The 72089-nt window shown below is 41.1% G+C and overlaps 4 protein-coding genes across 5 annotated transcripts; all 4 read right to left on the reverse strand.

Moving 5' to 3' along the window:
• Positions 1-1246: 1246 nt before the first annotated feature.
• On the reverse strand, positions 1247-7869 carry LOC145437557 (atlastin-3-like). The gene is made up of 5 exons (XM_080314825.1): positions 6966-7869; positions 2597-2775; positions 1693-1833; positions 1429-1584; positions 1247-1342 (listed from the first exon to the last, which is right to left on the reverse strand). The coding sequence occupies exons 1-5, from the start codon at positions 6976-6978 to the stop codon at positions 1247-1249; spliced, it is 585 nt and encodes a 194-aa protein (XP_080170951.1). The 5' UTR covers positions 6979-7869.
• Positions 7870-8237: 368 nt separating this feature from the next.
• On the reverse strand, positions 8238-25677 carry LOC145437539 (uncharacterized). Of its 2 annotated transcripts, XM_080314803.1 has the most exons (15): positions 21307-25673; positions 17997-18175; positions 17400-17540; positions 16867-17022; positions 16715-16791; positions 15505-15719; positions 14319-14521; positions 13842-13922; positions 13052-13204; positions 12832-12903; positions 12206-12418; positions 11113-11193; positions 10867-11055; positions 10733-10804; positions 8238-9552 (listed from the first exon to the last, which is right to left on the reverse strand). In XM_080314803.1, the coding sequence occupies exons 1-15, from the start codon at positions 21314-21316 to the stop codon at positions 9043-9045; spliced, it is 2352 nt and encodes a 783-aa protein (XP_080170929.1). In that variant the 5' UTR covers positions 21317-25673; the 3' UTR covers positions 8238-9042. The 2 variants fall into 2 exon arrangements, with proteins under 2 accessions (XP_080170929.1, XP_080170930.1); XM_080314804.1 differs by lacking the exons at positions 10733-10804; positions 10867-11055 and having other exon boundaries at positions 21307-25677.
• A 9655-nt stretch (positions 25678-35332) lies between these two features.
• Positions 35333-44978, reverse strand: LOC145437548 (uncharacterized). The gene is made up of 10 exons (XM_080314816.1): positions 44714-44978; positions 41849-41976; positions 41529-41609; positions 41266-41427; positions 40962-41033; positions 38490-38702; positions 37632-37709; positions 37385-37573; positions 37251-37322; positions 35333-36212 (listed from the first exon to the last, which is right to left on the reverse strand). Exons 1-10 carry the CDS (start codon positions 44766-44768, stop codon positions 35712-35714), a joined length of 1551 nt encoding a protein of 516 aa, XP_080170942.1. The 5' UTR covers positions 44769-44978; the 3' UTR covers positions 35333-35711.
• A 5716-nt stretch (positions 44979-50694) lies between these two features.
• Positions 50695-69539, reverse strand: LOC145437540 (uncharacterized). The gene is made up of 15 exons (XM_080314805.1): positions 69394-69539; positions 68708-68886; positions 68373-68513; positions 67860-68015; positions 67714-67785; positions 65290-65521; positions 64335-64462; positions 61736-61816; positions 61157-61309; positions 60154-60225; positions 53281-53493; positions 53007-53084; positions 52752-52940; positions 52624-52695; positions 50695-51421 (listed from the first exon to the last, which is right to left on the reverse strand). The coding sequence occupies exons 1-15, from the start codon at positions 69401-69403 to the stop codon at positions 50912-50914; spliced, it is 2286 nt and encodes a 761-aa protein (XP_080170931.1). The 5' UTR covers positions 69404-69539; the 3' UTR covers positions 50695-50911.
• Between the last annotated feature and the right edge of the window lie 2550 nt (positions 69540-72089).

Consider the following 72089-nt stretch of genomic DNA (forward strand, 5'->3'; position numbering starts at 1 on the left):
AGCGCTAAATTTGATAAAACGGGTATCAATGAGAAGCTGCCGCAGTACTGATTATTTAAATATGAATTATGTTCTGCTCATGGAACTGGAACCCCCAAAATCAACCACTATTTTTGCATTGTGATCGAGTTGAACATTGTGACGCAACAAACTGTCTGGCTATTTCTGAGCTGCATAGTCTCGTTTTGCCAGACAGTCTTGTTGAGTCAATGTTCTTAATCAAGCTAACCTTTCCAGGACTCTTCCATGTGAGTTGGTAATATTAAAGCCACCTGAAGTGACAAAAGTCCTCCGAAAATATATCGGTAGACTGAAGGAGAAATGATAGTCGGGCTACTAAATAGAATGTGTTGAGAGACAGCACAGGAAACTCCTGGAAAAGGATCGGGAAGAAAATTTTTTTCGCGATAAGATCGATGGCACTGGCCAAGTGATCTCTTTTAATGATGCATGGAAACCGGTTCGGCCCTCCAAAGATTTTGAAGCTCTAAAAACCTTATGTGGATGACTGGCAACATTCCCCTCAACGGCTCTGTTGAAGCCGATATTTCCCAGATTCGCTGGGCGAGAAATGAATTTAGGAGAAACTTAACTGACCTGAGTTTGGAAGCACTGCTACAGTGCAAACGATTTAAGTCTATTCAACAGCTGTAACAATCAGCTGTTGAGCGTGTTTGTTAGGATTTTCTTTATTTTTTTTGCTTATTGGCACCGATCACGATGGATACTGCACATTTTGTGGTTTCGTTTGATATTATTAACCTATGAAATCGTTAGGTTTTTTCTTCTTCCTGTTGTTTGTTGGCACTGAATTTACGTGGATACTGCACATTTTGTGGTGTCTTTTGACTATCTAGCCCAAATAAAGCGTTTTTGTGACAAATTCGAGGCTGAAACTATCTGTTTAGAGGACGATGCCAAAACTGCCAAAAATAAAAATCGAAAAATGCCAAAAATAAGTTATTTTTGGCAGTTTTGACATATGCCAAAAATAACACGGCCTGCCAATGTATTACGTGAATGTCACGATCAGGCCAGACCTCTATGCCTAAACAGGCCGATTTTCTGTTTATACGGGCATGATCCTAGATAGATATAAAACTAATAGATATTTTCGTTTGTGTTATCTTCTATTAATTTTCACACATCGCCCAGGCCCAGGTGGGTGTAGGGTTTCAAAGACTACTCCAAGTCGTTTGGACACCTTCCTATCTTTTCATTGTATCGCAATCTTGTGGTTCATTGCTCATGCACTGTAGAAGTTACTCGCCTGGCAAGTACGTATCCCGTCGTTGCGCTCGCGCATATCCCCAATCACCGCGGAAGCGTATTTAGATAAGGCCTGTTATTAGATGAAAATATATATGGCGTGCATAACACATGTCTCAAATATCAACTTATAGCTCTTTGGAGTACCGCACCACCTACCTCAAGGGATTCAAGCACCCGTTCGTCCACCCTTTTCTCTATATTCAGCATCAGAGTATCGCAGAATAGCATCATCGTTGCGAATAATCTCGCATTATGTTCTTTTGTCATATCGCAGCGATAAAGCCCCTGAGTGTCGAGAAGGAGGACATTTCGCTGTTCGTTAAAATTCAGACATTAATCTGCTTTTGCTTAGAAATTGAGGGGAATGAGACGCCGCGTGATACCCAACACTCTATACTGATACAGTTTATGGTGGCTTACCATCGATTCACTTCCCCACGGAATTCTAAAGATATGATTCCATGCTTTCACTCCTTCGGTGTGGGGAATAATTCCTTGTTGCCAGGAAAATCCTTCCCTCTGACAGGTTTCAACATCATCAATCCAATCTTCGTTGGACCACTGTACGAATCATCGCACCGCTGACTCTATGCATTATCACACTATGCACATTTCACAATTATGGTTGCGTTTAAGGGGAACAGATTCCGACCATTGCAAATATTTATGCGTGATCTCAATGGACAGTTGGAGTTTTGCAGTGGTGTGTTCCATTTGAAATATTGAACCGAGAATTCGTTGGAGCTTCAGTGCAACTAATGTCCTTCAACATAACGAATTTTCCTGCGACATCGGTGTAGCTCATCCGCAGAGCAAACAAACCAACGTCTGTTAAAATCGCGTGTGCCTGATCCGAAGTAAAACTCAAATTCTTATACCTCGAATACTGACTTAATGGTAACAGTATAAATGGACATCGCAATATAGGATTGGGTGTAATCTCTTGATGAGTAGGCCTACTAACTAATACGACATTTTATAATGCGACCGTCAAACGGATTTCGACTTCCCAGCATTTTATATTGCTTAGTAGGGTGGAGCATGGACCGAGCCGGATTGGATATCCAGCCGGATTTTCTAATTATTTTTGGCCCGAGCCGTATCAGTACTTTATACTAAGAATATGACAGCCTCGAATCAATAGTTAAAGTGAAACGTTCATGAAAATAAACCACATGCCAAGTCCAAGTTGGCATAATTACTTCAGATAAGGGTTGGGTTTGATCTTTGAGTTTTTAATTTCAGGTACGGACATTTTAGGTTGCATCGAGGTTCAATTAGAAACATCTGCTTGATTCCAGTATAGCCTATGCTTGTTACTCACCCCTTTCATTTGCAAATATCGAATTAACATTGACATCAGGAAAGACTTTCCCGATCTTGTCGGGCCAGTGATACCGATGACAGTAATAGGCTCATCTCCTACGCCTGGTTTGCACAGGATATCGGTGAGCACCCCAAGATTTAAGGTGAGATCGCTGAGCGCGATGGTGATATCCTCGTCTGGAAATATTAAAATATTTTGTCGAGCACTCATCCATATGAACAGTTGAACACCACGCAAGTACCCACGGAATGCAGCGTGTTGCATCTTTTTAGTAATAATTCTGACAGACCAATTACGCATACCGCAAAGCATTATCATATTATTCATGCATAGAATGAACGATGGTCAGCGTTAGTATAGTAGTATAGCCTATACGAAGGGTTCTCAACCAGCGGCCCACAGACGATTATTTTGCGGCCCGCGACATCTTTCATTATAACGCAAGTACTACTGACCCAGTATTGTTACAAATTAATTTAGGTTCTTAGCACTTTTATCGTACCGTCTCTGTTTCTTTTGATTACTCATTCTTGAATGCAGTGGTTCTCAAACTGGGGCGCCCGCCCGCTTGGGGCGTGAAAGCATCTGAAGGGGGGGGGAGGGGGGGGGGGCGCGAAAATGAGGTCGACTGAAAAAAATGTTCGCGCTGCGCGCAATTTATCTCGAATTCATAGTTATTTCACTGTGTATAGTCTGGTTTCGTATTTGAGAGTTCTCCCATCAACAGCCATAACTTTCCATGCCATCAAACTAGCCGTTTGTATTCGTAGCCCGTCTGGTTGCATTTTGTTATATGACGTTAGGGGGTTCGAAATTTTTCCCTATCAAAAAGGTGGGCGTGTCTAAAACAAATTGAGAACCACTGTTTTAATGGGGCGTTTCTTGAGATATGCTCGACTTCAGATTGTTATTGTTTTGAATCGGTATTAGGCTGGAATCGGATTCAAGAGAATCCCGCTATGTAGTAGGCCTACACTTTTAAAGAGTGTTTGACGCAATGCGAACGGTTGTTGAGATCGCCGACTACGTTACAGACGCATCGTTCAAAATTGCTTAGAATATGGCTAAACTCAAGAAATCTGGCATAGAAGGTGTTAGTTTGTTTGTTTTGGGTAATCATGGTGTTTGTCGACTACTATGGTCATTTACACCAGGTCGATATTCTTCTTATTTTCCGTAACTGCCGACTTATAGCACGGCCCACCTCCAGGCTTTTGTAAGACACCGCCGACGCGGATGAGGTGGCGAGGAGGAGCCTAGGTAAACCTCCAACACTTAGGTATCGGAATTCGGAAGTCGACCTCGGTCGGACTCGAACCCGCGCCCATTGATGTTGCAGCCGCGGATTATACCACTGCGCTATCTCGCCACAGTATAGAAGGTGTGATTTCAATAAAACCTAAACATTATGTGCGAATATTTGCTGTTTCCGGAACTTAGCAGTAAGGGCAACATCACCTGACAAATTTCTAAGATACAGTCGTCCGATTCAATCGTGACCAGACGAGTAACATTAAGGCCAGTCGATCTTTTATCGCATGTTCTGAAACACATTGCCACGTATACTACTTTAACCCAGCCTCGGAAGAATCCACCGACTTTGCATAATATATGCAGAGGAAATGCTGGCTGGGCCAACGTGGGGAGGGGACCAGCGAAAAATATCAACTTGGCAAAGACGGCTTCTATTCCAGGCATGGAAGTAAATGATGAGGGGTGATTGGTTTGCTCAGAAATGGCCCGGAACGCCACTTCTTCTCATATCACTTAGAGAGCGCAATGTGATAATGGCCTCTGTAACGCAAAAGTTACCGTAATTTATACTTGCTCGCTCACGCATTGAAACAGAGAGTTCAGTTCTCTGGTGGTAGGGTTTGAAGTTGCATATACCGACTTGGCAACGAATGCAATGCACCCTCCATGAAAAGATTTACTTGCGCCGCTAGAAGATAGGCCTACACTATATATTCTCACAACAAGCAGCAGCTGCAAACTTACGAACGCTGTCCATTATTACTTTACAATGCATAAAAATGTAGCCTACCAAATAACCGTATACGGCTGGTAAATAGGCTACAGTAGCCTAAATTTATTATTAGCCCACAAATACATGGTAATATTGTTCTGCGGCCCGCAGCGTCTTTTGCTGTTAAAATGCGGCCCGTTATACAAGGGAAGTTGAGAACCCCTGGCCTATACGTTTCGCTCGATGCGGTTAGGATCTGCCGTGGGCTGCGCGATACTTTGACCAACCAACTTTGAATTCAACTAAAATTTGACCAAATGTTCTCAAATGATGCGAAAAAGTGCCGTGGTATTTACAGAAGTTATGAAGTCTTTCACGTAGGCGGACCTTCACGAAGTTAATTTCTTTATGAGAGCTAATTTTTTATTTGAATGATTAATATAGATGATTGTCTGAGTATATTTACAGTAATGTCGGAGTTACGCGAATAAATTATTAGGAGTCGATGAGTTTACAGTTTCCTGAGCCGGTGCGGTTATATATCGAGTCTGCACCATCATTATTTTCCCTTCCGTGCTAGAGAGAGAGAGATGGTATTCTTTTTCGCCTGCATCACCGAGATGCTTTGACGACGGAGATGCGATACGACCGTAAGGTTACCTGTAGTCTGCCCGTTTTTTCTCCTCCATGCTGAGCGCCAAGCAGGATGGTCACGGACACTAATTTCCGAGTCATTGGTATGACCCGGTCGGGGATCGAACCCACGCCCTCGAGAAGCCGGTCGCATCACCATCACCATTACACTACATGGCTTGTATTTTAATTGAAAATGAATTTAAAACACATAACCTTGCCTAAAACATGTTTATATTGCTTGTACATATTTTCGTAGCCATGATCATATACAGATGAAAATGACATTTAAAATTGAATGTTTTACAGAAACGATTGCCTTCGTATTGGTGTTCAATAGGGCTAGTGTACAAGAAATATTTGCACGTGGTAATCTATAGAAATTAAACATGGAACGGCAACGACTGATTTTGCAGCCTCGTTCCGCTTCGCCGAGGCTGGAGTAGAGGATTGTTTTGCATAAGCGACGGTAGGATTTCTGGCAATCCAAAAGCTATCTTTCCGAGCGCAGAAATTACTGAATCTGGTCTTGATCGAAAGCTACTGTTACACCGATTCCGAAAATATAAATTAAAATAATGATCAAGCACTGATCCACCTACAATCCGCCCTCCAAGTCTGAATAACGGCATTGTTCGAACAATCGGATAGTCGCAACGGGTCATTGTTATGGCCATTGTGTTGCGGTTGCCCGATTGTTCTGAGCAATGCCGATATTTCAGACTTGGAGGACAGATTCTAGGTGGATCAGTGCCTGATCAATATTTTAATTTATATTTTCGGAATCGGTGTAACAGTAGCTTTCGATCAAGACTAGATTCAGTAATTTCCGCGCTCGGGAAGATAGCTTTTGAAATGCCAGAAATCCTACAGTCGCTTACGCAAAACAATTCTCGACTCCAGCCTCGGCGGAGCGGAACGACGCTGCAAAATCGGTCGTTGCCGTTCCATGTTTAATTTCTATATGGTAATCACTTCGCGGCGTTCACGGTAGACTGAGCGCTAAGACGCTTATAGTAATTAGCAGCAATTGCTACATTCTTTCCTGCATTATATTCAATGATGCATGGTAGTATTTAGCATACATGAGCGTTGTTTTGGATTCGGAAGAAACGGATTTGACAATTTTGGCTTGGATTGAATATGTAGGCTACTTAAGATTAATTTGAAGATGAATTTGGACATGAAATTACCCGTAACTTTCCATCTTCCTGGGACTTCTTGATCTGGATCTGGACTAGGAAATGAGCGCGATGGAAAATTAATTCTGGATTTAGCCTTGGATATGTACGGACGCGGCCTACGATATCGTACGGATACGGTACGGATTTGTATTTTAAAATGTTAAATTTGCTCAACTCTGGTATGCAGTCGGCTCAGTTGCTACTGCTCTCATTACATGTTCAATATTGTGGCGTAGCTTGGGCAAAGGAAAATTAATAAAGTGCATTTTCAATAATTCATATAAGTTATGTTTCGTTAGGCAGATTTCTCAGCGGTAAAATATGAATACACACGCGTGTCATTAAGGGGAAACTGGCTGTCTTTCCACGTAACGCTGGAAATTAGCATTTAAAGAATAGTCATGTGTGTGCAACTACATGTTCAGTATTGTGCCGGTCAGCGCCTACACGAGTACGATCTCGAGTCACTCATACGGGATAAGGGAGGTTAATAAAGATTCAACTAAACCGCCATTCATCGCTGGACGTAATACACGTTCCACAATCTCTCGCATACAATCAAATTCAAGTAGCCTATACTTACCAGCTTCCATCATCGAATGAAACACGTCAACTTTATAGCGGTGCGTTGTTTACAGTACCTAAAGCCCACGAGACTGCTTACGCCCATGCTTCCATTACTCTTTGCTCGAAAAAATGTATGGTACGCGAGGGAGACAATATCATGGACGATCGACTCCTCGCGTGACGCTCGACTTAGCAAAAGCAAATCGTCGCGGTGGACTCAAGTATAGCTTATGTCCATTTTTCAAAGATATCGAAAATCAGGTTTTTGTAGAATTTTCATTTTTCCGGTCGTAGCTTAGCCATCGCTACGTTTGTTAATATAAAATACAAAATAATGTATTACACCTTGCATCAACAGGCCTTCCTTCCAATATAAAATCTGCGAGGGTCTGCATATGAAGGATAAAATTCACTACAGATACAGAAGGATTGGACCGAGTTCGTTGCTAACTAACATGAAAAGCCAGTCAGTGGCATTCGGGGCCACATTAACGTTACGGGATCTCATATCAAACAAAAAACATTACTTTGTGCGATATGACTGTCAGACTGTGTCCGAGTACCTGAAGAATCTTTTCTCATCAAGGCTTACATCCCTAATTTATAATATATCGTATACCATATGTTGGATGTCCTACTGATATGCTTCAATCGAGACATTATTGGAAAACAGCAACAACCAGATAGTGGTCGCAACACAATTTCGAAAGCTCCGCCTCGCAGGGGTTAAGAAAGACAGGTTTAGTCAACTACCTTGCCTATGTTTATAGATTATTTCGTTATCGAAAGCTGACTCTGCACTGATTACGAAAATATAAATTTTATTCCGCTCGCGGCCCTGGAACCCCCACAATCAGCCTCGAATTTTTCATTGTTATGGCGATTAATTGGCATTGGGACGCAACAATGCTGTCTGGCGAAACGAGAGAGTAGCTCAAGAGAAAAAGAGCGGACAGCATTGTTGCGTCCCAATGCCAATCTCCATGAAAAATTCGAGGCTGATTGTGGGGGTTCCAGGGCAGCGAGCAGAATAAAATTTATATTTTCACAATCAGTGCAGAGTCAGCTTTCGATTGATACCCATTTTACCAAATTTAATGGTCGGCAAGCCGGTCAAATTGCATGTAGCCAAATGGAAATTGTGACGTGATACAATTTCACTGAGCCGTGAGATTTGCTTGTGTCGACACCATATAGGACACTATGGTGGAACAGTATCTCGCCGGCTATCATCGCCTAGGACCCTAGACCCAGGTGGGTGTCTGATCTCAAAGAGTACTCTAAGTCGTTTCGGCACCTTCCAATCTTTCATTGTATCGCAGTCTTGTGATTTTTTAAATGATGAAATATTATGAATAAACTTGAACTTGATCCAAATGACTAAAATATTCATCTACAAATATCGATTATTATTATACATACATATATGGTAATGTTACTCTATTTACCAATCGAAAATAGAATAAAGACACACCATACACATACACAAAATATAGGAACATATACCTTGAATAACGGAAGGAAATTGCGGGGCAGTTCTCCAGCAACCAACGGCAATTATCAAGTAATTCAGTTTGTATAAACTTTTACATATTTTGTACCGCCCAGGATAGTAGGGTTACATTTAAAACAAAAATCAATTTAAAACAAACATGTTTAATACAAGGCCCATGTAAAACGTGTTTTAATTGTATTTTTTAAAGTCATGACGTCACAAACATGCAATTGTGACGTTATAGTGGATTGACATTGTCAAGTGAAAATATAGGGTAAATATAGCTCCTTTGACGAAACATCTACGTACTATAGCTGTTGAACAGACTATTTTTAGGGTTCCAACCATCCCACATCGTATACGTCGGCTATATCGGGTGGTAATCGTCCGTAGGCTCATAAACATGCTTTTGGAAAGTATTTACACAATGATGGGATGATTTTACAACTTGAGATTTTTTTCATAAAGGCCTTTGTTCAAGATAATGTTTAAAACATGTTTTAAACAAAGTGTTTTAAACAACCATTTGTTTTAAATGCAACCCTAGTTATACATTGATTGTTTGATAACGTAAGAATTTGAACGCGTGGTTTTCTGATTACGCAGTCATCCTTTCCATCCGTCTTTTTTCTCTATTTTTATACCACTTGAACACAAAATACCCAATTACAGCAAGACCTCCGGCGACAGCTACTCCAAGTAGAACCTGTGGTCGTGTCAGAGATATTGGGAGACTTTGGATTGCGAGTAAACTTGATTTAGAGGCTGTTTGAATCGTCTTTTGCGTAACTGATACTTTTCGAACCTCTGCATTGGCACGTTGGATAACTTTAGTTAGAAATTCGAACGCCAATGAACATTTTGCAGATATTTCTTTTATATCGATACCCTTCCACGGAGCAGGCTTGTCTTTTGTTTTGGCTCCGTTTATTTGAGAGCACTTGCGAAATTCTGCGTCTATGTATTCGTGGAGCTTTTGCAACACATCGGCTGTATGTCTGTCTTCTATATCACCAAGTCCCTTTTGCATTTGGTCAGTAACAATTTGTCGAGCCTGTTCGTGATGGCTTTTGAGATTCGCGGGTTCGTGATATCCTTCCATCATAACCTGTAAAGTGGGTGTAATATCAACATACGACTATTATCGAGCTCCGCGACTGGCGTCATATATTGTGATTGTTTGGTTGATAAAATATCATTATTTGTACAGATTAATGCGGTCACAGTGCGACAGCAATATTATAGTGGGGTATAGGTTTATCGGTTTATAGACAAAACAGCTGTACCTATATTAGAAAGATATGACATGAAATCGCAAGAATATATAAGATAGTTATCCAATTTCATATTTAGCCTACTCAAAATAGCGGATATTTGTCGAACCTTGTGATATCTCACTGACTGAGAGCATAGATGAGTTACTCATATCATTTCTCACCCCACTATAAAGAGTCACGATATGATCAAAATCCACAGGACATAATATATATGTGGTTAGAATATTTTCAGCATCTCAATCCCTAACTGTGTGACGGGATTCGTGCATATAGCATTTAAACTCAATGAACTATTTGATTAGATGGGACGTATGGTGGTGAAAAACTATGTGCGAGTTCACAAGCATGTCACGTTCAAGATTAAAATTACTATCCGGCAACATACAGTATGAATGAAAGGCTGCTGGAACTTCGTGGGCAATCCATTTTATTGACAATGATATAGCTGCAAACTGGGCTTTGCGTATAGTGTTTACAACGACTTGGGTCAGAATATTTAATGCATATATATATATAATTTTATCAATGAAGGAATGTGTTACAGCAGACTTTCAATCATCAGATCTTACTCATAATTCGCACACGGGTTAAGTACTCTTACAATTATCGAACAACGTAAAAGGCAATCCCATTTCTGCATACACGCCAACGTTAATTAGTACAGATAGGGTTGTATTCCAAACAAAGGCCTTTAAAAAAATGTTTTTTTTTCAAGTTGTAAAATTATGCCGTAATTGGGTAAATACTTCCCAAAAACTTGTTGTATGAGCCTACGGACAATTATCAGCCAATATAACCGACGTATCGAAGGAATGGTTGGAACTCTCAAAATAGTACAGATATTTCGTCAAAGGAGTTATATATACCCTATGTTTTCAATTGTCAATCCACTATGGCACAACACATGGCTTAAAAAAAAAAACAATAAGAAACATGTTTAAACAAGGGCCTTGTTTTAAACATGTTTGTTTTAAATTGATTTTTGTTTTAAATGCAACCTCAAGTACAGACCTTCTCCATCACGTCACGGTACGTCACTTTAGCTTTCGTTAGGTATTCCTCAATGATATTCAAGAAGACGACCTACGATTGAATATTGCACTGTAATTATAACGCCGACATTGAAGATTATGCAGTTCGTCCACCTTATTCCTGGAGTTACACTTCAAGCAGTAGTCGTGTTCACTTGCAAACACGTCCACAATATCGTGCTTGAATGAGTCAATCAATGGCCACTCGTGTTTCCACTTGTCATCGAACATGCTCAAGTACTCGTTCTGCAGGTGACTTATTTGCGCGCTCAATTGTTCCTCGTCAGCGTATATTTGTCCAAACTGCATGGTAGCGATGAAATCATAAAAAATTGCGAAAACGTACACGGATTTATTTACCTTGTTTACTTCGTCCGTGAATTGCTCTATAAATTGGTTGGTGACCAGTTGAGATGTGTAGTGGTTGCCGGAATCATCAAGCTGAACACGGAACAATGGTTTCAACACTAACTTTAGTGCCAAACTGTAGCGATAAAATGAAGTAACGTTGCATTTTGCCCCGTGTGGGCTATGCGACGATGTGACGCACTGTTATAATCCATGTCGGGTCGACAATTACCGCCGTGTCTACCAACAGCATAAAGCGTAAGGGCGGGGTGTGCACTGTGCAAACTTTTTGACAAGCTGCCATGCTGTGAAACTGCGGGCCACACATACATAGGCTATCTATTAGTCATAAGGCCCAATATCTCATTGTAAATTGGCAATGATTGGCGATACTTGTATTTGAATAAAGTCCGATATCAATTGTGATTAACAGAAGGAAAATTTTCCGGTCATTGAATAAATTTTGTCAAAATACTCATGTGCCAAGTCGGCAGTTGTACATTTCAGAGTTTCCGGCTCTTCTTCCATGCCCCCTTGACCTTAAGTCCACCGAATCAGACTGAGCTAAAAAAAGAACGCCATTTCGCGGGCGGCACAACATCTCTTTGTGGGCCGCATGGTGTGTAGGCGATAGGGTGCTCCGCTCCTAAGCAAGGGTGGTCTTTTGCGCAGTGCATGTTGTACAATGCATGTCCCTTGTGGACAATATAACATCAGTATATCGGGCTTGAATCGTGTAGGTAGGGTCATTTTTATATCGAGCTGAATGACAGTGGAACATTGTATCTATATGCGCGTTACACAGCCGTGGCGTAACTGCGGTTAATGCAAGATAGCACTGTTGGGGACGTCTATAATCCTATTAAAATTTTGGTAACTGACATATTATGGAATTTTTAAATATATATTTCATCAATAATGCGAAACAATAACTTCATATTGTAATTTATTCGCTAAAAGCTTTTCGGCTGACTCTCATCAGTAGCGAACGTCAGTAGTAGGGTGAAACAAATTTTAAATGTAGAACCTATTTTGTCATAAATATAAATATATAATATAAATATAAATATATCGTCATAAATAGAATTACATTTGCCCCACTTACTGTAGCTAACTGTACGAGACCCTGGCGCCTGTTATTTATACTCTTGAGTCTTTCGTACGATTCTTCGACGAAATCTCTCAACATTTCGGCATGGTCCGAATCAAAAGCAATGTCACATACAGATTCATTTTCGTATGAATGCTCGGATTCGTGCAGGTTTATTTCGTGGATCGAGCTCAGCGCTTCGTCGGTTATTCCATTTATTCCCATGTCCTTCAGAAATAGCGAATAAACTGTATCCGCATTGTACCGTGGGGCTATGCGGGCTGTCAATAAGCCGTTTGTGTTCCACCGGAACGACGTTTCAACCACGTATCACTGTGTTACAAATTTTACAGATGGGAGTATCAATTCTGGGCGGGCAAATCCGACAGTGAAATATTACGAGTTTCGCGTTTGGCGCTAAACGAAAGTCGGCCTAACATTTAGACACATTGAAACTCTTTGGGCTATTTACGAAAGCGTCAGTTTATACATTCTATTCATAAATCGTCACAATCTCGAAGTAAAAATAATGGGATCAATTGTCACATCATATGACATCACAGTCACCACTGTTACTTGGGTACATGTGATTAAATGCTAGAATTCATCATAGTGATATATTCAAATGAGTTTGATCTTACATTTTTCATTTTCATTTTGTATTCCGTCCATGCTTCATGAACCATTTGCAGCGACAAGTTGTCGGCTTGAAGCTAAGACAAAACGCACAGATTATACCGTTGAGGCGAAATATTCGACTTAGTGCCAGGTTTTGTTATGATGATTGTGATTGATAGTGCAAAATAGAAGAATACAGAACAAATACACTCGTCTAAGAACTGGCAAAGTAAATTTGCTTACTGTACGCAGTTCACCCCATTTAGTGACTTCGCGATAATATTCCTGGCATTCCGTGATAAATTGCCGGCGATGGTGACTGTTCCTATCGCCACCAAAGTTTTCAAGGCATTCCTGTATCAGGGTCCTGTACGACTCATCCGCGTTACCATGACCCTGAAGACATTATAATCGCTGTTCTGATTCTGATTCATTGCCTAAAGACACTCGGTGTCTAGGAGCTGATTACTGTGATGAGTTTACTTCGTTAAATGGGTTCTGTTGTTCCTCAGTTGCTAATGTCTGTGCTTGCATGCAAGTGAATGTCTTATTTCCTTGTAGTTGATTGCAGCCGCATTTTACTTGATAAAATCCGAGAATGCAATCAAGCATATACGCCTATGCTATAAATTCTCGAAGGGTCACTGCAATATGATAGTCCCCACTCATTAGAGTTGAAAGGTGCAGCAGGCAGTGTCGTTATTGATCTTCAGAGACATGGCCCCGTAACAAAATTGCATATATACGCATCTGACTTTATTCATGTGAGTGGTATCGGTTGGCGAAACCACCGCCACTAGCGATATGCTGCTGCTTTACGCAGAAGATGATTTCGAAAACGTGCTTTTGAAATAGTTCTGCACCACAGATATACTTTATATATTCGTCCTAATTTTGTCTATTTCACTCATCCTTTTGAATAATTTATTTTCGACCTCGGATGGCTCTACGTCGACTATAAGAGTAGGATTTTTACCTTTGCTATCTCTCGGCTATATTCAAACTTATACGGGCAACCTGAAGAGACACATACTTGCACAATCTGATCAATCTTCAGTTTGCATTTGTTGATGGCCTCATCCACCTCCTTTTCATCACAGACCGGGGAAAATTCCTGGAAACATTTTCAAAGGTGCGAGTTGTTCATTTCACAGTTTGAGCGGGGAATTTTGTCAAAAATGGCGCAAATAGTCACCGACGCTGTTACATCACGGATAATGTTACACACAAGGAAAGATTTTAAGTTTATAGGTAGCATTTTGAGATCTCTCATCATAATGCTTTGGCAGCTTATATTCCCAAATACATTTCGTCAAAGCGTGTGCGCAGCTTCTAAGCGTAAAGTGTGCCGGTAGGCTAAACTGTGTACGAACTTGCTGTCACTTTTGATACCTCACACTTGAAAGTTTGAGATATCGTGAGTCGAGACCATTAGAGTATTTCATCCCTGACTGCATGTAGCCATGTTTAACATAGGATTGATTTTATGGATTTCGATACTTATAGATACCTGGATCTGAGCCGTCAAACACGCGACTTCGGGGCTCGGATTTTCGTATCTCTTCTGACATTCATTATCACATGCTCTCATAAGGGACCAAAGTTGCTGTCCTGTCATGTGTTTCCTGCCGTTCGTCTTTCGCCGCAGTCTCAAGGGATCGAATAAAGTTCGTGCTAGCTCGCCCAGGCCTTTGCGAAATTCTGGCGACATGTCTGAAGAAAATGCTGGTTGCTGCTGGAGATCTCAAGTTACGCAGGATCAAATTATATTGTGGGACATAGGGCAGTACCTGTACGCCAATTATATAGCGAGCTTATTATTATAGATTTGAAAATGTAAGAGGCCGAAGGCTTTTCCGTTAGATATAGCGATAAAACACCAAATCCTGAACAGATTTAGTAATTTATAACGCTTTCGGGATTGGTATAGACTTAATGGTCTACGTTGGGCTTATCCTAAGCTACCATACCGCGAATATTGTACCATAAACTGTTTTAACGTAGCTTATACAAATCGTTTATGGCCTGTAATATGTTTAAGCTAAGAACACTTCTCTAAACATAATTTGACGTAATTCGACGATATGATTTTACGACATTTGACAGCATAATAGGACCTAGCAAACAGCGAAGTCGTGTTTCTTCCAAATGAAGCCAAACACTCAAAAGCGAGTTGGAGGTTTTCACAGGACTTTGCCTTGGGAAAATGTCAAAGCAACCGCGCATAACAGGTGCAATATCAATGAGACAGCAGCATATTTATCATTAAATAAAAGTCCTGATGCTTCGTTCCGAGTTGCATAGTACTGTCGTAATTACATTTTGGGTTGGTTTTCATTCATGAAAGTTAACCGGTATACGCAAAATTTTATTTGGAATTTTACCAGCGTGTAAGCTGTAAAGGTTGGGACACACTGCCATAGAACATGTTGATACGACTCGTACTCGTATACTTGGGTATTGTGGTTATTTATTTAGGCGTGTGTATGTGCAGTGTGTACAGTATACATTGTAGATTATTGTACACTTTAGTACTTGAAGCCTCCGCCAGGCATATGATTTCAAATGAACAGTCGTCGCTTATCCACATAATAGCTCTTATGGATAACAGAGAATCATGTGCGTCGGCATCTTTGAGCTTGCGTTTAAAATAACAGATTTTGAAAGTAGAATATAAGGCAGAATGAATTTGGAACCTTTTACTGCCCCAGAAAAGGTTACTCCCTCTCCCGTCACACCAGGATGTGGCATTAGGAATCCGTCAATATTCGCTACTTTCGATTGAATGTTTTGTCTCACGGAGCAACCTTCCGAAGTTGAAGTCATATCTAGATACCCTCTCACATACTGACTCCCTCCATCATGTCCAAAAGCATAATCATGCGGGGTTTGCCAGTCTCGTACCAGAAAGGTGAGATTCTAAATCAAAAGAAATAACTGGATTAGCGTATAGTACTTAATTCATATGTAAATCGATTTTTCGGCTTTTAGGAGGAGAAAAAAAACGGGGGCGCAGACTAGATGACCTCATGGGGCCGTATCGCAACTCCGTTGCCAAAGCATCTCGATGGTGCAGGCGAGAAAGAATATCATATCTCTCTCTCTCTCTCTCTAGGACTGAAAGAGCTCCAGATAACGTTCTGTAAACGCGGGCTTACAAAACACAGATGCGATCAATTGAGAGCCAGATTTTTGAACGAGTATACATCTAAGAAGGCCAATGATTTGTTGTATTCTTTCTCCGCGGTGAAACGCATGGATGGATACAATTGATTTTAATGCGTCGTAAAATATATTTAGAATTCCGCGTGACACATTCTGTGTTTCTGACTACATCGCATACGACTGCAAGCTTAATCGTGCATAAATTCCTTGCCAAATCTTTATAAAGAATATTATTGTCGCGATTACGGCGAGGCGGTTAGAATTGCTGGCGGATATTGTCTGGCGTGACCTAACAAAGGCCCACGCCATAAGTATACGGCTGAAAATTGGTGTATTCGCCAGATTTTCACCACATCGCAGGGTGCAAATCAAACCACTGACACTCTCGGTACCAAATTCTGCTTTCACACTGATCTTTATTAAGATATATCCCGGGGTGTTGGGCTCGGTGTCACATTTTATTGCATTATTGGGGTTGTAGATAGTATATCCATAAAAATTGCCGTATTCAACTGTAGCTTTAACCCATTAGAATCACATTCAAAGCAAAATTTTGTACCATAAAGTGCCATTTACCTGATTTGCATCCAACGCTATGATGGAAATCGGCGAAATACCCGAATTTCGTTTACTTAACAGTGTATAATGTGGCCTACATACGCGATCAATTGTATGCTGGAAGTCGGTTGCGCAAGCAATTTGTAAACATGGAGCAAATAGGCATCAAATGATAGGCAGTAGCTTGCCTGGCAAGTAGGTCTCCGCTCGCTGCAAATATTCATATCTTCAATGATTCGTGAAGCATATTTCATCAAGATCTGCGTTCACATGTAAAATAGAGATGATTCGTATAACGTAAGCTTGATTATAACTCCTTAGAGATCATCACATACCTCGATGGATTCAAGCAGCCTTTCGTCCAATCTTTTTTCTATATTCATCAACAAATCGTCACAAAGTAACATCATTTTGGCGAATAATTTAGTGTCGTGTTCTTTCGTCATATCAGAGCGAAAGAGTCCCCGGGTATCGACCAGGAGAACATTGCGCTGTACGTTGACATAAAGCCTTGTTACACCACCCGTGCAATATATTTCAATGGTTGCGATCAATACGAAATAGCACCTATTTCATTGCAACTGATTGAATGGTTTTCAAAGTATAATGGTTACTGTGTTACTGATGCATCAACAGTGCTGATTCAGCGTTCTAAATCGCGGTACGATCGACTTCCGTTCATGTTTCATAATGGGCATAAATATGGACTAATCCTGGTAAATATTTACGAATATAATAACATCCCACGCCAAACGGGGATGACCGAAGTCTTCAAAAATTGGTGACCTCACATCTTCTCTATACTCGCATTCATACTACATACAGGTATCGGATATAATAACAGTTTTCCTGATGAATAGAGACTTACCATTCCTTCATTTTCGCAAGGAATTTTAAAGATACGATTCCATGTCTTAATTCGTTCGGTATGAGGAGTAATCCCTTCCCGCCAAGCAAGTCTGTCCGATGGACTGTTTTCGTCATCCTCTATCCAATCTTTGTTTGACCACTGTGAGGTGTGAAAATTCGCTTATACCTTCGACTTCATGCGATATCACATTTGTTGTCCGGCATTTCAGCATTCGACACATTGAAAAACGACAGTTAAGCATGTGACTTTATAAAGCCAAAACTAACCTCAATTCCTACTATAACCTCGAAATTAACGCCGTGATCCCATCCTTAACCCTAACTTTAACCCACATGTTCAAGTGAGGCGTGTGAGACCACAATCTGACATATCCAGCTCGTCTATAGCGACACTTGCATCATTCATTTCTGCCGCTTCCTTTTATGTTATCCTTTTTAACATGATGTGGGGCGTGTAGGCCAAAGTGGGTGTCTGATTAAAATACTACTCCAAGTCGTTTCGGCATCTTCCTATTCTCTCTTTGTATCGCAATCTTGTGGTGTTTTGAAATGATGAAAATATATTAATATACTGACACTGATACGTTTTACTCACGCCTTCCATATGTAGATATCGGACCAACATTGACATCAGGAATGACTTTCCTGATCTTGTCGGGCCAGCAATGCCGATCACGGTGATAGGCTCATCACCAACACCTGGCTGACAAAGAATATCAGCCAGTTCCTCGAGATCGATGGGGGCGTCACTGATCGACATGGGGACATTCTGTCCTGGAAATATAAATAGTATGAGTCAGTGTTGGGATGTCAGACTCGAGTCACCTTTTTCGTATGACTTGACTTGACTCGAGTCACTTTGCTAAAATGACTTGACTTGACTCGGCTTGTCAGAAATGTGGATTGACTCGTGACTCGAAGCAAAATTCACGAGTCAATTTCAAGTCATTAAGTCAGGGGTGGGCAAACTACGGCCCGCGGGCCGCATGCGGCCCGCAACACCGTTCTGTGCGGCCCGCGAGAGTTTGAAAAAATTTATTAAAAATATTGCAGGAAATATTAATAAAATGCGTGCTAAAACTTGAATTAATGGAGAGACTTGATGAAACTTTTTCTTAGTATATTTCACCATGATAATTCTAAGGCAGTGGTTCTCAAACTGGGGCGCGTGAAAGCATCCGAATGGGGCGCGAAGCTGAGCTCAATTGAAATTTTTTTCGCGTTTCGCGCGATAACATTCAATTCATGATTATTACTCTGTATTTAGTCTGAATTTCATATTTAAAAATCTCTCATCCACAGTTGTAACCATCCGTGCCATCAAACTTTCTTTTTGTTTTGCTAGCATCCTGGTTGTGTTTTGTGATATGACGATAAGGGGGTGGGCGCGAAATCCTTCACCATCATAAGGGAGGGGGGGGGGCTTGTCTTAAAAAGTTTGAGAACCAGTGTTCTAAGGTAAATACTTCCGACATAATTCGGATCACGAGTGTGATTTCAGATTGGCCACTCCAGTGTCAATTATTTCAGTGATGTGCTTATAAAAGCGAATTGCACGTGTCTTAGGTAGATTCGTTCTCTGTATTCACATAATTTTATCCACACATAGTAGAGGCGTGTTTGAAGCTGACGTGGTTATGATGCTGTCAGCATTGTGTGTCCTAGAACTGAATCAAAAGTGGAATTAGTAAATCTGTGAACAGATCGCTGCTCACAGATTTAAATTTCCATCCCGTTCTAAGAATTTTCATCTCCGTTATAGTTTTGACTAATTGGTTATTGAGGTCGACCAGCCTATGAAATCTCGCCACTATGTTTTTGACGCGTGTACGATATCATCAAAGCAATATTTGGATTGTTTTAAATGAGCACATACATTATCTCCATGTCCTCACTAAATAATCAAATACCAATATTGCGTTTTGGTTTATAATCCAAATTTTACACAGTGCGGCCCGCGAATGGATTCATATGTTGACTGCGGCCCGCGAGCTCAAAAGTTTGCCCACCCCTGCATTAAGTGATCGGTCTCGATAAAAATTTATATCTTGCATATATGTTCGGATTGGTCGCGAAATGCTGATATAATCCATGAGAGCGGACCAATCATTCAATGGTCGTGCCTTTTACTGAGCCTCCATTGTTCTGTCACAAACAAATTGACCGCAAACGGATACGCAAAATGGATATTTCTGTTCTCTATTCTTATACATTAACCAAACCTCTTGTTTTATTGAAATTGAATTCGAATATAGTTTATATAGTCCTCAAGCATTGGCGCTGGCTCGAATTGTATCATGTCAATTTGTAAACGGGTAATGTATTGCTTCTTATCAATTCGTTTCTCTATTCTCTATTTTGGCTGGTAACTATAGACTGTGGCTGTGTAATTACTTACGTAGTTTAACAGTTATACGTATATGTCAGCAATACAGCGCCTTCTTGCGTGTATATTCAACCGGGGCCCCGATTCAACTCTATATTCGTTCATCGGCTCAGAATCAATGACCCCTCAATCTGTATTCCAGACAGCTGGCAAAATGCGATGACGTAATCATGCATTCATTACTCATCATTTGGAAAGGCAACTTGACTTGAATTGTGCCTTGACTCGTGACTTGACTTGACTTGACTCGACTTGACTCGAGTCACCTCCGAAAATCGGGTGACTTGACTTGACTCGAGTCAAAATGTGCAATGACTCGAAATGACTCGTGACTCGAAGGTAGTGACTTGATCCCAACACTGGTATGAGTCGAGCATTTGCTACTATGATAACAACGCCAGGTACTGAAAATTCATCATTTACTACGTAATTTCGCATGTTCTGCCTGTTTCGTCATAACTCTGGCGTACCCATTACTGAGTATGACACAACGGATTAGTCGTGTTCATAAAGGGAAATGTCGAACGATTTGCGTAACCATAGGTCATTTAGACGAAAATACGCCTAGGAAGCTATTCTTACATTCAACGTTGTTCATTTAGTTCAGTGGTTCCCAACCTTTTTCGTCTCGTGCCCCCCTTGGCCGATATTTGAGCTAAAATTCCCCCTTTGAAAAAGTTGCCTGTGACTAAAAAAATGTGCTCTTTAACTCGTAACCATTTGTTGACTGAGCAATTAATGGCCAAACATATTCAGATATGTCCGAACTATGGCGAATGCGCACTAAACGTTGGTAAAGTATCGTCAAATTTGACCTGTTTTTGACCGGTCGGGTAGCCGCTGACGAAAAATAAATTACCAAGTCCCGTTGCTATGGGCTTGAGTTGAATCGATGAATTATGTACGGTATGTTTTTCACGTTAGTTCATATGTTGGCTTAAAAAGTTAAACAATTTCACAAGCGGCCTTGTGCTGAATTCGGCTTGACGATTTCCTGCTTAGCAGCAATTTCGTCAAGAGGCTGTCGCGCACCCAACGTAATCGTCTCGTGAGCCTGACTATATCAGGGGGTGTAATATCTACGGAAGACACCTAGCTTGAAATCCGCCAAAGAAACATGCAATTGTTAAGAACTAATTCTACTTAACAATTCTATACCATAAAAATCTAAAAACCTTGTGTATCTTCCGATACAATGTCAAAGCCAGATTTCCCCCGAAAAAATAAGCCAGATTCCACCCTAAAAGCTTCAAAATTCCCCCCAGGGGGGAATTCCCCCCCGGTTGGGAACCACTGATTTAGTTGAATAGCGATGTATATACTGTCAAATCATATCATTATCTCTAACTTTGTGCACGCGTTTCTGACCGATGAAAGAATAACGTGTATGATATTATATATATTGGAGCCTTAAAAGTACAGAAGGCAAAGAAACACGTATTACACGTTATGGATTTGTCGAATCAAAACATACAACGTGAAATTATACACTGTTCCGTAGAATCAATTAAATGCTCACCAGTATCCATCACCGAGCAATGAAGATAAACAAAACACACCGACCTGGAAGCGGTAATTATGCTCGAGAGTGCTTGACGCCAGTGCCTATACTGCAGCGCTCAAAATCCACAATGAGCCGTATTTTATGTCAACGCGAAAATGTTTGCTTTGGAAAAGGCACGCCGGTGTTTATTACCTCGTCATGCGTGAAGCCAGACCAAACAAAGCCAAAGGGGATCTCCGATGTTCGGGTCACGAATACTTCCTGCTATGATTACCTATAGATAACTAACCTACGTAGTAGTGATGGGATTGGGAATTGTGCGAACCCCTGCAAGGTTTCTATGAACGCGAACCTGTCTGACAGGTTCTGTGTGAACGCGAACGTGAGCATATGTCGTCACGTGACGTCATATTGCTAATTCCAACTCTTCATTTCCATAAAGTTATATAGTAATTTACATGATAACTAGCGACGACTCTGGCCATATTATGCCTCTATGCTGAAGTACATGCTGACTCTTTTGACGTCACCTAATGTATCTACTGGAACAATCAAATGCTAAAATAATTCCCGAAAATTGCCTTGCCAACAATCTCGACGAGGACTGGGCTACACCGGACAGTGAAACATTGGTCTCTCTACTTGCGCCAGATATTATCTAATAAACAAGTTGTAAGGTATTGGCAGCACCCAAATCGGACGGATTAGGTTTTTATAATACAATAAGGATATCAAATCAGGCTAGATCCTGTACGCCTGATAGATTTTTTACATTAGACATTGATAAATTCTTTATATCAATTTTATTGGTGTAAATAACTTATAGGTTTACTAAGCAGAATTCACTGACTTCCTACAGGTAGTGTGTTTCGTTATTGCTATTGTGTGATTGCGGGCAAAGCTTACAGCAGAAAGTCACTGAATATTCACTAACGGAAAGCTGAATATTCCGAACAACTTTTTGAAATTGACAAGGTGCATGCTCGTTTAGCGCTGAATTTCTTATCGTACTGTCAGCGCCGTGCGGAGAGTGGTCCGAATTTGAAATGCAGAGAATTTCAACCGAAGACGTTATAATGACTTGAAAGATTCTGTCACATCAAAAAGGTTCACATTGCAGAAGCTATCAGGGTTCGTTTGTGAACGGGAATCTCCGAATTTCAGAGGTTCACATTCACACACATAACTCGAACGTGAACCTCACATTCACACCATCCCTAGTTGAGATGACTCGAGTCAAGAGATTTTCAGATTAGCACGATCTTAGATGATCTGGAAATTCTGTGTATTTGTAAAAAGTAGTTATACGGCAATAGGACGTTTGTATTTTAGTCCTTGAGGTTTTTGCGACATGTATTGTACACCGACTCGTATAGACTAGCAATTAGGGTTGGGCAAAATCGAGGGCCTGAGTGATTCGATTTTGAATCAAGTATTCGGGCATCACTCATTATGATGTCGAGTACTCCAATCATTGTGCCCAGCCTTATACTAGCAATGCCATGATACTTGAACCACCCACGTACACACGATCTGAGTATATGCATACTGTAGCGTCCCTGATACGGCACTTCAAAACCTAACTGGAACATCGTCGTCTACGTGGGCTCGCGACCTCGCCTTTCCGCACCGGTAACACAAATCCGCATTGCTTAATACGCATATATTGATATAACGAGTAGGGATGGTGTGAACGTGAGGTTCACGTTGACGTTCTGTGTGTGAACCTCGGAGATTTAGAGGTTCACGTTCACAAACGAACCTTGGTAGGTTCTGCACCGTGAACCTTTTTCATATATTACAATTTTCGCTTCATTACAGCATCTAAACGAGCAACTAAGCGAGCATGCACCTTGACATGTTCCACAATTTTCCTGGCTTCGTTACAAAAGTTTGCTCGAAATATCAAGTTTTCCGTTGGGGAAAATTTAGTGACTCTTTGCTGTGAGCTTGGTCCGCTATCACACAACATCAAAAGCGAAATATACTAGACGTAGGTAATCAGCGAATGATGCTTATTCAACCAATCAACGAAATTGATATCGTTGTCTGATGTAAAAAACCTAGCAGGCGTGTACGGGATCAATCTTGATTCCATATGTTCATTGTATCATAAAAACCAAGTCCGTGCGATTGGGGTGTTGGCTACTGCTGTATAACTTGTTAAAGGGGTAATATCGGTAGCAAGTATACAGAAACCAGTTTTACACTCTCTCAATATCAACGTAGCGATGTTCAGACGCCGAATACATTGCCCGTCCGGCCAAGGCCGTTAAGGCGTAAGCCTGTATTCCCTTGCAAGTCCTCGTCGAAATTGTTGGCAAAGCGACGGAAGATATTGATTTTATGGGATTATTATATCATGTGATTGCCCCAGTTGATACATTTGGCGGTTTAAAACGTCATTATGTACTTCAGCATTGCGGCAATATGTATCCCGAATCGTCGCTCGTAACTATACTCCTTCAACTTCAAACAGCGACATACTCGCGCACTACCAGCACCTCCCGCCACACTACCAGCCAGCAGTGTTGGGATGACTCGAGTCAAACTCGAGTCACCTTTTTCGTATGACTTGACTTGACTCCAGTCACTTTGCTAAAATGACTTGACTTGACTTGACTCGGCGTATCAGGAATGCGGATTGACTCGTGACTCGGAGCAAAATTCACGAGTCAATTTCAAGTCATTAAGCAATCGATGTCGATGAAATCACTCTATCCTGCTGGTGTAACCTGTGAAAGCGACCAATCATTCAATGATCATGCGTTTTACTGAACCTCCATTGTTCTCTCACAAATAAATTGACCACAAATGAAGTGATCGCACCATACAGCTTACTCAAATGGATATTTCTGTTCTCTGTTCTTATACATTAACCAAACCTCTTGTTTTATTGAAATTGAATTCGAATATAGTTTATATAGTCCTCAACCATTGGCGCCCGCTCGAATATGGTTATATCAATTTGTTAATGGGTAATGCATTGCATCTTATTAATTCGCTTCTCTATAGTCTCTATTTTGGCTGGTAACTAAACTGAGGCTATGTAATTACTTACGTAGTTTAGCATTTCTAGGTATATGTGAGCGATACAGCGCCTTCTTGCTTGTATATTTGACTCTATATTCGTTCATCGGTTCAGAATCAATAACCACGCAATATGTATTTCAGACAGCTAGCAATATGCAATGACGTAAGCATGCCTCATACGCCGAAAAGGCCACTTGACTTGAATTGCGACTTGACTCGTGACTTGACTTGAATTGACTCGACTTGACTCGAGTCACCTCCAAAAATCGAGTGACTTGACTTGACTTGAGTCACCTTCGAAAATCGATTGACTTGACTTGACTCGAGTCAAAATCTGCAATGACTCGTGACTCGAAGGTAGTGATTTGATCCCAACACTGCCAGCCAGACCAAAACTCTTCTCCTTCTCCCAAACTGCCTCGTGCAACCTACGTACCGAACATTCTAGAAATCACCTCAATGACAACACAATGTGATTACCGGCGCGTTGCAATACCATGACATGCCGCTAGACAAGGAAGGTACAGAAATAGCCTTGTAAGGCTTTCCCAGTCTTGCACCACCCTTCATGCTATTCCACACATGCTGAGCGCGTGAATGGAAGCCACGGATACCAGTTTTACTGATCAGGACTTTGGTATAACCTGAACAAGGATTGAGCTCACGACCTACCGCAGGGGCGGCCGTGGCCCGCGAGGTTATCAAAAAATAAATTACCCGCAGGTCATTAATTATGAACTTGCAAGGCCAACCGAGAATTTCATTATCCTGACCGCGAAATTTGGGATGTTGATGACTAACATATCAGTTCCGAAGTATTGGCGTATTGATCTGCCCATTGTACATGTCCAAGCGCAGAATAATCCTATCCTTGCCAAATGATCCCAGCGGTATACAGAGGTGACCCGCAATATATGCAAGTAACAATATAATTGAGGGAACTCATTCATTAACTTCTAACAATTTTGTGCCTTCCGCGGCTAGGAGTTTTGATGACATAGTTGTTATCGATTTTATTGCGTTGTTTTCACCGTTACGTAATGCGGCTCACTTCTATTGGACGACTAAAAACGGTCATCAACATTCAAGTGGCCCGCACAATGGTTCGTAAATTCAATGTGGCTCTTTGGTCGAAAAGGATGGCCACCCCAGACCTACCGTCATAAATACGGACGAGTCATCATTACGCTATCTTGTTGGTTCATATGCATGTATGGAAAACTCCGGTGCCGAAATATCCGCCGCAGCGTACTTCGGTGCTTATTTCAGGCATATCAGTCGAATTTGGCCGCAAATTTGAACAACATTCTCAAAAAAGAGGACAAAATTTCAAAAAAAGAGGACAAAAGGGCGTCCTCGGAGGACGCTTTCAAGAAAATGAAAAAAGAGGACAAATCCTCTTAAAAGAGGACCTACGGTAACCCTAGCACAGGGGTCACCAACGCGGTGCCCGCGAGCCCTAGGTAGCCCGCGAGCCTGTTCTAAAAATAGATCGAATAGCAGCATTTGCCAATATTCGTCAGATTATTACCAGCTTTTAAATATATAGATTGATTGATTTAGCTATTCTTGTTCAAATCAAACTAACATGTAACTTAGAAATTACAATACACATATATAAACACTTGAAATGAAGATATCAAATATACTCAATTACAATTAGTAATATACCAACATGTAATAAAATCACAAGATATCGAAGACGTAGGATACGGCGTACTGCCTATACCAGGGGTTCTCACCTTCCCATCTATAACCGGCCACATTTTATCATGAAAAAGTGCTGCGGGCAGCAGAATATCACTACCATGTGATCGTAGGCTACTAATAAATTCACTGTAATTACCAGTCGTATACGGACGCTTATCCATTCGAAAGCATTAATGGACAAGCGTTCGCAAGTTTGCAGTTGCTGTTATTTGTGTGAATATGTTTGTTATCTTTCAGTGACGTAAGTAAAGCAAAGATTTTTTTCCTTTCCCACCATGGCTGGAGCTCCATCGATAATTTCAAAGGTCAGCTTTGTCAAGTTGATGTTTTTGGGTGGTCCTCGATAAAAACTCGTCATTGCTGAACAACTGCCCCCTCCAGACGTTTACCCTGCTAGCATTTACTACGTGAAAATGTCTACTCTGAGAAAATGCACCCATGTTATGAGCTTTGCAATGTCCGTGCAGTCGATGAATTCGTCCGATTCTAGGCTAAAGTAGCCTACGCGCAGCAGCTTGTTTCAGGAACCGCGATAAAAGATTGACCGACATTAATGCTACTCATTTGAACATGGTTGAATCAGTCAACTGTAGCTTCAAGATTTGCCAGGTAATGTTGTCTTTGTTGCTAAATCCCGGAAACAGGGAATTTGCACAGTCTGCTGAAGTTTTCTCAAATCTTCATTTCTCAAGTTGACTTCTTGACTTGAGCAATATTCCAAGCAATTTTAAACTATGCCTCAGCAACGTTGTCGGCAATTTTAACAATGCCTGGAAATATGGATTGCTGGATTTGACACTTATCTAGCAATGTTTTGTCATAAGATGAGGTGTATTTTCTACATGTACTTTGAACTTTGGATGAAACTGTCGCTGATGTCGTTTCAAACTTCCTCGTTTCGTTGCGACACCTGTTCTTCGACAAATAGGCTATGACACATCGGGTTTCCATGTATCTCTGCGAAAGCTAGTTTATTGTTTTGTTTCGCACTTGGTTGAAAACTCAGTTTTCGTGGTTTCATTTTCCTTTCATTGTCGCGATCTGTTACAAGTCAGTGGTAGTGAGTGTAATACTCTTTATAAGTGTACTACCCAGCGGGATTCTTCTAAACCAAAGTCCATCAGACGAATACCGATTATCAAAACAGTATACGAATTCAAACTCGAGCGTATCAAGAAACCAGAATGAGTTATCAATAGGGCTAGTTTTTGCAACTTTTGCAACTTTTTTTACAGCTTCCGGCAGCTTCCTAAACAATCAGAAGTTATCTAGTATGGTGTTTTAAGCTGTTTGGAGGAATCTCATATTATCAATAAATAAAACAGACACAGTGCGATGAGAGAGCTAAAAGTAGCTATATTAATCTCGGATATTAATCTCGGATCCAATCCGGTCGTATCAAAAAAAATATTAATCCGGCTCCGGTCAAAAATGAGAACATCCGGCCGGGCATCCGGTCCAAGCCAGCTCTAACAGCCACTGCGCTATAAACAGTATAAAGTATTCGGACTCAGCATACTCCATTAAATATCATTCCACATTAATGGTTTCGCCCATAAGCGTTCACTCTGCGAATACCATTCGAGATGATACTTATCCGGCGAATGCCACATTGCTAGCCCGAACGATTTCCACGTCTGTAGTGTATCTTGAACCAGCAACAAAAGTTTTGACTCCTTGCTATCTGGCATATAAATTGCGGTCCGTGCCAAGTCTTCCAGCTCCGGCCGACCAAAATGCTCCACTACAAAAATCGATTATATATATATGGTAATGTTACCCATCAAAAATAAAATAAAAACACACAACACATGCCATACACGAAATATTGAAAACGTATCTTAAGCTCGTATGAATTGCTGGACACTGGACACGTGGACAGTTATCCAGCTATACAATCATCAAATCGGTATTCAGTCTGTATTAACTTTTACATGCTTTCAACGTGTGTTTTTTCGACTACGTAGTCATGTTTTCCACCCGTCTTCCTGTTTTATACCACATGTACACACAATACCCAATGACACCAATACCAGTAAAGAGAGCTGCTCCAATTAGAACTTGCGGCAATGTCGGAATCGGCAGTATAGGAGTAAACTTGATGAAGCGCTTGCTCTAACCCAGTGGTTCCCAACCTTTTTTCACCCGCGAATCATTTTGAGGTTTTATGCAGTGCTCGCGTACCACGTACAAACGCGAGCCGAAGGCGGACAAAAAATGTTGCCATCGTGTTGAGCTGCCGAAGGCAGCGAAACAGAAAATAAGGCGCAGTATATGATTTCTGTACCAGTGTTGGAATCAAGTCACTACCTTCGAGTCACGAGTCATTGCACATTTTGACTCGAGTCAAGTCAAGTCAATCGATTTTCAAAGGTGACTCGAGTCAAGTCAAGTCACTCGATTTTTGGAGGTGACTCGAGTCAAGTCGAGTCAAGTCAAGTCAAGTCACGAGTCAAGTCACATTTCAAGTCAAGTTGCCTTTTCGAAGTATGAGGCATGATTACCTCATTTCAATTTGCTAGATGTCTGAAATAGGCTACAGACTGAGTGGTCATTAATTCCTGACCGATGAACGAATATAGAGTTGAATATACTCGCAAGAAGACACTGTATCGCTCACATATACGTAGAGCTGTTGAACCTCGTATTTGCATAGCCTCAGTTTAAAGTTACCAGCCAAAATAGAGAATAGACAAACGAATTGATAAGATGCAACACGTTACCCATTTACCAATTGATGATACAATTCGAGCCTGCGCCAATGGTCGAGAACTATATTAACTATATCGATTTCAATAAGACAAGAGGTTTGGTTAAGGTAAGAACAGAGAACAGAAACAGACATTTCGCTATTTTACTACTTTACTACTCGAGTTACGACAACGTAAGCTGTAAGCATCGATCACTTCGTTTGCGGTCAATTTATTTGAGAGAGAATAATCGAGACTCAGTGAAACGCACAATATTTGAATGATTATTCGTTCTCCCGGGTTACACCAGCGTTTGGCGAACAATCCGAATATATGCAAGATACAGTGATTTTTATCCACACCGATTACTTGATGACTTGAAATTGACTCGTGAATTTTGGTCCGAGTCACGAGTCAATCCACATTTCTGATACGCCGAGTCAAGTCAAGTCAAGTCATTTCAGCAAAGTGACTCGAGTCAAGTCAAGTCATGCGAAAAAGGTGACTCGAGTCTGACTAGAGTCAAGTCACGACTCGAGTCATCCCAACACTGTTCTGTATTGCAGGAGTGGCCAACCTTTTTTCTATTCACGGCCGCATTTCGAGTAGTCATGTAGGCCTATAGCCTATGGCCGCATTCTAGAACATAGTTCGTAATGAACAAACTGGACGCCAAATACCCATTTTAAACGGTCTATGTCTATTTTCAGTGAGCTCCAGACTAACGTATTTATTCATCTCGGCTTACGAAACGCACCGAAATAGCGAGTGGTCAGGTGATAAATAGATTCTTGATTTCGCCATGGTCGCGCCAGGCGCGAAAATTTTTAAGATTCACGAATCAACTTTGTCATTAATATTCGCAGTTTCACATATTAGTATCAAACATTTATCCTTTCTCGGCCAATGTGATCAGATTCCCAGGCAAAATTGATGGAGGTGGTATTTTCGAAAATTCTGGGCAAGTAATATATGTCGATGTATCTTCGGGTGGACCAATTGTAATAAGTCGCTTTGTTGCATGCTGTTATTTCTTGACCTCCCATCAGGATTGGCGGTATATTGGAAATATATCGAAATCACCCAAACGCACCATAGAAGCAAATTTCTTTCGCGAGGAAGACACGATTGCAAGTTGGTATTTCTACATGGGGCTCATCATTTGTCGTTGCTGTTCACATCTGCACTGTCGGAGTGTCGTACTCAGGTTGCAAAGGAAGTTACTACACTAAAACCGAAAAATCATGTCAAGGTTTCCTGTCGAAACGACTCGAATGAATTCAAAATTTGTGCCACCCAGAATCTCGTGATGCATCACTATTTGACAATGGCATGTCATGGCATGGCCTACAGGTTAATAACGGAAGGAACACTAAAAATGAAATAATGTGACAATTTCGGAGTACGAATGTATCGAGCAGACAACAAGAAATAAGATGATGACAAGTGAGAAAGTGTGTATTCTAATCAGTATCGCCACGAACTTTCTTCGCGACAATTATTTACTCACTAAATCGGCGTTTACACTGCATTGATGCATTTACCGATTAATGTCACTGGCAAAGTCTTCTTAAAGAAACGAATATACGCGGAAATGAATTCCAACACCCCCTCCGATTTCGCGCTGCGATTACCAAGACCATTACGAAGCTAGCTATAGCTCAAGAATGGTTTTGTGAACGAATATTGGCGCACATAATGTAGATTTTAGAAACACTGAACGTCTACTTGGGCGCCTGGTCGGGAGAGAAGATCTACGATGGTGCTTCTCAGTACACGCTATAGGCGCGTAGCCAGTCGAAAAATTAGAGTTTTTTTCTTCAAATTTAACAATATAGCATCAATTCAATTCGGTTTAAGTACATGTGTAAATTGCGATCATATAATTTCTTCGTGTAGAATGTGTAGACCAGTGGTCCCCAACCTTTTTCGACTCATCGCCCCCTTTTCAAACTCCACACCGATCATCGCCCCCCAAATATTGGGAACCGAAAAATGGACATACACACTGAAATCACCGGCGAGTTGAGTAAGAATAAAGGTCAACTTTTTGGCTCGACCTCGAGATTACACTTTTCCAACTAAATTGCGCTGAGATGGCTAACAAAAAAGGTTATTTCTTCGACTTGATTACAAAAGGACCGTAACAGCACTTCGTCAGCCCCCTCCCCCAATACCTTGGTCTTGACCCCTCTCCCAAGGGCGATAAAGCAAACTTCTTCACCTCTCACACCCCACTCTCCCGATACCTCTTTACCGCAACTTCTCAGCACAAATTGTTGGACTCTTTAGTAAGTCGGCTTAATTCGCGCGAAGCGCGAAAATTTTTAATCATTCATGCAGTGGTGGCTTTTGGGGTGGGTGAGGCGGGCGGTCGCCCGGGGCCCCCCTGGTCGAAGGGGCCCCCCATTTGGATTTTGCGCTTTTTCAAGGAGAATGACGAATAAACATGGAAATCCGTGCACCAAGCAGGAATATGATTCCGTACAGATGTGTCAATCATCATTAAATCACTGCATTTGTTAGGAAAGTCCCGTATCCCGATATTCATCACGTCTCTGCATGCGGTAGAATTACTTAGTTTTGATGTAGTCTATCCTTGCACACATGCAAAATAAACATGGCCGAATCCAGCACCTGGGCAAACCTTTGCGGTGGTGAAAGATAGACAATAATAACCCATGCGGAAGGGGGGTCTGGGGGGCGGAGCCCCCCATAAGTTACGGATAGATACTTATAGGGGGGCCGGTAAGTCTCGCCCACCCCCCCCCCAAGGTGTCTTGGAAAATGTAAATAATAATTGAACATATTCGGGCGGACCTGTGGGTATAATGACTTCGTTACATAATGACATTTCGTGACCTGTCTGCTATGTCAAAAGATATTCAAATCGCCCATACGTACTAAACTAAATGACGCACACGATTTCAAATTAGTATTTCTGCACTGATAATTAATTTTCTCTGCGAGATGGCATTTTTGCGGGGTTCTGATTGCCAGGTCACGAACATTTGGCGCAAGCCATTTAGGCGCCTATGGACAATTAGATATATATGTACATCGTATATCCATCGAAGTCGGTCAGCATAAAGGCAGTCCTTTTCCGCCAAGGTTTACTCGTTCTGGCACACTTCTAGCAGTCGCATGTTACATGGCCTGAAACTTCATATGTCTTGGTACGTCATGGTGTGATAATAGCTGACGCCGAGATGCCCATTTCTATACCTCATGCGTATTATTTCTTGGAGAAAGGGTATCCAATAAGCAAGAAATATGTGACCACGAATTGGCGCGCAGAGTGAATTTTTTTGAAAAAGTTGCCTAAATTTCGAAAATAATACTTTATAATTAATGTCAATTCACGAAAAAATAGTGGGCGCCCTTAAAGCTCGGGCCGCCCATCTCAATTGGGGGTTTGCGTGTGGCAGTTATGGTCATGGACGCCAATATAGCCATTTCAACGCTTCATCGCCCCCCTATCGCCCCCTTCGTCCGTTTTCGCCCCCCCTATCGCCCCCTTGGCTATTTTCGCCCCCCTAGACCGACAAATCGCCCCCTGGGGGGCGATATCGCCCACGTTGGGAACCACTGGTGTAGACGATTTTAGGCGTATGATGAACTTGCCGAAGACTCCGTAAGTGTCGTTAATTAGCTAGTTTCTGATCTCTGGTGAAAAATTGAATACGCGCGCTTATTATGCAGCCTCGGTGACAGTTTTAGCAGTTTTAGCTTCGATTTCAGGTGGTTCACATCTTGCTCGTCTTTTAGAACTCAAGCCAAAATACACAAATTGTGATCGTTACGTTGAAGTTCTAGCGAAAATCATTTCCGCACGTTAAAGTATGTTTGCAGCAATTCGATGTTATTCAGGTTCGCGATGTCGCTCTTTAATCAATATGACATGAAACTATCACTGATCAGCGTAAACTAGACCGCATCGTCTCCCTTTTGAGCTACCTATAGGCATTTGCCATTCACTTCACTTGTAAATCGGAATTCCTAACTCCTCAAGTAATTCATGGTAACGGTATCATGCCAATGCCAGTATCACGGGAATACACAAAGCTACCGAAAGTAGGCCTACGAAGAAAAGGCTGTGTCTCCTGACTGAAAGCGAGATACCTCTACCTTGCCAAGTAGGCTACTCTACTCTAATTTCATAATGATGTTTAAAAGCTCCGAAGATTTCTATTCCAGGTCCCAAAGCTTATGTCAGATCAATAACTCGTGTTGATGGACTACTCTACGTTCTGAATCAACTTCGATTTCAAAATCTTCATCATGAGGCCCGCTATCCCTACGATCTGGCGGATCTGGATCGATTCCCGTTGGAGGTATATCTGGGCTTCTCTTCCCCGCTGTCGCTGTTCTTAAGGCGACAAAAAAAGCCCAGAAAAAGACCCGACGAAAGAAAGCACTCACAAGGAATGGAAAGAACTAGTAGAAAGGGCCGCGGCTTCAAAAAGATCAACATCGAAAAGAACTGTGACATCGGGCACTCTATAGGCCGAGGTGGATGTGAGATTGAAATGATCGCAATAACTGCGTGTCGCTCGACATCCTACTATCTGTTCATTACATCGCATTGTGTCTTATCGCATTGCACATTGTGTGTGACTTGTTCAGATGAAAAATATAACCCAATGATGTTCATCTTGATCCAAAATATCGAGCGTATAGGAATTTCAGGTTGCACTGGATAAGCTGGATGGGGCATTGAGCCATAGCTGATAGTAAATGTCATGTTTATTTTTCTTGCCATTTCCTGCAGCTGGCATCAAATATGTGTGTGAAATATCCTCGGATGATTGCATCCTCTAACGAAAACTGGGTGAAAGCATCGGCCTAGATCGATACCAGTACCTTATTTCTACATAATTCGACCGAACCCTTGACTACATAACTTATTATATGGTCAAGTGTGGATTTTTATATGATATGGAAAAGCAATATGGCTAAATTCGTGAAAATTTGCATATTTTGGGCAGATGTCGTAGAGCAAAAAGTTGACGTGATAGAAGAAAACCAGCGGCATTTTTGGAATCAGCACGCCAAAATTATAGCTTAAATCAAGTGCAAAATCAAAGTCAGCACATTTTTCGTTCAAAATTGTTGCCCAGTATTATCGGTTCGCCGATAATATCGAGTCGATATTACACTTTGAAATAATTATCGATGTCGGCCATTGAAGGTGAAAAGATGTCGGGAAATTTCGTGACGTCACAACATGATGGTAGTAAGTCAGAAAACTATATAATCCTTGACCGCTTGACTGGGAATATTGCTATATTTCACATAGCGAACACTTTCAAGGTGTCCAGATGCAGCCTTTCTATAGTTTAACTCGTGTTCAAGTATGACAATGGCTGTAAAGCTGTTGAAATGATAGATCTGAAGTTTTAAAAATGTGCCTTTTGAGGTAGATTCAACCTTATTTGAATATAGGCTGAATATATCGGTGAAGGTGTTAGATAACGGGTTTACCGGTATCGGCCCAGAATCCAATATCGGTCGGGCACTAGTTAACACCCTACATTAGGGGCGTCAAACTCAAATTGCTTCGCGGACCAGATTGAAGCCTTCAAATCGCGCGCCCGCGGGCCGCACCAGTCAAATGATTCTCAAATGTTACCTCGTATCTTTGATTTTTACTTGAATACCTTATTATCATGGATATATAGATGATACACGGATCACAAGGTTTCTATTCTACCAAGTCGCGACATGTATATTCGCGAACAATGGAATTGCCAAAATACGATTATTGTCCGTTCGAATATAGTTAAGAGCCGATAAAACAGTGGCGCTAACGACGATGTAAGTTGGCATATTTCCGTGCTCCCTTTGCTGTCGTAATCTGCCGTTAGTCCAGCGTATGCGCTGTGAGGGATACAACATACATAACTGTAAATGCGGACGTATGTACTTGGGTTAAACGAAAGTGGGCTTTCTCCTACCAAGTCCAGAGACCTATTGGCTGGGAAGTAACACAGCAGTGCGATCATAGATATTTGAATTATATATTTGTGTACCTAATATATTTTCCATGTAAATTTCATATAACGGTTCCATAGTGTCGTCGTTGGGTAGCTAAAATGTTGCTTATGAACATGCTTGACATTTGCTGTCTCGCGGGAATATTTATTGAAAGTATTTCCTGCAAAAAATCCTGACATTCATTACTAATGTCCTGGAAAATATAAGAATTTTTCAATCTACTCAGAATTGCTTCGCGGGCTGGATGAAATGGCCTGGCGGGCTGGATGCGGCCCACGGGCCGTATGTTTGACACCCCTGCCCTACATACAGTGGTTCCCAAACTCTTTTAAGTTGTGGCACAAGAGAAAAATTATAGAACTCTCGCGGCACACTTATCTCGGGAAAAGATGATTTAAAAAGACTTGTGTGGTATTATGTGGACAGAACGTATGCAAATGAAAGGAAGCCGCATGGTAGACAAACATACTCGCATTTTGTTATCAATTCCAAACATTGTCTCTCGCCCTTTTACAAATTGTTTGCACAGTTCTTTTCCAAAAATTCATAAAAGAGTCGCTGCACACCTAGGGGAAACAGTGCCCTATAACGTAATGATAACACGTTTGGAACATGATTATCATGAATACTTGTATTCAACGCTACAACATATTACAGACGTTAATTCATCATTGCACCGGTGCAGTGAAACTGAATTCAACTGTTTTACCGAATCGCAACAGCATTCCAAACTCGATCACTGCCATGGAAACATGACTACGTTAACAACCTTTCCCATGCGAAAATATTTCGTTTCTGGTCCAAATACAGTCATACATGCCCTGACTGTTGTCGTTAAGATGACGTTAAAATATAGAATGGCAAGCGATTACTGACAGACGGACATCGTAGGTATAAGAAAAATTTCAGATAGCGCTATAGCTGGAATGAAATTCAGCTGGCCAAATCAGCAATTAAAATTATATATGCAACCACTGGCGTAGATTATAATCATTGTTCTGTTACCAATGACGTCCGTTTCTTTTCTCTCTCCTTATACCAGCTGTACACACTGTACCCGAGCACACCAAGGCCCACGACGCTGTCCACTCCAAGCATAACGTACGGTAATCCCGCAGTTAACGAAACTAAACTTGCTGTAGTAGCAACCGTTCGAACCGCCCTGCGTATCTCATGTACTTTTCGCACCGTCGCACTGGCACGTTTGATAAATGAGATCGGGTTTCCTAACCACGACGAAACTTTTCGCCATGCTGCCGCTACGTCGGTGCCTTGTCCCGGGGCCGGTTTTTCATTCACCTTGGTCTTGTTTTCTCGGGAGCACTTGAGATATTCTGCCTCTACGTAGGCGTTGAGTTGGTGCAACGCGGGTGTGGCATATGTATCGTCGATGTTACTAAGATCACTCTTCAACTGGTCCGTGATGATTTCTTGGGCCAGTTCATGATGACTTTGAAGTTTTGCGGGTACGTGATACCCTTCCTGCATTACCTTTGAAGTATGTGGAACTTCAAGTGCGGCTCTCTACATTAGTGGTTCTCAACCTCTATCAGCTCGCGGACCAGTAAAAATAATAAAAAATGGCATACCGGACAACCTTCAGAAATCAAAATAACCAAAGATACTTCATTTAATGCTTCCTTTTGGACATTGGACGTGTTACAGGTGGTTCTATATTGAAGTTTCAGCAAGACGAAGTTCTTTTAAACAGCCACCAACTCGATTTTGAAACCTCGGTTTCTTATTTGAAAAAAATGCTACTTTCGCTGTTTGCTAGCCTCTACTCGGCCTGCTACCAAATGCCGCTAAATTGTGCTGTCGAAAGAGAATGAATTTTATTTAGAAAGTCTTCTTATCTTTCACAGATCTTAAACGAATTGTAGGATACTAGCAAGCAGTTTCGTACAATATTTGAAACGTTGTAACGAACAAAGTAGATCACGAACGCTATTAAAAAGTTTTACATTCCGCACTTCAAATTTCTAAATCAATTAAAAATTTGCCACTCTATATCCCTAAATTGTTGATAAGCGTCCAACCTCTTGAATTTTCATCTGAGACGTGAAATTGTGATACATTTTTGATCGCTACGCGGAGTCGATATCGAAAGGTGAATGAATGTTAACCATGAACTACATGCTCTATTTATGAGTTTCTTATCTATAATATGGGTCGAAATATTAAGTTTCGGATATGCGAGCAATGAAGCGAATTCAGTCGGTTGTCGGACATTTGATCATGTGAATTTATAGCCCAAGCTTCAACTGTAACCCAACCCTTGCCCCAACTTTAACGCGCATGGTAAAGTGTAGCGTTTGGACGGATTCGTATGCTATAAAATGTGGATGACCGCAGTGGGCGTACACAGAATGACAACGTTGTCACTGATATTATACATAAACCAGATGCGATCTTTTTTCATCAAGCAATTAGAACTCATATCGCTGAACATGAAACTGAGCATTCAATGTGAAAAAATGCGGTTGCACTGCCAGTTTCCGAAATTTAATAACACAAAATTTCGCAAACCTTTTTCATGACCTCACGGTAGGCGACTTTGGCTTTTGTCAGATACTCCTCCATGATGTTCAAGAAAACAACCTACGGTTGAATACCCGGGGATCAGTATCTCCGGCATTGTAAATTATATATTGTTTCTCTACCTTATTCCTTGCATTGCACTTCACGCAGTAAACATGTTCACTTTCACACACGTTCAACACGTGAGTTGTGAAGCTGTTGATCAACGGCCAATTGCGGTCCCAGTTTTGTTGAAATGCGTCGACCAACTGGGACTGAAGCTCCCCTATCTGTTTATTCAACAGTTCTTCATCCAAAAATATATTCGTGAACTGGTGGTAATAAGATTTTTGGAAATTGCGTACAGACATTTCAACAGACTGCTGTTACCTCTTCTAGTTGTTCCGTGAAATGCTCTACAAGGAAATTGGTGTACATTTGCGCTTCGTATTGTTTAACGTCATCCAGCTGAATATATGTCGCTACTATTCATTACAATGATGATGCGAAAACGTAGCGAGAAGACGTATAACCATAATTCCTAGATGAGAGATCAAGGCAGTACCAAAATTGTACGGTATGTTAATGGGGCACTGTGCTCTGAATATGATATGGTCACAAGCTTCACACACCAATGTACCTGGCAGCGAACAACTGAACATCGTCTGCTGAGCGTCGGTACCCCGCCTAGAAAGTCTGACAGTGAAGTTATGCGTCTCTCGGAAATTTGGCAAAGGGCTGAGAATCAATGAATTGCGATTGACCTCTATACTACAGAGGTGGATTGGAATGGTACAACTCGTGAAAATTACTAGTTGCGGTTCGAATACGGTGGAATTCTGAGGGAAATGATTGCTGCCAAAATGTATTTCGAACTGTCAACCTTAATTTGAGACCACGTCATATTCAGAGCGAAGTGGAATATATCAGATGTCACAACTTACCTGATGACCAGAAATTAGAAAAACGCTTTCGTACGGCGTGCAATGTTACGGGCATGCATCACCGGTATCAGGGACGCGATCTTGTTGATGGCATGATTTGACCTAGGCCTTAGGCTATATATTACTGAATAACATTTTGCCCCCTCCTATCACCGATAGACCCACGACTCTTACGCCAGGTGCGGATTCATGGCGACAATGTGATGGCATGACGGCACAGACATTACGTAATTTGATGCGACTATATAGTATAGCCAAGCCATATATTGCCGTATATAAACATATTTCCTTATGCGTCACTTACCTGTGACAGCTGCTCCAGACCTTGTCGCCTTATGTTCATCTCCTTGAACTTTTCGTACGATTCATTGATGAAATCACGCAGCATTTCTGCATGGTCCACGACGTAAGCTATCTCGCATATCGTTTCAGTCTGATATTCCTGATCGGATCGACGCAGGTTATTTTCGTGGATCGACCCTAGTTCTTTGTCCGTTATTGCGTTGATTCCGATATCCTTCAGTAAAACTGAACTTGTACAAACTAAGCTTGCATTACACGATATAGCGATACAACATATTCTAGATCGGGCGGTGAAACCATATCAATACGACACCTAGGCTGTAACAGCTGTTACCCATCTCATTTCTACTCGACAATTTGAGGCTATTGATATGACGTGTAATGCCTTGAACATGTTTTAACTAGGGTCACCATATTTTGAGATCCAAAAAAGAGGAGACTTTATAAAATCTCTGAAAGCTGTAGTACGGGAAAAGAGAATGGTGAATTTAAAAAGTTTTCGTCCTGTGTTGACTAAAAAATATGTCATCACTTCGATTCAACCTCCGCTTTACTCGATTGTTTCACGAAACTCTGACGTTCGCTGCGTCGAAATCGAGTTTTTGATGACATTTTATTATTTTCTGTAGAAAAAGATGACAAATTTCCCAAAATAAGACATTAAGGCGTCTTCCGAGGACACTTCCAATTTATTGAAAAAAAGAGGACAAATCCTCTTAAAGAGGACGTAGGTGACCCTAATTTAACCAAACAGCAATATTTGCTTGTCATGTCCTCAGTAGGAACTTGGAATTTGCGCTTAACCTGCTTATGCAGTGCAGACGTAGATGTGAAAGTTGGACGGAAGTATTCAGCAATAATACAACATAAGGTTTTCAGTCCGATGGCGGTATCAACGCGTTGCCGGACTGCCGGTACAATATTTGCGATCCAATACTCCTATGTAAGGCTGTGCACAATGATTCCAGTACTCGAATCTGAATTGGGTTTAAATGATTCGATTCGACCAGCGAGAGATGATTTTTTCCTGTAGGCTACTACGCTCGTTGCCACTGAGAGTTAACTTATCAACGAAATTAATAGTTTCGATACTATTGATCACTGTGGAATCTGTGGATGCGGAAAGCTGTAAACCTCGATTGATCGTACATATGTGAGTCGTGATTACCCCCACAGCTTTGTCACACAGTGAAGTGAAATTAAAAAGGTAAAAAATACGAAATAATATTTAACGTTACGTAGAACCGGGGCCTACGATATTGTAGGCCTCAATATAACTGTCATTATATTCTTTGTGATATCATAAGAGGCAGAGATGAGCATGGATTAGGATTTGAAAATATAAACGGAATTGTGAAATTTTGTCAGATTTGAATTGGATTAGTATTAGAATTTTTTTCTGAACGGAATGGATTGGATTTACTGATTTTTGGGAGATTAATATGTCGTATGGCGAATGTCGACAAACTTTATTCAGAACAGTTGATAATGTACTTATGCTACACTACACTATGGTACACTTTGTGCCAATGAACATGAGAGGTGCGGCCCTATGCTAAGTTATCCTACATCAATATCATTGTTGTTTTTGAAAGAAAAAATTCCAATTCCTGCCTTGCATAAATTAGCATTTTTTCTGAATTTCAAGTTCGAATCGGATTTGGATTAAGATTTGAAGCTTCGGATTTGCATTGGATTAGGACATAGAAATTCCAAATCCACTCATCTCTGATAAGAGGTACACATTCTAACTTTCCACTTCATTCATACTACTTTGACGTCAAAAATAGTGATACCCGTCTCGACCGGAAGACTCGATTCATTTCAGAATCGAGTCACTCATGTACTCGATTCTGCCCGGCCCTACACGCCTACATCTCTGCCGCTTTAGCATAACCACTATAGGGATTAGGGCTGGGTAAAAGAGAGTACCTAAGTGATTCGATTCGGAATCAAGTAATACTCTTCGAGTCGAGTCGAGTAATCGAGTATCACTCATTATGACGTCATAACAGAATGTAATATGTGAAAGTTTAAACATGTAACTTTTATGCCACCGCAAAGTATAAAATGCCTGTTATCCATCAAATTAAAGATAGTTTGGTATTTTTCGACCATACCGATTTTATTGCAATTTGTGACAATGTTGTGGGACGATCATGACTTCGGAAACATGCTAGTTCCAGTAACGTTCGTAGCGTTTGTATGCTACGATACGGCCTATCAAGGTTTCAAGGCTTCAACAGTGAAAATTACTGTCGAAACTATAATTTTCGTTGATAAATTAACTTCCAGTGCCGAGGAGCGAAAAATTTCAGTACTTAAAAATATCGTCTTTTACTACTCGACTCGAATCATTACAATTAATACGCGTTTCAGATTCGAGTACTCGAATCATTGTGCCCAGACCTAATAGTGATTACTAACTACATAACTGATCAACACTTCATGCAATTTAATTGATCCGCCTCACCTTTTTCATATTCGCATTGTATCCTGCCCATGCTTTATGAACCACTTGCAATGATAAATTGTCAGCTTGACGCTAAAATAGAAAGTGAATGTGATATACTCCAAAAATCTGCGGAAGGAAATAATATTACATTAGTTAAATAAACGCCACAGATCCAATCTTCTTCCACCTACGTGCTACATCGATCGATATACAATGGTGCCGTGTATTTAGACAACATCATGCGTTATGGTCAACTCAAATTTGAAAATGTACAACTGAACTAGATGTTGTTTCTGAACTTGCTAACAATAGTTTTGTTTACCACGCGTAGTTCCCCCCATGTAGACACTTTCCGGAAATATTCTTGGCATTTCAGGATGACCCGCCTATGGAATTCGCAATTCTTATCTTCGTTTGTCTGGTCGTAGCCTTGAAGACATTCGCGAATGAGCGTGCAGAACGAATCGCCCGCATCGCCACCACCCTGAGAGAGATGGCATTCATCATTTCCCATTCGCTTGTAGTAGCATACTCAGTTACAGAGGAACTGTAGTATACTATACATATAGTTGACGATATCAGTACTTGAACAAGCTGGTCAATCTTGGGCTTGATTTTGTCGAAGGTCTCATCAGCCTCCCTTTCATCGCAAACTGCGGAAAATTCCTATAAATTAAATGTAGAAGTATAGTTCTGTTAACAAATATATTCTAGAAAGTTATCGTATATAATTATTTATATGCGGGGTCAGGTCAAGTCAAACAATCGGCATTCATCATCCATATCAATACAATACAAAATCACTCATCACCTGATACGTCAACATAGTTTCCCACAACTTCGCAAAGCGATATACTGCAAACTATCTTACTTCGGTATCTTGTCAAACGTGTGTTATCGCTAACCTTCATAAGAGACAGAAGCTGCTGTCCTGTCAGTTGTTGGTTGCCGAGCATATTCCTCTCCAGTCTCCAAGGATTGAATAAATTCCGTGCTAGCTCGTCCAAGCATTCGCGAAACTGTATCGACATATCTGAAACAAATTGAGGCTTGAGGCTGTGGTTGCTTGGAATATCACATCCGAAACAGCTCAAATTTATGTATAGGTCCATCTCCTGCTACATCACACATTCCCATGTAGTAATTATATAGTGCGGTAGGCCCTATATGATACATTGCGCTTATGACTTGCGCTGGGGATAATGACTCCAGTACTCGAATCCGAATTGAATATTAATTGTAACAATTAGAATCCAGTAGTGAGTGAGAGATGATATATTTGAGTACTGAAATTATACGCCCCTTTTTACGAAGAGACATGTTATCAGTGAGAGTAATATAGTTTCGATTCGATACGTTTTCCCGTCTTGTAAGAAGTGAAACCTTGACCAGTACCAGAGCATCCAGAACATGCATTGTACATTGTACAAAGCTACGCTGGTCACGAAAAATAACATTTCTGTGGAGTCGTGATCAGTTCACAGCATGTGGCGAAATAGTGTAGTGCTATAATCAGGCCGTGTTATTTTTGGCATATGCCAAAACTGCCAAAAATAACTTATTTTTGGCATTTTTCGATTTTTATTTTTGGCAGTTTTGGCATCGTCCTCTAAATAGATAGTTTCAGCCTCGAATTAGTCACAAAAACGCTTTATTTGGGCTAGTTTGTCAAAAGACACCACACAATGTGCAGCATCCACGTATAATCAGTGCCAACAAACAATAAGAAGAAGAAAAAACCTAACGATTTCATAAGTTAATAATATCAATCGAAACCACAAAATGTGCAGTATCCATCGGACTCGGTGCCAATAAGCAAAAAAAAAAGAAAGAAAAGCCTAACAAACACGTTCAACAGCTGATTATTACAGCTGTTGAATAGACTTAAATCGTTTGCACTCAATGCACTGTAACAGTGCTTCCAAACTCAGGTCAGCTAAGTTTCTCCTAAATTCATTTCTCGCCCAGCGAATCTGGGAAATATCGGCTTCAACAGTAGCCGTTGAGGGAAAGAATGTTGCCAGTCATCCACAAAAGGTTTTCAGAGCTTCAAAATCTTTGGAGGGCCGAACCGGCTTCCATGCATCATGAAAAGAGATCACTTCGCCAGTGCCATCGATCTCATCGCGGAAAGAATTTTCTTCCCGATCCTTTTCCAGGAGTTTCCTGTGTTGTCTCTCAACACATTCTATTTAGTAGCCCGACTATCATTTCTCCTTCAGTCTACCGATATATTTTTGGAGGACTTTTGTCACTTCAGGTGGCTATAATATTACCAACTCGCATGGAAGAGTCTGGAAGGTTAGCTTGTAGAACATTGACGCAACAAGACTGTCTGGCAAAACGAGACTATGCAGTTCCGAAATAGCCAGACAGTTTGTTGCGTCACAATGTTCAACTCTATCACAATGCAAAAATCGTGGTTGATTTTGGGGGTTCCAGCTCCATGAGCAGAATATAATTTATATTTTAATAATCAGTACTGCGGCAGCTTCTCATTGATACCCGTTTTATCAAATTTAGTGCTCGACAAGCCGGTCAAAAATGGTCGTAAAATTGCCTTTGGACAAATGGAAAGTATGACGTGAACCAAATGCAGCCAGCCGCTCAATCACGCTGTGCCCCACCATTTAGGACACCATGCTTTCACCCCTAATGGGTGGGCTGAGCCCAGATTAAGAAACCTGCCTTTCACAAACGCTCTTCTCGCTTGTAACGCGGTACTGCTAACACAACACCATGAACGAAATACACTATTTGGCAGGCCGCGTTATTTTTGGCACAAGCCAAAAATTGCTTATTTTTGGCATTTTCAAATTTTTATTTTTGGCAGTTTTGGCATCTGGCTCCTGAAATGCCAAAAATAACACGGCCTGGCTATAATCCACACCACAGCTGCAACACTAAGGTGTTGCGGGTTCCAGTCCGACCGAGGTCGACTCCAGGATTCCTAACTAAGAGTTGAAGGTTTATCTAGGGTCCTCCCCGCCATCTCATGCGTGTAAGCGCGTAGGCGTCTTATATAGGCCTAGAAGTAGGCCGTGATACAAGTTGGCAGCTATGGCATGAAAATGAAGAACATTGGACTGGTGTAAATGACCACAAAGTGCAATGAAATAGGTGTAATCGAAGAAATACCCAATACAATAGAGCTGGCATTGCTTTCCTTGTGATCGCCCAAAAGCTACATAACTAAATTTTCCACGCAATGCCAACTATAACTATTATGACGTTTTATAGAGCAGTCATAGTCTGCTTAAATACTAAACGTGAAGCCGATTAGGAATCGAACACATCAGGTACCTGATATTTCCCTGCCCTGCAATACGAGTAAATAGTTGTAATAGGGTTGCCATATTTTGGAAATCTGAAAAGAGGACACTTTTTCATAATTTTCAGACTTGGAATACCGGAGGGAAATTTAAAAAAATGGTAAATTTCTCCCACTTCGTCGTCGGTTGACTACAAAAAAAAGGTCAACTTTCCGACTAAGCTCCCGAAAAAACCGCATGAGCGTTACTTCAGTGCTGTTTTACTGTATCCCACTCGGATTGTACCCTATACTTAAAACAAAATTCTCAAAAAAGAGAATATTTGGGCGTCTTCCGAGGACACTTTCAAAAAGTCAAAAAAGAGGACGAATCCTCTTAAAAAAGGACGTATGGTAACCCTATATGTATAATAATTGAATTAGAGATCAAAATCTTTGGGATTATGCACAGGTTAGATAGATTACCAGAATAAACAGATAAGCAGAACGCATTTTGAACCTTGAACAGCGCCAGAGAAGTTCACCCCATCGCCGGTAGCAGCTGGATGCGGCATCAAGAACCCGTCGACGCTCGCAACAGCCGATCGAATGTTTTGTCTCACGGAACTTGCTTCCGAATTTGAGCTCACTTGTAGGTATTCCGTCAAATATGAATTTCCTCCAGCATGCCCGAAAGCATAGTCTTGGGGATACTGCCAGTCTCGTATTACGAAAGTGAGATTCTGGATGAATAACAGTTAGTCTAGGTACTTTGATACCACTGTGACAAAATAGCTGTATCAATAATAGGGAGATATGACATGGAATTGAAATAATATTCAAGAAATTCATGGAATTTCTTATTTAGCCTACTCAAAACAGCGGATAGTATCGACCCTGTAATTTCCCACTCAAATATAAAGAGTCACGCCCTAATCAAAATCCCAAGGACTTAATCGATGTATGGTTAAAATATAGTTTAAACATCTGAATTCTTAACCGTGAGGCCGGATTCATTATCCCACAATAACCAATTCGATTAGATGGGACGTATGATTGTGAAAACTTATGTTCGTGTTCGCAAAAATCATTGAAGATGAGAATTGCTACAGGTAATAAAAACTGGCTCCTGATTTTATGTACATATTTAATGACCAAAATTAAAATGAATGAAATGCGGTTGGACTTTGGTGGGCAATCTATTTTGCTAATAATGATATAGCGGCAATGGGCTTTGCGTAGGGTTTACACCGACTTCGGGTGGCGCGATAGCGTAGTGGTAATCCACAGCTGCAACACCAATGGGTTGCGGGTTCGAGTCCGACCGAGGTCGACTCCAGAATTCCTACCCAAGTATTGGGGGTTTATCTAGGCTCCTCCTTGCCACGTGATCCGCGTAAACGGTGTCTCCTAAAAAGCATAAAAGTGGGCCGTGCTACAAGTCCGTAAATATGGAATCAAAAATACAGAATATCGGCGCGTAACATGACCAAAGTAGTCGAAGCTCCATGCATATATATAAAGAAACAACAACACCGACTTGGGTCAGAATATTTAAGGAATATATATAATTTTACCAATGAAGGGATGTATTCCAGCAAATTTTCAATCAAGATATCTTACTCACAATTTGCACAGGTTTAGTACGCGCATGATTATCGAACGTAAACAGGCAACCCATTTCTCAATACACGGCAACACAAATTAGTACAGACCTTTTCCATTACGTCACGGTACGTCACTTTAGCTTTCGTTAGGTATTCCTCAATGATATTCATTCAAGAAGACGACCTACGATTGAATATTACACTGTAATTATATAGCCGATATAGACGATTATGCAGTCCGTCCACCTTATTGCTGGAGCTAAACTTCATGCAGTAGTTGTGTTCACTTGCAAACACGTCCAAAATATCGCACTTGAATGAGTCAATCAACGGCCACTCGTGTTTCCCCGTATCATCGAATATGTTGCAGTACTCGTTCTGCAGGCGACGTGATTGCGGGCAAAGCTCACAGCAGAAAGTCACTAAATATTCACAAGCGGAAAGCGGAATATTCCGAACAACTTTTTGAAATTGACAAGTTGCATGCTCGTTTAGCGCTGAATTTCATATCGTAGTGTCAGCGCCATGCGGAGAGTGGTCCGAATTTGAAATGCAGTGAATTTCAACCAAAGACGTTATAATGACGTGAAAGACTGTGTCACATCAAAAAGGTTCACCTTGCAGAAGCTATCAAGGTTCGTTTGTGAACGCGAATCCCCGAATTTCAGAGGTTCACATTCACACACATAACTCGAACGTGAACCTCACGTTCACAACATCCCTAGTTGAGATGACTCGAGTCATGACATTATCAGATTAGCACGATCTTAGATGATCTGAAAATTCTGTGTAGCCTATTTGTAAAAAGCAGTTATACGGCAATAGCACATTTGTATTTTAGTCCTTGAGGTTTTTGCAACATGTACACCGACTCGTATAGACTAGCAATTAGGGTTGGACAAAATCGAGGGGGCCTGAGTGATTCGATTGTGAATCAAGTATTCGGGTTGTTGTTGCTTATTAAAAAGAAAGATTTGGCGCTTATCACCTGTTGGTCCTTTGCACCACGACCAAAAATTGCGTAATAAATGAAAATCAGTCTATGATGGAGTACGTATTGAATGGACATTAAAAAAGTAGCATTTCAGTGATACGAAAGAATATCAAGGCGATAAAAAGGAATTTACAGAGCAGTTGAAAAGGACACATTCACGGCTATTCACAAATTACGGTTGCAGGATAACACAAATTCGATTGTAAAAGGGATGATTCGAACCTCCGTGAGGATAATTTCAAGACGGAAATCAATATTCAATTCAGCACATTTAGCAATGAGCAAAGTACGATGGAAATCATATTTTGAGCAGTGGATCAAAAAATGTTCAGTGGTTTCAGGATAGCGACAAATAGAGCAAAGTGGAGATTCCACTGAACCTATTCTAAACAAATGGTTATTCAGACGACAGTGGCCGGACTCAAGACGAAACAGAATGCTTTCTTCTAGGCGGTTTCTACGTGTCGGCGGGTTGTTCGCAATGGATGGATTAAAAATATTAAAATGATGTCCGTTTTCGGATGCTTGAAATTCTTCGTCCCATAGAGCCAGACAATGCCGCTGGATGATCTTCCGCACCTCGAGTTTTGTTAATATCGGTAATTGACTCGTATAGACTAGCAATTAGGGTTGGGCAAAATCGAGGGCCTGAGTGATTCGATTGTGAATCAAGTATTCGGGTATCACTCATTATGATGTCGAGTACTCGAATTATTGTGCCCAGCCTTATACTAGCAATGCCATGATATATGAACCACCCACGCACACACGATCTGAGTATATGCATACTGTCGCGTCCCTGATACAGCACTTCAAAACCTAACTGGAACTTCGTCGTATACGTGGGCTCGGTACCTCGCCTTTCCGTGGCCGTACACATCGCTAACACAAATCTGTATTGCTTAATACACATATATTGACATCACGAGTCGACAGGGCATAGCAAAACATACACATTGGCGCAATACTAGGCGTATGGAAATCTAAAAAGAGGACACTTTTTCAGAAATTTGAGACTTGCTGAACCGGAGAATCGGTGAATTTTTCCCACTTTGCGATCGGTTGACTAAAAAAAAAAGCCAACTTGCCACCCGGAGCTCAAAACACCGTTTTACTCTCCACATTGCTAGGTGGTTGACTAAAAAGGTCAACTTTTCGCTCAGAGCTCAAATCACCGTTTTTCACTCCAAAATACCCGCCGGAGCGTCACTTTTGTGCTAATTTACGGCATATCACTCGCATTTTGCTCTAAATGTGACCTAAATTTTCAAAAAAGAGGACAAAATCTCAAAAAAAAGGACAAAAGGGCGTCCTCCGAGGACACTTTCAAAAAAGTCAAAAAAGAGGACAATCCTCTTAAAAGAGGTCGTATGGTAACCCTAAATACCCAATCAACTACGTCACACACATAAATCACTGCACAAACACCACTATAGCCTTGTCAACCCTATAGCCACTTCCTACTGTACTATACCCCACTTTGAACTACTAATTCAACTGCAAAGAGCGACATACTCGCTCAATACCAGCACCTCCAGTCACACTCCCAGCCAGACCAAAACTGTTCACCTGCTCCCAGACACCCACGTGCAACCTACGTACCGAACAGTCTAGAAAACACCTCAATGACAACACAATGTGATTACCACGGTGTTACGATACCATGACATGCCGCTGGACAAGTAAGGTTCAGAAATAGCCTTGTAAGGCTTTCTAAGTCTTGCACCACCCTTCATGCTATTCCACTCATGCTGACCGTGTGAATGGAAGCCACGGATACAAGTTTTACTGATCAGGACTTTGGTATGACCCGAACAGGGATTGAACCCACGACCTACCACAGGAGTGGTCAACCCGTGGCGCGCGAGAAGGTTTTAAGTGGCCCGCGAGGTTATTAAAAAATTAATTATCCACAAGTCATTTATAACGAACTTGCAAGGCCAACCGAAAATTATCCTGACTACGAAATATGGGATGTTGATGACTAAAATATCAATGCCGAAGTATATTGACGTATTGATGTATCCCTTGTCCATGACCAAGCGCCGAATAATCCTATCCTTGCCAAATGAGTCCAGCGGTATACAGAGGTGACTCGCAATATATGCAAGTAACAATATAATTGAGCGAATACATTCATTAACTTACAAAAAATTGGTGCTGTGCGTGGCTAGGAGTTTTCATGACATAGAATAGTTGTTATCCATTTTGATGCGTAGAAGTATAAGTCTTGTTTTCACCGTTACCTAATCCGGCTCACTCCTATCGGACGACGAAAAACACTCATCGCAACATTCAAGTGGCGCGCGCAATGGTTCGTAAATTCAATGTGGCCCATTGACAGAAAAGGATGGCCACCCCTGACCTACCGTCATAAATACGGACGAGTCATCACTTCGCTATCTTGTTGGTTCATATGCATGGAAAATCCCGGTGCCTATCCCATATTGCGTCATCCACATTGTTTTACCACATGGAGAGCGTATAACCTATACGTAACTATTTCAACATTTCACTTTCTCCTTCGCTCGAGTGCCTGATAAAAGTGAAAACATCTATCATATCACTCTCTGGACTCATAATACTATGTACCCTCATTGAAATGAAGTAACCTACTCGAATAAACGTATCCGAGACAATACTGTGTCGCATGCATCGTTGTGCTGTCAGATCATGAGTTAACGCAGGGCCGGTCCATACAGATGTTTAGGGCAGGGCGGATAGACAAATTTTCTGGTTCGGCTCCGATTCTTGAGATGACCTAGTCCCGATCCGAAAAGCTCCGATAATAACCATCTATTTTTAGTAAACCTACAAAAACAGGTTTGTATATTGGCGGCTACAGTCGTGTGGTTATGGTAGTTACAACAGCCATGCTCATCAATAGCCCCACTTGCGATTTTGATCGTATCGAAAAAGTACGAATCTGGCTCGGATCCAATTCCGGCCGTACCAGAAAAAATATTAATCTGGCTCCAGCTTAAAATCAGAGCATCTTGCCGGACATCCAGTCTGGCTTCGGTCCATGCTCGCCCTAACAGCCACTGCGTTATGAACAGTATAACGTATGTATTCGGACTAGACATACTCGACTATTATCATTCCACTTTAATAATTTCGCCCATAAGCGTTCACTCTGCGAACACCATTCGAGATGACACGAAGCTAGGGGCGGGCAACATATGGTCCGCGGGCAGGATCCGGCCCACGGCGGGATTTTAAGCGGCCCGCAGAGAGTTTCTACACTGAAAGTGAAATGTTGATCTGAAAATATTGACAAATTCTATGCGTCACAGAATGAATCGGTGTTTTCTAGAATGAGAAAAATGATCACGAAACTGCTTGCTGTGTTTGGGTCTATACATATATATTTGCGATCAAACATTTTCGACCATGAACATTATCAAGACAAGCTTGCGTTCCAATTTAACTGATGCTAACATGCAATCTTTAATTAGGGTTTCCTATAAATCCGAGATGCAGCCAGAGTTACAAGAACTTTCTGACAACTTTGTTCGACCACAGATGTCTGATTGACTTCAACAGCTATTGAAGTAGGCTACATGACGTTATCAAGTTTTTGGTCTTTATGCTTTCAACTTGGAGATTATTTTAAATTCGATTTATTCCTTTTATATAGGTGGATAAATACGCCGTTAAAACATCGATTTTGTAATCCGACCCGCCAAGTACTTCCTTTTTGCATATCAGGTATACCGACTGAAGAAGTTGCCCGCCCCTGCACTAAGCCGTCGAGTGCCACAGTCCTAGCTTGAACGATTTCCACGTCTGTGTGGTGTATCTTGAGTCTTGACGCAGCAGTAAAAGTATTGACTCCTTGCTATCTGGCATATATATAGCGGCCCGTGCCAAGTTTTCCAGCTCCAGTCGACTGAAATGTTCCACTACAAAAAATCGATTATATATATATGGTAATGTTAACCATCAAAAATAAAATAAGAACACACAACGTATTTCAATCACAAAATATTGAAAACGTAACTTGAGCTCTGGGGAAATTGCGGGACACTGGTGGGCAGTTATCCAGCTATGCAATCATCAAATCAGTATTCAGTCTGTGTGAACTTTTACATGCTTTCAACGTGTGATTTTCCGACTACGCAGTCATGCTTTCCATCCGTCTGTTTTCCCTGTTTTTGTACCACCTGTACACACGATACCCAATGGCACCAATGACACCAATACCGGTAATAGCGAGAGCTGTTACAATCATAACTTGGGGTAATGTTAGACTTTGCGCTAGGAGTAAACCTGATGCAGCGGTTGCCTTAGCCGCCGTATAATACTCTGGTGCTTTTTGTACCACTGCACCGACACATGTGATAACTTCAGTGATAACTCCAAACATCGACTTAATTGTTGCCCAGATTTTGCCTATATCGATGTTCGACCGCGGGACAGGCGTGGATTTTACTTTGGCTCTGTTTTCTTGACCGCACTTGCGATATTCTGCGGATATGTACGAATTGAGTTGTTGCATCACAGTGGTCGTATGCTTGCGTTCTATATCAGCAAGTTCACTTCGCAGTTGATCTGTGACTATTTGTCGGGCTTGTTCATGATGACTTTGGAGATCCGCGGGCTCGTAATATCCTTCAAGCATAACCTTAAAAGAGAGTGCGATGTCACATACGACTATAGGGTTACAATATTTCCCATTTAGGAGTATTCGTCTTCCTTTTTAAGGAAATCGAAAATGTCCTCCGAAGACGCCCACATGGCTTCCTTTTTGACAATTCGTCCTCCTTTATAGTATAGGGTTGCCCTATGTCCGGAGCTTAACCGTTTAAACTGCCTCCGGGAGGAATTACTGAAATATGTCTAAATGTCCGGAATTTTGAAGGCTTGAAGGGAGGGAGGCTGAACACCACCGGTGCAGACCATACTTGTACAAACAACTCATATAGTTAGTTGACGGTCAACAAACTAACGTTATCTTGAGTATAATTCTAGTTCTAGTTGGAGTTCTAGTTCTGGTTGCAGATTTTGAAAATTCAGTATGGTTCTAGTTGTAGTTTCACATCAGAAAAAAATTAGCTGTCGAGCAACTAGAAAGCACCTGTCGTCGTTCTGCGTGAATCGATTTGCTGGAGTTCTGCTGAATGATGTTTGTGCAGCCATTACTACCTCAAAGTCATCACTGGTAACAGTGGAGTGGCCAGCGGTTGGGTTTGTGTGGTCGAAACCTCTCGCTATTTCAAACTCGAAACCTTTTGAAATATCGATTCTACGTCTGATATTTCCGATAAAATATAAATTAATGTGTTGTCCAGGATAATGAAATCCAGTTCAGGACGATTCTCAACATTCAATGACATGGAAACCCCTACGTCAGAGGTGGGCAATTATTTTTCTGAGAATGAGAAGCAGAAAATAAGTAGGCGGGCTAAGTCCAAAGCTTTCACTATATTCTGGTGTGTATTAATTTTGAAATGTCGTTAGTTCGATTTTCGCTCTAGTTGTGGGTCTTGAATAGTGAATAGTTCTATTTTAGTTCTAATTACAGGTTTTCCAAAGTGAGTAGGTAATAGTTCTAGTTCAAATTGAGAATTTTGAAAATTGAGTAGTTCTAGTTTCAGTTCTAATTGCGAATTTTAAAAAGTGAGTATTTCTAGTTACGGATTTCGAAAAGTTGGTAGTTCTATTTCTAGATCTAGTTGCGAGTTTTAAGAGTTTGTACAAGTCTGGTGCAGATCCATACATTGTGCATGGAAGGGCAAAGACACTTATAGAATCCGAGCCTAAAAACGGTTGCTACAACGTCATCACTCAATGTACGACTATACAAAAAATTATTACAATACAAACCTTTTCCATTACACCACTGTACACCACTTTGGCTTTTGTTAGGCATTCCTCGAGGATATTGAAGAAAACAACCTACGATTAAATATCAGTGTCATTATGACGCCTAGAGAATTCTACAATTCGGTCACCTTATTCCTGGAGTTGCGCTTCATGCAGTAGTCGTGTTCACTCTCGAACACATTCAAAAGATCGGACTTGAAAGAATCAATCAAGGGCCATTCGCGTCTCCAGTTATCATCGAATATGCTGTAGAACTCGCTCTGCAGATCACGAACTTGCTTGCTCAGTTGTTCCTCATCCACGTAGATTTGCCCGAACTGGCGGTGATAAATACTATCGTATAGGAAATCGCGAAAACGCGCATTGAAACAGATTCCCGTCACCTTGTCTACTTCCTCTGTAAAATGCTCTATAAGGTGATTGGTGAACATTTGTGCTTCGTATTGCTCAACGTTATTCAGCTGAATGCAAGACGTATATTAACCATCACACTAATACAAAAGCTCGGATGAATGACGTAACGTTTCATGACGAAATAAATACAATTGCTAAGCTGGCGAAAACTAGAACGTTACGTGTCTCATTCTTTACATACAAATAGACGCGCCCATAGCATGGCGATTTTGCCGAAAATATAATTCTGTCATCTCGTCTTACATCGTGCAACTGCTTAAGCCCTTGGCGCCTGGTATTTATCTTCTTGAACCTTTCGTACGATTCAATGGCGAACTCCCGCAGCATTTCGGCATGGTCTGCAACATATGCAATATTGCATATCGCTTCATTTTCATATTCCTTCTTGGCTTGATGCAGGTATTTATCGTGCATCGATCCCAGCTCTTCGTCGGTTATTGTGTTGATTCCCAAATCCTTGAGAAAGAGCGTAACAAACTGGATTCGCATTTTACCAGAAGATCTAAGGATATGTCGTATATCTATACCAGGAGTGTCAAACTCAAATGACGTCGCGGGCAGGATTCAGACCTTCAGCTAGCTCGCGGGCCGCACCAGCCAAATGATTCCAAAATATTACCTCTAAATCAATGTCCTTGTTTTTCATTTGAATACTTAGCCTACACCAGCGGTGTCAAGCATCCGGCCCGCGACGCGATTCTGAAAAATGGCTGTTTATCCAGCTCATTTCTAACTAATGTTGAGATTTTTAGTACGAAATGCTTTCATCAAATAATCCCCCCAGACAGCAAATGTCGAGTACGTTCATTGCTCATAGGCCTCATTATAACCACCTTATAGTGGTGTTGCGGTTACACACCATCAGCAACAAGTCGCTGCCATTGACATCCAATTCCGAGAAGGCAAAAACTGCACAGTGAGTTCACAGTTTAATGAAAAATTGACCCAAAAGTAATTATTCACAGAAGTCAAACCGTCAGTCAGAAACCGGTATATGAACGTTACATGTGGAATATAATTATTACACAAAAATATCATTAAAATATCTGTGGTCCAACTCCTTTTTCGCTTATGACTTAACAGCTCCTCGGCCTCCAGATAAACCCGGATTGCGATCTGATAATGACGAACCAAATTGCAACGTCTGCATGCGCTCACGGTTATATCGCTTGTATGCCTCACACTGCATACAAGACTATATTGTTAGATTACTACTGAAACAAAGCAATCATAGGAATATGCCAGCGTATATCGTCGGTAAACCCGCAGTTTTAGCAGTATATGTAACCATAGTGTGATGTAACTATTCAACCGGCCAATCATCGTAATTTTGCCAATACCATTGTTTGCAAATAAAGGTGTTGATAGAATACTCCATCGTCCGTCATATACCATAATATATTATTATGTGTGTGTGCCAAGTGTGTGTATAGGCTTAATAATTCAGTAATCAGTATTCACGTGGAAAACAAGGACATGGAGTTTGAGGTAACATTTTGCAATCATTTGACTGGTCCGGCCCGCGAGTACTCTGAACGTTGGAATCCGGCCCGCGACGCAAGTTGAGTTTGACACCCCTGGCCTACACAGTGGTATATTATATTACATTACGGATCATAGGGGTTTAATTATAGCAACACCTTTATTCGCAAACAATGAAATTGGCAATGATGCGATGATTGGGCGGATAAATACAGTTATAAACCGTTAGAACAGTGCCTCTAACGATGATATAAGTTGGCATCTCTCTATACTGCCTTTGTTTTAGTGGTATAATGGCATCAGCCCTACGTATGCGTTGTGAGAAATACACATGTTTTAGCTGTAAACGCGAACGTTAGAATTAGCTTCATTATTATTATATCGTGATTCGGGTGAATCAGAAGTGAAGCGGTAGTGCGACAACAGATATTTCAATTTATATTTCTGTGTAACTATCATTTTCTCTGCGTAACCTGCATATAAGGGTTTCGCATTGGCGTTTTAGCTGCTGTGAATAACTCGTTTTTGATCAATTTGTCAAAAAACTACGGAGTAAACTATTTACTCATATTGGCTTACTGTGCGCACCGAAATCATGAGTAATCTCGTTATGTATAGACACAGGGATACGTTTTGTGGTCGCACGAAGCACGAATATTTTTTCATATTCGTGAGCATAGGCGCCGACTTTTATTTTTTTACGAGGTGGCGAAGTCTTGTGACGTCATAATTGTTCCATAGCGATGACGTCATCGTCGCACGAAAACGCACTTTACTACATGCCGCTGGGCGCTGGTGAACGTGCAGAGTTGAAACATACGCGTGACGTTTTAATATCGGCCTTGCACTCATTAATGTCAAACCATGCAGTCGAGTTATTAAATGGAATCTTAAAACGTGTAGTGTGTAACTGCGGCCCGCGCTACCAGTCCGTCCGACGGAATCTGCAGTTGCATCAATCTTATTCACGCGGAATGTCCAGTGTGACTAACGAAATGTACTACGCACTGGCCTTGCAAGTAACACGACAACTCTCGAACACTTCAAGCAGACAATAATGATGATTACAAACGCAAAATTGCGCAGCCAATCAGTGATTGTTTGTTGCGGTTTCTTGCTTCGCGTCGACCAACTCACATCGCGGCAATTGTTTCATGATTAAAGTTGGTGCATTTTCCGATTGAAGTTCGCGAAGCATTTCGGGAATACGTCGATCAATACGCAAATTCAATATACACGTCGACGGCCGCCAACGCATACTAATTGAATTACGTGTTGACGGCCGCACAAATTTCGTTTTACGGCCGCGGGTTGGCCACCCTTGGACTAGAATTAATTGCACTTCCGGACGCATGCCGCGATCTTACCAATAGAAATCCACTGTCCATCTAATGCCTAATTGTTTAATATTCGATAATGTTGTTCTCGATACGAGTGCATCCAGCAATCAAGTTTATCGGAATGTAGAAGGTTCCCTGTTCAAACGAATCGAATAAAATCAGAATTTGTGCCACCCATAATCTTGTGATGCGTCACGGTAATAATGAAAGGAAGACTGAAAAATGACTTTGTGCGACAATTTCGAAGTACGAATGTATCAAGAAGATAACGAGAAATATGGATGATAGCAAATGAGAAAGCGTGTAATCTAATCAGTATCGCCACGAATCGGTTTTGAGTGTGACACCGTATTGAGTACGGCAGCTTTCGTCGCGACAATTGTTTTCTCATTATATCGGTGTTTAACCTGTATTGCTGCATTTCCCGATTAATGTCACTGGCAAAGCCTTGTTATAGAAACGAATCTGCGCAGAAATGAATTCCAATTTGCAGGCACACACCAACACACCCTCCAATTTCGCGCTCCGATTACCTATCACGAAGCTAGTTAGCTCATGAATGGTTTTGTAAACGAATATGGGCGCACATAATTTAGATTTCAGAAAAGCAGAATGTATATTTGGGCGCCTGATCGGGAGAGGAGATCTAGGATGGGTGCTTCTCAGCACACGCTAGGCGCGTAGCCAGTCGAAAAATTAGGGGAATTCGGATTTTTTTTTTCAAATTTACCAATTTAGCATCAATTCAATTCGGGTCAAGTACACGTGTCAATGGCGATCATATAATCTCTTCGTGTTTACGATTTTAGGCGTATGATAAGCTTGTCAAAGACTACGGGAGTGCTGTCAATTAGCGAGTCCCTGATCTCTGGTGAACAATTAAATACGCGCGCGTATTACGCAGTCTCGGCTACAGTTTTCGCAAATCAAAATTTCCGAACTTGATGGCACCGATTTCAAACCTTTGTCGTATTTCAGAACTCGAGACATGATACTCACATCTTCTGATCGTTACATTCATTAGCGGGAATCAATTTCGCACGTTAAAGTCTGCCTGCAGCGATTCGATGTTATTCAGTTTCGCGATGTCGCTTTTTAATCAATATGACATAAAACAATCACTAATTAGCGTAAACTCGACCACATTGTCGCCAAACCAGCGAGAGATAGGAGCCAAAGCATGCTACTGCTAGGCCCGAGACGCGATAGTCAGGACATAGGCCAGCAATGATCTCTTTCACTCCAGGCCTATTGCAGATGCTATTGTGTGAGCCCGCGATGATATCGTGCACACCAGGTCGAAGCCGCCAATGCAGATACGATTGCGTGGTTAAGCGGTGATATAGTGTAAACTGGGCCTATTGCAGATGCGATTGTTGAAGCCTGCGGAAACAGGCTTGATCGAGACGCGATAAATCAGGCTAGCGACGATTGCCACGCGCAGGGAATGAATGACCTAATTTAGCGACCATCTCAGCGGGAGATAATCACAGATTCTTCTCGCTAATTGACAACACGTTTCTCGCAAACCCGCCGCGCGGAACACTGATTACACAATTATTGAATTGCAACTGAATATTAGAGTTAGAATGATCATTTCAAATGAAGGGGTTTCGCGTTTCAAATAGGGAAGGTCGACCCCCGAAACCCCCGTGGCTACTGGCTACGCACCTGGCACACGCGCGTATCGAAACCGAAGACGCCTCTAACGAGGTCTCATCGATTAGCCTGATTACTAATTACTGGTCACAAATCACTTGGGTGTTTGAGCATTTTGTACGAGGTGGCCGCCACCTCGTAAATATGGTCACGAGGTGGCTGCGCCACCTCGTAACCTCGTAAGTCGGCGCCTATGTTCGTGAGTGAATTTCGTCAATAGTATTAGCATAGTTTCACACATAACTATCCAATATTTAACCTTTCTCAGCCCATGCGATCAGATTCACGGGTAGAGTTAATGCAGGGGCCGGGTGTCTTCGAAAATTTAGGGAAGTATTATTGCTGTGCTGAGGTACATGTTTTGCTGGGCCAATTGTTATTAGTTTCCTTTTTCCTTAGTTCCAATTGTTATTAGTCCCAATTGTTTGGGAGTCAATTCGTAATTTCAATTTGAATATTGACGGTCGCCACCATATTCTAATCGAATCAGGTGTTGGCGACCGCATAATTTTCCTTCTACTGCCGCAGACTGGCTACCCCTGGACTGAAGAATCGATATTGGGGTTAGCTAGACAAGATAGGCTACTTGCTGGAGAACAATCTCCTCTTAAAGCTTCGTATTTTTGGGAGCCCGAACTCGTTTTCTAAGCGTCTCGCTCCTGGCAGATGTGGGCCATAGCACGTCCAGGCAATAGTATACCCATTCATATCAGCAAATGCCTCCTCCATGGAATGATATTACAAACGCCGAGGCCGTATCAACTAGTGAAGAATAGTGAAATTAGGCACACAAGAATAGCTTACTTTGAACAACAACAACAAGAATGACAATATGTTCAAACTGAAATCAATTTCAGCATTTCCAAATGCTTTACTAAGCGTTCTTCGAAAATTTTAAATGAAGTCACGGGCCGCAAAATATGACCTCGCGGCTGCGTGTTGGTGACCCCTGGCCTACACTGTGCCTCTACATTATATGTGGTTATAACAATAATTCACGGATAGGTTGCAGTGATGAGCGGACTGTGATATTTTTCAGTCCTGGTCCAGTCCTGAAAATTTCCAATTCAGTCCAACTTCATCCTGATCCAAAAACATTTTCCAAATTTACGATCCAACTCCATCCAAATCCAAAAATTTTCAAAATCCAAAGTCCAATTCTATTACTGAAAAACATGGAATAACCACGTTACCGAGAATAAGTGAGCCTCGTGTAACATAACCCGGGCCCGAAATACACAACCTGTTCGATAATGCATTTTCTCCAGTGGAATCGGGAAAGGAGGACACTCTTACCAAATCAGAAAAGTTAGTTGATCAAGACTGAAAATCTGATTTCGCTGCTTTTGTTGTAAAATCTGGTGAGTTGACTAAAGAAAAAGGTGGTCACTCTCAATTGAACCACGAATTACCCGCTCGAATGTCCGTTTTTGCGCTATTTAGCGTCATTTATGACCGTTTTCGCTCGAATCTGTCCATTGCAGCTGTAAAAGCTGTAAATGAGGACGAATTGCCAAAAAAGAGGACATTTAGGCGTCCTCGGAGGAAATTTTCAAATACCTGAAAAAAGAGGACAAATCCTCCTTAATAAGGATGTATGATAACCCTTTTACGGTATACCTACTACTACACATCGCAGTAATATTCATTCCGCGTTAAATCAACAAGACATCTAATCAAAACTAGCAAAACTGCCTGTCTATACCTGAATCACAACATGAACATGTACATACATGCTTAATGCCCAAAGAGAAATATTGAGCTTCTCAACAAAATTGCTCTAGTATTTGCATCGTCAATTCAATACTCCATAGGTTAACGTTAACCAGTGACGGTGCGCTATACCTTTGCCACATTTCAGCAATTTTCGCCTGACTTGTGACCAGTCTTTACTATGATAAGGTTTCATGCAATCTTTGAAAGACTATCACAGTGACACGCTTTTAAAAAATGAGACCACCATCCACTCCGTGATGGCCATATTCGCAAAATTACTACCTGCTATCAGCTCAACAACGTTGGTGGTTTCTGCACCGGTCCTGGTATTACCGTTACATAATAAAAACTTCGGAGTAACAACTTTTCTCTTACGATCGTCCCGAGGTTTTGGGTGCGAAACCAGTCCGCGACCCCAGTCCGGATTTTTCCATGCTCAAAGTCGAAGTCAAAACCGGATACAATTTTATTTCAAAAATCACAATCTGGTCCGATCCGGATCCAACGAAAATATCCCATAGTCTGGATCCTGCTCAACCCAAGTCCAGTCCAGTGCTAATCTCTGATATGTTGTGGTAGTGTATTCCAAATGATAGATCATGAGTAGTCAATGGACCTCTTCCAGTTAAGATACTATTAGACTGGGTAAGGATATATTTCTCCTTGAGAATTGAAGTTATAAGACTACATCCAACAGTGTCAATTATACTTCCCACTTCCAAATCCTTACAATCTCGAGGTAGAAATAAGTAGGCTACCCGACGCGTCATCACAGAATATTAAATTACCCTACATATTCAATCAGTTGAATCTCAATGCCTTAGTAATTTCCATGTTTTACTATGTATTAGCTGTGATATCTAGCTATACATTTAATTCATCATCTTCGAGTTATAAAGTCAATGTTAATCGGTCTTACTTTTTCCATATTCGTTGTGTATCCTTTCCATGCTGCATGAACAATTTGTAACGACAAATTGTCGGCTTCAAGCTAAACGAAACAAAAAAAAAATCATGCTCAGGGCCTTCGGTTTCGAATAGAGGTAATTATACGTGTTCATTCGCACCAGGGGCACTTAACCTTTTGGCTATCGCCGACCCCTAAATCTTTTTAGGTGGTATCGTGGACATGGACAGCCTATCCGCAACAATCGAGGAGCCTTACAGAACGGCCTTATTAACAGTTGTTAGTGTTCTTATATTCCGTGTGGCTATTGCGACATGTAGTGAGTACTGAAAATAAGACTAAGACAAAATAAGGACATATGTAAAAAATAAGGACAGATTTGCTTAAGGAAAATGTAGTTTTATAGTTGTAGTTTCATCGCTGGTCTTTAATGGAGTCATTGCAACTAGTCCGCGGACCCCATAGGTTAAGAGCCCCTGATTTATTCGTTGTAGACCAGATAGTCCTGAATATTCGTGGCATCGTGGGACTATGAAAGGTGCAAAATTAAAGATTAGTCACAACAACACCTCAAGAACACACGCGGTTTACGTTCAGGGAGTATATAAAAATGATTTTCCTTGGTGATACGAACGGGGTTTTTGCTATTCGTATAGTTCAACATTAACAGTGTGAGCATGAGGTGCATGAGATGCATGCTAGTCTGGCGATATTCGCAAAAGTGTGAGATCATGTACTACAGTAGCTTAGCTTGGATGAAGACGAATAAGAATCAGTAGTTAAGTTGAAGTCATTTGAAGAGAAAATGCTTTAACACGAGCAGATTTATGTTATATAGTGTAGTCGAGAGAACTACGTCGCCAACCACATAGGCTGAATAAACTATAGAAGGAAGCCGTGTCATCATGGATACAGTTTGTAGCACGAATAAAATGTATAACTTTGTCGATTTATTGGATAATTTTGATATGAATATTGTGATTTATAGTTCGACTCAAACTGGAAATTCGCTTACCTCACGTAGCATGCCCCATTCTGAGACTCTGCGATAATATTCCTGGCATTTCGTGATTAGTAGCTGGCGCCATTCATTATTTCTGTCTCGACCAAAGTTGTCAAGACATTCCCCTAGCAGCGTCCTGTATGACCTGTCCGCGTTACCATTACCCTGAAATGTATTATAATCGCTGTTCAGACTCCAATTAATCGCATCAACGGGAACAGAATGGCGCAGTTTGCTAAACGGCAGCACCGTCATTATACCAATGATTCTTTATTCGAGTCTAGACTCCGTCATGTTTCTACGTATCGGAGATATGTCTGGGCTCCTGATCACCGATCGCACTGTTACCCGTACGCAGCGTGGTGAAAAGCCCAGAGGAAGAATGAGTCGAGCTCCAATGTAGACAGCAGAGACCCGCGAGTGATAGACGCGTGAAAGCGAGAGCGAACGAAAGACTGGTAGTGCGCGAGCATGAAAAGTCGTCATCGTCAAAAATCAAAGAAACTGTTCTTTACGAAATGCATTGCCGTGGCGCACAACGCCTCAACAGGCGATAAGCGCCACTGTCGTTGTTTAATAATATTAACCTACTTGCGCAATCAGGTCAATCTTGGACTTGCATTTGTCGACGGTCTTCTCCACTTCCATTTCGTCACAGATTGCTGAAAATCCCTGGAAACAAACATTAAAGGTCCTAAATATAAACGAGCTGTTCGTTTGCGTTATTCGTAATGGAGCATCGCATATATCCGTATCATGTGGATTGCAGGTGTAAGCCTACAAGTGTTACGTTACCAGAAGCATCAATTGCTATGACAGAGCTTCGTGCCCATTTTATCCTACTCTGCGATGATGATGATGAATTTGGGAATGGTATGAACCTCAGACAGGTTCAGGTTCGTCTGTGCGCGAACCTTTTTGAAAGGTCCTGTGTAAACGCGAACGTGAACCTCGTGACGTCATTTTGCTAATTCCAACCTTAAATTTCAGTGAAGTGATATATTAATGTACAACACGACACCTAGCGACGACTCGGACCACATTATCTCACAATGCTGAAGTTTATAGTGACTTTAAAAACGTCGCCAAATATATCAACTGGAGCAATCAAATGATATAATAATCCCATAACATCAATATCTTCCATCACTTTGCCAACAGTTTCAACGAAGACTTGCAAGGTAATATAAGCTTACGCTTTAACGGTCTAGGCCAGACCGGAGTATTGCTACATTGTTATTGAGCAGAGTGTAAAAAGGGTCTCTATACTTACTACCGATGTTATCCCATTAACAAGCTATACAGGAGTGGCCAACACTCCAATCACATGGATTTGTTTTTATGATACAATAAACATAGTGAATCAAGATGATCCCCGTACGCCTGCTAGATTTTTACATTAGACAGCGATGTATTCTTCATATGAGTTTCATTGATTGGTTGAATAAGCATCATTCGCTGACTATACTGTCGCGTATTTCGCTCTTGATATTATGTGATTGCTGGTCAAGCTCACAGCAGAGAGTCCCTAGATATTTACAAACGGAAAACTGGATATTTCGAGTAAACTTTGGTAACAAAGCAAGTAAAATCTTTGAGATGGTCAGGCTGCATGCTTGTTTAGTGTTGATTCTTTTATGCTGCCAGCGCCATGCATAGAGTGACCCGCAGTTGAAATACTATGGATTTCAACCAATAATGTTATAATGACGTGGAAAATTGCAACATATGAAAAGGTTCACAGTGCAGAACCTACCAAGGTTCGTTTGTGAACGTGAACCTCTAAATTTCTGAGGTTCAGATACAGAACGCGAACCTGAACCTCCACGTTCACTCCATCCCTAATAATGATGCAGTGGGCACCAATTATTTCGCTATTTACTCGAGATTTTAACCTACGGCCGCTTTTATATATCATGTTAGCATAGTTATAACGAAAATTGATAATTGGGGTGACAAATCGTCAGCGATATAGTCTGGCAATCTAGACATTGTATCGAGACAAGCAAATGACGACAATTTTCAAAAAATTGTTCGTTTGTGCTGCAGCCTCATCTCAATCGTCATAATATTTATTTTGTCTTCGAATATGTGTTTGACTCAACTTCAAGGAAGCAAAAGAGTGTAGGCTAATCATCAACAATTGTGATTGCTCTTTCCATGTAATCGTAATCGACTATATGGCGGGAATTTGCTGTAATTTTATGGTAATCACGCGTTTCCGAAGTATTAGAATTGGGATCGGAATCGTTTAGATTGATACAGTTATCGCCCCGTCTAATCACATGCTTTGGCGACTCAGATTCTCATACCTTTTATGGAAAGCATTTCATATTTTAAAAGAGAGGTATGCGTACAAATTCCAGGGGTGGTGCAAACCTCAAAAAACAAGATTTGAAATTTCAACCCGTAAAAAAATCTGCCACTCATATCAACATGAGAACTGTGTCTGACTATATGAAGAGAAAGTCAAGAAACGGTGATAGAAATAGAGTTTATAGCATAAACCTTATACTATATACGCTATGGCGTTGTTGCGTTGTTCCCTAGTAGATATATCTGGCAACAATGAGACATTGAAAATCAGTAATGTCAGAATTTCTCCTTCACAAATATAACTTTAAGTGGACTTTATACCTCTTGCAGTCGATAATCCGCAACCCAAACAGTGTTATTTGTTTACAATTTACACATGAGGCCGAGTACCTCGATTTCGATTTGGAGAGAAGCCGTTGGGTACAGCATATACAAATCACACAAATACAGTTATAATGTAGGCCTAACTCTGTCGGTTACTTAATCGTTGATTAAACGACTTCGTTTCATTGCAAAAAACTGCAAATTATATAAATGTGATTGAAGTCAAGCATAGGACTTATAAGAGCATGGGGCTTTTCAACCTTGGCTGCATGTATAATTGAGATTTCAGGACTTCCTGTAATTATAAAATATGCGGACAAATGGACAACAGGCAGGCATCTGACGCGTGCTTACAGTTATATCATTCGTACATAAATTACGTATGCTGGTTTCAGGATCATTCCAGACAGCTTTGAATTAGCGAAGGCGGTAGCAGCAGCGACACCCCAAGGCTAACATACGACATTGCCGCATAGGTTTTTGCTGTGGAAGGCATAGCATGACATAGGAGTATGTTACCGTATCCCGTCGGACATTTTTCATCACATACCCCCATTTGCGACCAAAGTTCTTGTCCTGTCATATGTTCCTTGCCGCTCGTCTTTCGCGCCAGTCCGAAGGGATGGAATAAAGTCCGCGCTAGCTCGTCAATGCACTGGCGAAATTCTGGTGACATGTCTGAAGAAAATTGATGCTGTGGTCGATGAGGATATCAAGTGACACAGAATAATATAAAGCATTGGTTCCCAATTGCCGTTGCCAGCCTGCGTCAACTTTTCAGCCGCCTCACCAATTATATTATAATTTTAATCTCAATTCCAAAATACATAGGAGACTAACGAGCTCTCCATTATAACTAAAGAAAGGAACACCCGAGTTTGAACTGATTTAGAATAGTCGAACGTAATTTCGATCGCTTTCTCATGGTATACTGATGACTTATCATACGTCCCATTGATGTAGGTGTTGAATCAAATTATTCAAAAGTAGCCTGTAGTTAAGTTCAATGTGAGATAGCTCAGCAGTCTTTTAAAACAGAATTTGACGACATTCGACAGTAGCCTACAATGCAACGTCATTTGAAAGCAAAATAGAATCGAGAAAACAGCGTAGTCGCATTTCATTCAAAAGAAACCTGACAGTCACAATGTAGTTGAGTTTAGTAACGCCTCGCAAAAAAGCCCGCATAACACATGTGAAAACAATAAGATAGCAGTGAATTTCTCAAGATGAAATTCTTGGTTTGCTGCATACTTTTATCGCAGTTACACTCTGTGCTGATACGATTCGTGCGTGGGTGGTGTTGTTATTTATTTAGGCGTGCCGAATGTGTACATTGTAGAATATGTGCATTGGTACCTTTAGTACACGAAACCTGCTCCAGACATATAATTTCAAATGAATAGTTTCCGATTATCAGCATAGTTAACGGCTGTATACGTCAGCATATTTGAGTTTGCGCTTAAGGGATTTTGCTAGCAGAAGAAGCAGAGCGAATTCGGAACCTGCTGCTGCTCCAGAAAAGTTTATTCCATTGGCGCGCACGCCCGGATGTGGCAACAGGAACCCTTCAATATTCGCTACACTCGACCGAACACTTTGTCTCACGGAGAAACCTTCCGAAGTTGAAGTCATATCTAGGTACCCTCTGTACCCTCTCACATACAGCTTCCCTCCATCATATCCGAAAGCATAATCCTGCGGGGACTCCCAGTCCCGTACCAGAAGAGTGAGATTCTAGATAAAAATGAAATACCTTGGTTAGCGCGGCACTCGAAGCAGATAATTTTACGGATTGTTCATGAGCTTCACAGGGAGTATAGCCGTCATAATCGCACGAGCTGGATAGCTGTGATCCGCATAGATCAGGGGTGGGCAAACTACGGCCCGCGGGCCGCATGCGACCCGCCACGCCGTTTTGTGCGGCCCGCGAGAGTCTAAAGAAACTATTCAAAAATTTTCATAAAATGCGTACTAAAAATCGAATTAATGCAGGGACTTGATGAACTTTTTCTTATTATATTTCACCATGATAATTCTAAGACAGTGGTTTTCAAACTGGTGGGCGCCCCCTCCCTTCGACGCGTGAAAGCATCTGAAAGGAGCGTGAAGCTGAGCTCGACTGAAAAAAAATTCCGCGCTCCGCGCGATTTTCTTCCAATTCATAGTTATTGCTATGTATTTAGTCTCAATTACATATTTAAAAATCTCTCATCCACAGTCGTAACCTTCCACGCCATCAAACTACCCGTTAGGTTTGCTAGCATCCTGGTTGCGTTTTGTGAAATGACGATAAGGGGGCGCGAAATATCTGACCATCATAAGGGAGCGGGGCGTGTCTTAAAAAGTTTGAGAACCACTGATCTAAGGTAAATACTTGACATCACAGCGGGATAGCTGCAACGAGATTGACATAATTTGGATCACCAGTGAGATTTCAGATTGCCCACTTCATATTTAATCATTTCAGTGATGTGCTTATAAAAAACCGATTCGGGCGTGTCTTAGGTACATTCGTTGTCTGTATGCGTGGAATGGGGGTATTTATATTTTATCTACACAAAGCAGAAGCGTGTTTAAAGCTAACATGGTTATGATGCTGTTAGCATTGTGTGTCCTGGAACTGAACCAAAAGTGGAATTACTAAATCTATGAACAGATCACTGCTCACAGATTTATATTTCAATCCTATTCTAAGAATCGGGCCAACCGCCTTTTATCTCTATAGTTTTGGCAAATTGGTTATTCATGTCCGCCTGCCTATGAAATCTCGCCACTACGCGTGTACCATATCATCAAAGCAATATTTGACTTGTTTTAAATAAGCACATATATTGTCTCCATGTCCTCACTATATAATCATATATCAATATTGCGTTTTGGTTTATAATCCCAATTTTATATAGTGCGGCCCGCGAATGAATTCAAATGTTGAATGCGGCCCGCGAGCTCAAAAGTTTGCCCACCCCTGGCATAGATAAAAGCTCATTTATGTCAATAAAGACGTATTCTAGTCTTGTAGAGCTCGTAACGTTAAACAATATATTGACAAATCCTATATGTTCTGCCAACAATAGATACGGCTGTATAAGTTTATTCCTCGGTAAATCCAAATTTGAGACATTGTTGTCCCGGTTACTGCCTGTCGGCCAATGTTGCTGGCGTATTTCGACTGATGTGACCAAATATTAGGGTTACAGTACATCCTCTTTTAAAGGGACACTGCGCTCTAAAATAATGTGGTCTCCAATTGAAGAGCAAAACGAAAAAAAGATTGGCCGCAGCCATTTTCTTCAGAACGCCACCGCAATGGAGCTGCAATTGATTAAAATTTCCACAGGACCTTCACGCTCCTGCTGTCGCGGCTGTGCGACTTTTTTTAGTGAACCAAGTACAAACTCGCAATAAATTTACCGTTATTTCCGGATTTTACTCCTGTATTGTGAGTCTGGAAATTTCTCATTTCGGATTTCCAAAATATGGTAACCGTATACACAATATAGGATTACACCGTATATAGCCGGGGGAATAGGTGATTTTTAACACAGCGTATAGGGTGAAAATCAAGCAGTCGTCACTTTCTGGTACCACCTTATGCTACTAGAAATTAGCTAAATATCCAATTTTAGTTTACAATAATGTACATGCGTGATCATAAATCAACTGTGTGCTTAATGGAACCTGGTTTCGAAGCGACACGATTAGTAAATGATATATAAAATTGCCGTGACAATTACAATACGCTGGTGGCAAGACTGAAGTTTATGTTTTAATGCGGATACTTTCATTGCTCATTCACTATGAGAATGCGCATTCGCAATATACCACAACTGGCGACGTCATAATTTGGACTCATGTACTCCTATACAGCTTGTCCATCCGCGATGCGTGATTATCTAGTCTGGAATTAAAATTAAAGGTATGCTTACCTGACAAGAAGATATCCACCCATAGCGATTATTCATATTTTCAATGATTCTAGATGCATATTTCAACAATACCTGTAATTAGACGGAAATAGAGATGGTGCTTATAGCGTAAGCGTCAGTGAAACTCCTCGGAGAACATCACATACCTCGATGGATTCTAGCTCCCTTTCGTCCAAATTCCTTTCTATATTCACCAACAAATCATCACAAAGTAGCATCATTGTTGCGAATAATTTAGCATTGTGTTCTTTCGTCATATCAGAGCAAAAGAGACCCTGAGTATCGACGAGGAGGACTTTGCGCTGTAAGGTCATAACAAGCCTTTTTATAACTTATAACACTCGTGCGAGACATTTCAATAGTTGCGATGAATACGAAAAAGCACCCATTTCATTACAACTGAATAATTGAATGTCTTACAAATTTCAATGTTTACTTATTCATTAGCACCCTGCTAGCTCCGAATTCACTACTCGACATGTGTTCCTGTTTCATAATAGTTATAAATAGGTTGAGCCTCGCTGATATTTACGAATATATTAACAGCCCACACCAAACAGTTTATTTCTTTCGGCATGACCGAAGTCTCCAAAAATTTATGACCACTCATCTCCTCTACTTACAGGCTGACAGAGGTATTGTATCTAACGGTGACTTACCTTTCCTCCATCTTCGCAAGGGATTTTAAAGATACGATTCCATGCTTTGATTCCTTTAGTATGGGGAGTACTCCCTTCCCGCCAAGCAAATCCTTCCCATACACCGTTACTGTCATCCTCAATCCAGTCATTGTTAAACCACTATGACATGTGAAAATTCGCTTAGTATATACTGCTAGCTTTATGCGAGATCACATTTGTAACCGAGATTTGAGAATGAGACACTTGTGCATGTGATTTTATAACCCGAAACTAGCACTACTAGAGTACTATTCGGTCTATTTAGGAGTCGATGGGAAACATTGTACCCGACTCCGGTATACGATTTTACTCACGCCTTTCTTCTGTAGATATCGAACCAACATTGACATCAGGAATGACTTTCCTGATCTTGTCGAACCGACGATGCCGATCACTGTAATGGGCTCATCACCAACACCTGGCTGACAGAGAAAGTCAGCAAGTTTCTCGAGATCGACGGAGAAGTCACTGAGCGAGATGGTGACATCTCCTCCTGGAAATATGAAAAGTAGGCTATCATTCGAGCCTTCCCATATGTAAAACGAATACAAAATATTCTCAAATAGTTACATAATTTCGCATCTTCTGTCTGTTTGGTCATTATTCTTACACAGGGATTACTGACTGAGTTTCACACAATCAAAAAAACGATTGTCCTGTTCATAAAGAAGATGGATTCGCTTAACCTGGGTTCACGTCAATTCGTCTCTAGATTACCAACATAATATACTACATAATCGAACAAGCTATGCCCACATTCGACGTTATTCTTTGCGTTCATAGCCCTATATAGTCGTAAGTCATTTCATTGTCCCGAAATTTGTGAACGCGTTTCATATTGATGAAAGGATATATTATAATGAAGAACTTATATATATATAACACATATAGGGTCTATATGTAAAATACTAAGCAACCACACATTATGGATATGGCGAAACAAAACATGCTATATGAAGCCTAATTAAACACCGCCCCACATATTCAATTTAATTCTCACCAGTTTCCATCACTAAGCAATGAACAGACACATGAATGAAACACGCAAACTTGAAAGCAGTAATTTTATTAACGGCGCTTGAAGCCTGCGTCTAATGCCTATTCCGCAACGGTCAGCATACAATGAGCAGTAATCCTGTTTACTGTCTGTAGAATACAAACATTTGCGTTTATTGCGTGTGTTTGATGCGTGGGACAGAGAGGGTATTTCCGTTGTTCAAGCCGTGAATATACTTTCCACTATGTGTAACATGCAAAAGGTGGAATTAAATTGCTTCATTCGCACATATATTGTCAGTTATGCCGATGGTACATAAATCGCAGGTTACAAGACGCAAAACAAACATCCCACCACCCGAGACTATTCGTGGCTGTCTAATGTTTATACCGCAACGTGAAATCCCATCCGTAAGAACGATGACTCAGCGAGGTTGACTAATGAACTTCGAACATTTCCTGCTTAGAATTAAACCTTATTGCTCCTCTCGCGAAGAGAGGTAAAGATATCACATCGAAAATTACAGTCAAATATAACTGGTTATATTTCGAATTTACACCATGTGCTGCTGCTGATTGGGGATGCGGGTGAACCTCATACCTTGGTCTACAGAAGAGGTGTCGAGGTTTCGTATTTATAACGGCGAAGGCCGGCACTCCCTGTTTCGCAATGAATGAGATCTCAAACGGGGCCAGCGAATGGTCGATGAGTGATTGTAGGCTTCTCCAGAACATGAACGCATGGTATTAGCTATAAATTGGACATCCTAACCTAACGGCATCACAAACAAACTCATCTGAAGATGTTTGACTTTGTAATCCGGCATAGGCCTGTATCGACCGAACTCCAGTGGCGTGTTATGTATATATGAGTTGAAACGACGAAGTCACGGTCAAGACGAAATGAAGCAAATCATGCTTGGTAACGATTGGCTGGCAAGTAGATTACTGATTCTCGTCCTTGTTGTATGTACCCCATCGCCCATAAATAGCATATACCGATGATATTCTGCGATGGAGTGAGAATAGCAGAATGTTTCGAATGCCGTTCTTTTCTCAGCAGTTTCGCTTTTCGCTTTTCGACTAATAGCCTATATATTTCGTATGGATTGGAGATATATTTCGTACGTTTTAAAATAACATATATGAAATTTTGGGTTCGCAATTAAAAGGTAATCGCGACCCTGCAAGACTGCGCGACCACTGGTTTATGCAATATTGTTGCGTATTACTACAATTACTACAATTACACACACTCCTTACAGCTTGAAGTTGCGCCTATAGTAACCCTCGCCGGCCGACACCGCTAAAATGCATCGTTGATAATTCAGTGTAGTTGGAAACACCATTCTTTCATGTTCGTAGCAATGCTAGAATATATGAAGAGAAAGTGTCATATTATTCTTTTGTGCCCCAACACAGCTCGTTATCACCATTAGTAGCCAGGCGCTGGATGTGCAGAACCTGGCTTTATCTTGATGTATAGGCGTGTATACTGTATATCGGTAGCCCATTTACCAAAACGCTACCATTCCACTTGCATATTCTTTCGCCATGGTTTGTGCTTGAGATCATTGCGTTTTACAGCCCTTCCCCCAACTCAGGGATCTTAAATAGGGTACATGGACCCCATGGGGTCTGCGAACTAATTTGTGGGGTCCGTGGAAGGTCACTCAAAATCGTAGGAAATAGGCTAAAAAGCCAAGTAATTAAATCCCCAATTTATTTTAAAATTGTTGAATAATCCTTCCATCGGTAGATGGTCCTCACGCCAAAAAGTAGTATTGGCGATGGTAATTAGCAAATGTTTGAATCCGTGAAAGAGGGAGACCAAATCTGTGGATTGAGCGTAATGATGAAAAGCAGTTTTCAGTGGTCAATTGTCACCAGCATGATTCAAGAATACCTTTGGTCACCGAGAATGAGCCTACCTACTAGTACTAGTAATCATAACATTGAAAACCTCAATTGCTTGTTTGATGATAGTCCTTCTATGTTGTTAATACATGCAAATGTGAGATCTCTACCGAGGAACATAGGGATTCTTTCCTCAATAATTTCAGATCTTAGTCATAAACCTGACATAATTGCAATCAGTGAAACTCGACTGGCCTCTGTCCTACCATATGAAATTGGCTTAGATGAATACTTATTCATAAATGCGAACTCTCCAAACATAGTTGGGGGAGTGCGGTTCTACATTAGAGGTAATATCCAATTTCAAACTGTCACTGAACTTGATCCAAAACTAAAAAGTTGTGAAGAACTTTGGATAGAGACCCCCTCGACCTGCAACAAAAAGAAGATCTAATATTGTCATCGGAGTTATCTATAGACACCTCCACCAACCACTGGCTCAGTTTATTGAAGCTCTTGAGAATTGCCTAGAAAAGCTTACTGCACAGCATAAGAAATTTTACCTGCTAGGAGCTTTCAACATAGATCTTCTTAAAACACCAAATAAATACTCTAGGGAATTAGCCGATCTTATAACTAACTATTCTTGTCAATCACTGATAAATGACCCTACTAGAATATCTCAAAAGTCTCAATCGCTGATTGATCATATCTTTACGAACAACTACTCTCAGCACGACTCTGGTATATTGATCAGTGACATATCTGATCACCTGCCAATATTCTTTAAGATTGCTAATACCTCTCCAGAAGTTTAACCAAAATCATCTTTTATTCGCGACT

Source organism: Botryllus schlosseri, chromosome 4 (assembly GCF_051294905.1).
Source record: "Botryllus schlosseri isolate E-star chromosome 4, Bs_hap1, whole genome shotgun sequence".
Taxonomy (NCBI): domain Eukaryota; kingdom Metazoa; phylum Chordata; class Ascidiacea; order Stolidobranchia; family Styelidae; genus Botryllus; species Botryllus schlosseri.

Coding starts and splice junctions, on each gene's coding strand:
- LOC145437557 (XM_080314825.1), bottom strand. Junction 1,834..2,596: donor GATATTTGCAAATGAAAGGG/GTGAGTAACAAG, acceptor TGATTCGTACAG/TGGTCCAACGAAGATTGGAT. Junction 1,585..1,692: donor CGTGGGGAAGTGAATCGATG/GTAAGCCACCAT, acceptor TTTAACGAACAG/CGAAATGTCCTCCTTCTCGA.
- LOC145437539 (XM_080314803.1), bottom strand. Junction 11,194..12,205: donor GTCTCGTACAGTTAGCTACA/GTAAGTGGGGCA, acceptor TTCCGTGTTCAG/CTTGATGATTCCGGCAACCA. Junction 10,805..10,866: donor AGTGTAACTCCAGGAATAAG/GTGGACGAACTG, acceptor ATTCAATCGTAG/GTCGTCTTCTTGAATATCAT.
- LOC145437548 (XM_080314816.1), bottom strand. CDS start 44,768: ATGCCGCATCCAGCTGCTACCGGCGATGGGGTGAACTTCTCTGGCGCT. Junction 38,703..40,961: donor ACAATGCGAATATGAAAAAG/GTGAGGCGGATC, acceptor GTTTTACTGAAG/GATATCGGAATCAACGCAAT. Junction 37,710..38,489: donor GTCTGGAGCAGCTGTCACAG/GTAAGTGACGCA, acceptor ACATATATTCAG/CTGGATGACGTTAAACAATA.
- LOC145437540 (XM_080314805.1), bottom strand. Junction 68,514..68,707: donor GATATCTACAGAAGAAAGGC/GTGAGTAAAATC, acceptor CACATGTCATAG/TGGTTTAACAATGACTGGAT. Junction 52,941..53,006: donor TTACAGAGGAAGTAGACAAG/GTGACGGGAATC, acceptor TATCACCGCCAG/TTCGGGCAAATCTACGTGGA.